The sequence below is a fragment of the Pungitius pungitius genome, chromosome 2 (genome assembly GCF_949316345.1).
Source record: "Pungitius pungitius chromosome 2, fPunPun2.1, whole genome shotgun sequence".
In the NCBI taxonomy this organism is placed as follows: Eukaryota; Metazoa; Chordata; class Actinopteri; order Perciformes; family Gasterosteidae; genus Pungitius; species Pungitius pungitius.
Genome location: NC_084901.1, coordinates 34042913 through 34111664, shown reverse-complemented (window position 1 = coordinate 34111664; position 68752 = coordinate 34042913). Strand labels below are relative to the sequence as shown.

At 44.2% G+C, this 68752-nt stretch overlaps 7 protein-coding genes and 1 long non-coding RNA gene across 10 annotated transcripts in view; 5 read left to right on the top strand and 3 right to left on the bottom strand.

Moving 5' to 3' along the window:
- LOC119211126 (bifunctional heparan sulfate N-deacetylase/N-sulfotransferase 1-like) overlaps window positions 1-8104 on the bottom strand; it is a 34553-nt gene extending 26449 nt beyond the window's left edge. Inside the window, exon 1 of the mRNA XM_062560816.1 lies at window positions 7800-8104. The gene's annotated coding sequence lies outside the window, so the exon portion shown is untranslated. The remainder of the gene's footprint in view (window positions 1-7799) is intronic.
- A 1585-nt stretch (window positions 8105-9689) lies between these two features.
- Window positions 9690-14804, top strand: rbm22 (RNA binding motif protein 22). Its single transcript, XM_037461790.2, has 11 exons — window positions 9690-9811; window positions 11057-11110; window positions 11217-11246; window positions 11363-11495; window positions 11604-11704; window positions 12026-12198; window positions 12287-12487; window positions 12648-12812; window positions 13154-13242; window positions 13821-13949; window positions 14130-14804. Exons 1-11 carry the CDS (start codon window positions 9758-9760, stop codon window positions 14282-14284), a joined length of 1284 nt encoding a protein of 427 aa, XP_037317687.1. The 5' UTR covers window positions 9690-9757; the 3' UTR covers window positions 14285-14804.
- A 123-nt stretch (window positions 14805-14927) lies between these two features.
- On the bottom strand, window positions 14928-18995 carry LOC119211131 (myozenin-2-like). The gene is made up of 6 exons (XM_037461791.2): window positions 18789-18995; window positions 18294-18399; window positions 17300-17463; window positions 16710-16863; window positions 16059-16242; window positions 14928-15364 (listed from the first exon to the last, which is right to left on the bottom strand). Exons 2-6 carry the CDS (start codon window positions 18391-18393, stop codon window positions 15181-15183), a joined length of 786 nt encoding a protein of 261 aa, XP_037317688.2. The 5' UTR covers window positions 18394-18399; window positions 18789-18995; the 3' UTR covers window positions 14928-15180.
- Window positions 18996-20200: 1205 nt separating this feature from the next.
- Window positions 20201-27534, top strand: LOC119211127 (soluble guanylate cyclase 88E-like). The gene is made up of 19 exons (XM_037461785.2): window positions 20201-20312; window positions 20427-20609; window positions 20781-20921; window positions 21314-21453; window positions 21553-21687; window positions 22003-22126; window positions 22219-22338; window positions 22421-22505; window positions 22784-22870; window positions 23389-23506; window positions 24054-24183; window positions 24324-24470; window positions 25198-25344; window positions 25434-25590; window positions 25674-25783; window positions 25875-25964; window positions 26570-26716; window positions 26822-26956; window positions 27070-27534. Exons 2-19 carry the CDS (start codon window positions 20490-20492, stop codon window positions 27220-27222), a joined length of 2286 nt encoding a protein of 761 aa, XP_037317682.2. The 5' UTR covers window positions 20201-20312; window positions 20427-20489; the 3' UTR covers window positions 27223-27534.
- Window positions 27535-30426: 2892 nt separating this feature from the next.
- Window positions 30427-33984, bottom strand: arl3l1 (ADP ribosylation factor like GTPase 3, like 1). The gene is made up of 6 exons (XM_037461793.2): window positions 33703-33984; window positions 32856-32999; window positions 31606-31722; window positions 31245-31295; window positions 30957-31142; window positions 30427-30821 (listed from the first exon to the last, which is right to left on the bottom strand). The coding sequence occupies exons 1-6, from the start codon at window positions 33718-33720 to the stop codon at window positions 30774-30776; spliced, it is 564 nt and encodes a 187-aa protein (XP_037317690.1). The 5' UTR covers window positions 33721-33984; the 3' UTR covers window positions 30427-30773.
- A 3167-nt stretch (window positions 33985-37151) lies between these two features.
- Window positions 37152-48379, top strand: rgs14b (regulator of G protein signaling 14b). Of its 3 annotated transcripts, none has more exons than XM_037461789.2 (15): window positions 37152-37276; window positions 41092-41113; window positions 41282-41433; window positions 41553-41645; window positions 43076-43219; window positions 43325-43498; window positions 43600-43681; window positions 43786-43886; window positions 44043-44261; window positions 44497-44573; window positions 44843-44969; window positions 45338-45419; window positions 46193-46245; window positions 46518-46596; window positions 47057-48378. In XM_037461789.2, exons 3-15 carry the CDS (start codon window positions 41290-41292, stop codon window positions 47332-47334), a joined length of 1653 nt encoding a protein of 550 aa, XP_037317686.2. In that variant the 5' UTR covers window positions 37152-37276; window positions 41092-41113; window positions 41282-41289; the 3' UTR covers window positions 47335-48378. The 3 variants fall into 3 exon arrangements, with proteins under 3 accessions (XP_037317686.2, XP_037317684.2, XP_037317683.2); XM_037461787.2 differs by lacking the exon at window positions 37152-37276 and adding an exon at window positions 38190-38472 and having other exon boundaries at window positions 47057-48379; XM_037461786.2 differs by lacking the exon at window positions 37152-37276 and adding an exon at window positions 38890-39051 and having other exon boundaries at window positions 47057-48379.
- A 1720-nt stretch (window positions 48380-50099) lies between these two features.
- On the top strand, window positions 50100-54917 carry LOC119210811 (uncharacterized). Its single transcript, XR_005119704.2, has 5 exons — window positions 50100-50253; window positions 53517-53615; window positions 53691-53768; window positions 53878-53931; window positions 54539-54917. It is a non-coding gene; the product is annotated as an uncharacterized LOC119210811 (long non-coding RNA).
- Window positions 54918-57573: 2656 nt separating this feature from the next.
- slc34a1b (solute carrier family 34 member 1b) lies at window positions 57574-64940 on the top strand. Its single transcript, XM_037461428.2, has 12 exons — window positions 57574-57685; window positions 57772-57951; window positions 58358-58504; window positions 58807-58950; window positions 59696-59807; window positions 60304-60499; window positions 61347-61442; window positions 61611-61677; window positions 61795-61962; window positions 62110-62226; window positions 63674-63798; window positions 64080-64940. The coding sequence occupies exons 1-12, from the start codon at window positions 57625-57627 to the stop codon at window positions 64662-64664; spliced, it is 1998 nt and encodes a 665-aa protein (XP_037317325.2). The 5' UTR covers window positions 57574-57624; the 3' UTR covers window positions 64665-64940.
- Window positions 64941-68752: the final 3812 nt, after the last annotated feature.

Genomic DNA, 68752 nt, shown 5'->3' with positions numbered 1-68752 from the left:
GTCAATCACAAGAATCAAGCGGATCAGACGTGGATGAAAGAACACGGCTGCTCAGCGGAAATCACAACGTCCTACAATGGAATGAAAAGAAACTTGCCAAAGACAAAAGAGACTTCAACACTCAAAGACACACAAAAAAAAGACATAACAAATGTTCAGCTAATTGAGACATTCGTTTGGGGATAGTTTGAGTGGAGAGTCCGGAAATATGTAACAAAATAAAGAGATCTGCCACAGAACTCACAACAACAAGCGCAGAGAGAAGGAATCCAACAAAAGACACCAGAACACAGCGGAGCCGAGCACAGCACACCAGAACAGGCTGTAATTGTGTTGTGCGGGACTGACCCCAGCGCATCCCAGCAGGCACTGCATGATGAATGGGCCCGCCGATGACTGCATCCCACAGCCCTCCTCCTCCTCCTCCTCACATGCTCTTTTTTCTCCTTCTCCTCTCTGTCGCCGCTATTAGCCCTCCTCCTGTCCCTCCCTTTGCTCCCCTCCTTTCCCCAAAACCACACTCTATTGAGCCGCTGCCATCCCACAAGATTAATTTGCGTTCAGTGCACTTAGTCCTCGTATTGTGCTCTGACACAATGACATATTACAGCGCATGGCACACCTATTAAACATGTAGTCCAGCTTCAGGGTCTACCTTTTTTTCTTGCACAATTGTTATGATAGAGTACAAATGTGTAGAAGCAGAAGCACGAGGCTCGATCCGTTTGAAACGTATGGAGGCTCCAGCACGCGAGGCACAGCGAAAACATTATAGGAACAGTTAGATAACCTCGGTTAATGATTCACTAGACCCAAACTAATAAACTGGGTCAGACTGTGTTAGCGGCAGTAGCAAGAGCAGAGAGACCTTCAGGTTAGGCTGCGTGAGAAGGAACGGCAGCAGCAACAGACGAGACGGGGGGGGGGCAAGAAAAAGAAAATTAAAGACATGGGGGGGGGGGGGGGGAAGGCGATGGAGGTGTTGGTGTAACCTCACTATATACCCTGAGGAAAGAGACAGTAATGCATGGGAAATGGGCTTTTTCTTGCACATTTCCTTGCCCCTGTTCTCCTTTGACTGTTCCATCATGGCCACGTCCAAGGGGAGCACGAAGAGGGAGACTAAATTTAATTTGCTACAGCGTTTTCGAGCCTTCGCCCGTTGTGCCTGGGGACAAAAGAAATGGATTCTGGAATTTTATAAAAGATGAGTGAAACGAAGAAATATAACGGGGTACTCTGGAGTGGGCATAAGAGACAACAGCACAGAGGGTGGCAACGAGAGCAGCAGAGACCGTCTGGAGGGGGGGGGGGGGGGGCGTTATGTGGGCCAGATATTAACTGTACGGTTATCATAAAGCTGCTCAGAGGCCTGGCCATCTGGAGGGTCACAGGTTTACTCAGACCACCGGATCAGGGTGTTGATAGTGGCCACTGTGGAGGGAGCGTCGGTCAAAGCACGGGAGGCTGCTGGGGGGGCAGAGGGGGGGGTTAACAAGCCATTGCCTCAACTGGCTGCGCTCCCTAGTATGGGGTTGTATGAATGTGTGTCTCCCCCGTAACCCATGCTGCATCAAAAAAAAAAAAAAAAAAAGGGAGGGAGGGGGGGTGGACTCAGCGCAGTGACATTAACACTGTGACTACGCCTGTGTGAAGGAGGCAAGTGGGGAGACATGGGCGTGGAGGATGGAGACAGGAGGTGGCGGACGATGTGGGGGTCACATTACCCCCCTCCAGCTCGCTCACAACTCAACAGAAAAGACAGAGCCTTGAAAACTTCAAACGCTCAGTTTGCTCAGAGTCGACAAAGGGATGAAACGGGAGGAATAACAGAAGAAAGAGGAATAAAAACCACCAGCGATCGCAGTACATTTGCCTTGGGATTGTGTTGTGGGATGGCTCCAGTACAATACCAAAGTATATGTATATATAAATAAATAAAGGAGGGGGCAGGGGGCCTCCACCTCGGCCCACTGAGAGCAAATGAGCTCTGGTGCGCAGCAGAGAGTTCGGGGGCCATTACGAAGGAAAACAAACACGGACCTCTGGCCAGGCACAGAGTGGCCCAGACACCTGTGTCCCATTCAGCCACCATATCCGGCCACTTAACACTTCACAGAGGGGGGGGGGGGGGGGGGTGTTTGTGTTTGGAGGCTTGCACGCCCCACTTTGAGTCCTTCGGTTTAGCTTCTTTACCCACACAGCCTGCGAGCCTCCTTGTGAGGACCAGATGCCGGCGGCTGGAGCTCGCCCCCCCGAGAGCGCTGAACCGTTCCGCCAGCTGACCATCACAACTGACCCCGTTCAAGGCTGCACCCTCGGAAAGAAAAGAAGCCCAAACAAAGCTCATTTATCTTGCTGTCATTTGCAGTCTTTGCCAGTCGAGGTGGCCCAGCTGCATCTGACCTCAAAAGGTGCCAACACGTGTCCTGCACAGACAGGCACGCACACACACACACACACACAAACAACCCAAAATAACACACACACACCCCTCCCTACCACACAGGCTGGATGAGAGACAGCCAGATGGGCAGCCACGGCACCGCCTCGGATCAGCAGAGGGGTGCCGCCGGTAGAGCTGCCAGCAGCCAAACCTCGGGTCGGCACCATTTCCACCACAGCGATTCAAAATGGAGAAGAGGCATGCCATCAGCTGTGGTCAGTTTGTTACGCCGGATTCTCAATGCCTCAACGCAATGAATTGAAATGGAGACGACCCCCTGACCCTGGCAATCCACTCATAGTTTCCAGCCAAAGATTGAGCTGGATAGCAGGGCTGAGCCTTTTGGATGTAGCGGAGGCTGCTTGCATGCCGCAATGCTCGGTTTGCAGTCAGGCCGCACGCACTCACAGATGGAGCCGACTGAAGACCAGATGACTTGCTGTGCCGCGGTGGTCGGTCTGCTTCGAGGCCAAGAGAGAGGGGATTGAGTGAGGAGAACAGGGGCACCAGATGTCCCGCTTTAGTTCACCCGGCCCCGCTGTCCTGGCAGGACACCGCGAAGCGCCGACCTGGTCTGATCTCAAGGGCGTGTCACGGACGAGCCCGTTGTTGTGCTGTGCCTTTGTCCTCGACAACAACACTCTCCATCATTGCAGCAGGCAAACAAAAGAAAACAGAAACCTCCACGTCGACCCTGTGTAGGTGTTCACTCCTCAGTTTCCAACAAGGTCCCGGCTGACCATGACATCACGGTGAACACCCACTCCGGTATGCAAACACAGAACACGCCACTGTGATCTTGTAAAAGTCTCAGAAAGGAAGAAAAAAGGCAAACATTTAGACACAAAGTCAGCTGCACTGGAGATAAAAACACTGACTAAACAGGAAGACTTTACATCCACTTCAGGTGACCCGAATGCATTTTGTTTTTATTTTGTCGATAGCACACTGATGATGAAAAATATCACCCTAACAAGCCTAATCTACTGCAGTTTTTCGCCCACAAAGTTTACATTCCACTTCTATACCACGTGGACCGTAAAAACCCTGAGGCATGCATGACTGTGGGCGTACACATGCAAGCCCTGAGGTAGGTGAGAGTATGTGTGTGAGAGAGAAGTCTATGGTGCAGCCAGACAACTGGGTAAACACATCCACCCCCCAGCCCCCTCCACCTGACCTCCGTGTTCACATCAGTGAGCACAAAGCCAGGGGTCCAATGATCTATGGATGATGTCAAACACTTTACAAAGCAGTCTTTATCGCAGATGTCCTCTTCTCCTAATCAATACAACAATACGAAAACCTCAAACCTCAATTAAGAATGCTCAAAATCCTTAATATAAATTATAAGCATGCCTCGATGCAATGCTATGGGAACACGAGACACATTCATCTGAATAAACCGCCCGTTGCATGGCTCTATGGACGGAGAAAAGACTCCAATCTAAATGGGATCCGATGACTGATGGCACTTCTGATGAGGACAGGGTTAGAATATCCCGCAGTGAAGAGGTGCGTTCCCATTACCGCGTCCCTCCAGCTCTGAAAAACGGCTTCATTAAACAGGCCAGTGCCGAGAGCTCCCTTGTCGAGAGCAGGGACGCGCTGCACCCCGAGGGCCCGCCCGAATGTCTGAGGTGAAGTCCATTAACACCCGACCGCTTGGTTTTTGATCACTGAATAAAACAGGGCCTTTTTCTGCATCAGAGATATAAATAGCATGAAGCTTGGGCGCTGGCAAGAAACGCATTTCCTGGACTGACAACAACGCTCGGCTTTTGATACGGTGTCATCACAGGTGTTGATCTCCACCCAGGTGAATTTGTCTCAAGTGAAGAGCAACGTCGCACAGGTCTTCATGCCAAAACTTGTCTAGAGAGCAGCCGAGCAGGACCTAATGACTTCAGTCCTAGCTTAGAAGCTACAACCTGCTACGCTGCAGATCAGCGTTGCCTAAATGCTGCAAATTGTGAAACGGTCCGAGTCTAAACAGTGGTAAGTGTGCGTGGGTGTGATAGCTTTAATGAAAAAAAAACAGTCCATATCTCACAAAACCGGTCCTGCTCCTCTGGCGTATTTCGTGATACCTTGGGCAACCCGGGCCAGCCACCTCTCAGCCTATGACATAGCGCTTACTTTCCCAGCACTTGTGCTCCCATCATGTGTCACCGGATGAAACGCTACACCCTGGTCACCATTATTCGTCTGGATACAGGAACCTCTGGAATGGATCAGATTCCTGCCTCCGGGGGTCAGCACCTTGGAAACACGGTCTTACCTTCCCCGGCAAGCCTCTCACACTTCTCTCCCCTCTCTCTTCATTCACCAAAATTCCAACAGAGGTCTGCTCGATATAGAATAGAAGAACGTGTGGGGGGTTTACAGTTTAGGGAGCGTTTTTTCCATCTTTCATGTCTTAGGGCCCACACAAATGGTATACACCCCATTAACACTAACCCACTGCTACATTTAAGGCTGGGTTGCACTACCCATCTTGCTTTAGCACAACTAGAAATTCCAATTAGATGGCATGTATTCCCTCCAGTGCAACAATGGTACGAGCGTATCTCCCCCTCCCTCCAGAGAGCCACAGTGATGCGGAGCGGTACTCTGGACTGTAGTATTGAGTATCTCTGAGTCACTGGCCTGCGTAATTCAGTCTAGGGAATTATGACAGTGGAAAATCATTTCCCCGGGCCGGGGATAGGAGGCCATGGCTAATCGTTCAGTAATCTGATCTGCGTGCATACTGTAGCGCTAGCCTAGCAAGCCGGTCACCCATGTGGACCCCCCTGTGCCTGCCAACTATCTGATGGAGGCCAACGCTATTCCAAAACAACTCTCCAGGTTTTCCCGAGGATTACAGATGCTATCGGATCATTTGCTAATACTTGCTTGCACTGTGCCGTTTGAAATGTATTTACTCTGCTCTTGCTCTCCAATACCCCTCCTGATAGCACAGCCTAAGCCAACAAATGCCACAGCCACATTCCAGGCAAGCAACATGCCTTTCAATACATACGTACAGCCCAACCAGGGACAATCTTCGTCCTGCATTCTGGTGAATTCATCCAAAAGTTGGATTCAGTGAGGAAACATCAAAGTTGGCCTGTCAAACAGCAGGATATTTTGGGTGCACTTCCAATGGTAGCTTCTAGTATCTGGTGGAGCCAGTGGTGTTGTAGTAGTAAATGAATAAGAGCCATAGGGAGCAGGGCTGTGGCACAAAGCAGTGCTTATACCCAGCAGAGAGGGTTGGGGGGGGGGGGCTCGAGTTTTGGAAAGATGCCTGGCTTCAGTCCGGCTCTAAAAAGAAGCCCCCCCCCCCACCCTCCTACACACACACTGAGTGCAAATACAAGGGGCACTGACATGGAAAAATACAAGAGATGGCAAGTTGTTGGGCACTTAAGTTCCCAACAACTACCTTGTGTAAAGCATTAAATGTGATGGCACAGTTACTTCACCACAATTCAACTGACATCCTACTCGATGTGGAGATCAATAGCAGACAAGGCTGTCAGCGCAATGAACAACAGTCTTCTTACTCCATCCAAGCCCAAAATTTAAAATGAAAAATTGCATGCGATCATTTTCCGGCCAAACAGTGTTTGGGGCCGCGATCGGTCACATACTGTCAGGCCCACAGTGTTTTATCAACATCTGCGTGGAGGCATTGTAACTCAGTTGCAGCATTTCACAGGCACTTCTATCTAAGAAAAGAGATGCTGATATATGATCAAAAGGCTGAGGGAGCAGTGGCAGCCCCCATCGACAGAAAGCACTGGATCACAGCATGTTTGGCCGCCAAAGGGAGCAGTCAGATGGAGGGTTAGAAAAACAGACAAATTGGTAAATAGAGTGCAGCGCTAAACGAATGACAGCAATCAAGCTATTTAAAAAAAAAATCTAATCTGCAAATGGATTAAGCCCCTACATTTTATTTCTCTCTCCAAATGGTGAATGGAACATGTGACAAACGACACATGGCTTGGGAATAGCAAACATGTGAAGCACAGGAGACAAACACATCTCATGATACATAAAACCAGGATGGCACTTTTCAGTCACACTAATGCCTCCTGCAGCTGAGGAGACATGCAGGAAAGCCCTTATGACTTTGCCAAATGCCTTCTGAACGTGAGTCATTCTCATTCTCCTTAAGTAATGTGCACAAACCCCGGAGCAGCACATTTCAGACAGGTCTGGACCTCCTCTTTGTTTGCTACAGAGCAGAGGCAAGTGTTTTTAGTATTTAACAGATGCAGCTGTAGGACGGTGGAGATGCACAACACAGAGGGAACCAAAGCAGCCTTACACTGAAAAAGAAAGATCTTATTTAGGAAAGCACACGACCACCGGCGCATTGTGCAACAGACGTAAACAACACATCCAAACACTTCCAAGTGGGTGCACATTTGTTGACGGCATGTCCCCAAACTACCCAACTTTTAGGGGAACCAAAGCTGGAAGTCAGCATTTTCAAAACGAATGGACTTTGAGGTTAAGATCATTGTTTTGAAATCGTATAGTTCATAACATGTTTGTATCAATCGGTCTGCCGGATTCCTACAGGTAGCTTCATGATGGCATGATGCATCCCCCGTCTATAAAACACACAGCCCGTGATCTCCGCTGATAATGAACCCAAGTTCCCCGGAATCATCGGGGCGGATCGGATAACGTCAACGCGGTCGCCGCATCCCCAGGTGGATCTTTGAGCCCCTCTGTCATGTGCGGTCCTATTAGATTAGGCGGCATTTATCGACCTTTCATCACAATTCTCACACAGAATCGTTTGTCCTTTACGTTGCAAAGGGACGCGCGAGCCTGTCATATTTCTGCTTGAATCGACTACGTTTGATACCATTAGTAAAAAATATATTTAAAAAAGCTAACCTGAGCCAAGCGTTGGATGATCCGCTGCTAACAAAGTTACACATAAAAAGAACCAAGTTCCTCCGGCTGGATGAACATGGACGTTAAATCACAGGAGCGAAGCGGCGGGACGCGGCTCTAACCCGAGAAAAAACTTCCGACCCGACGACTCGCATCGCAACAAAAAAACCCAGCGTCCCTCGTCCCCCCCCCCCGCTGCCGGACGGGACGCACCGCAAAGCCGAACCTTCCCTCCACCCCGCCGCCGGGGCTTCACGTCTCGAGCCGGGAGATAGTCAGGCCGGAAGAAGAAAAAACACTGGCCTCGTTCTCCGTGTGCGCGAGACAACGTCCCAGCAGCCGGGCCTGAGAGCGCGAGCGGCGGGCAGAGAGACGGGGGGGGGGGGGCTCGGTCGTGTTCGTTAGCCGAGCAAATGTGCGACTAAACCCCGCGCTGTGCCGATGTGCTCACCTCGTTATCGGGTCCGGTTAGATTGGACGCAGGACGGGGTGGGTGGGGGGGCGTGCTACGCGGTCCAGGTGGGGTGGTGGCGGGATTGAAGCGCGGGGCTCACGTCGTCCTGGTCGTCGTCTCGGTGTGCTGGCGGCCGTGATGTGGAAACGGACTCGGCTGGGAGGAATCGGGAAATCTGAGTGTGCCCCCCTCCCCTCTCTCCTTCTCCTTCTTCTTCTTTAGCAGCTCGGTGCACCCGCAGAGCCGTCGACAGGAGGCGCAAGCGCAGCGCATTTCGCTCTCTGCTATGCGCACGCACGCGCCACACTGAGCTCCTCAAAGAAATATCACCGTGCGGTCGCAATCGTGCTCGTGTTTATCTGCACCCATAATCTCGAGTATAGTGAGATTACAGAGCCCCGATGAAATGTGTATGTGCGGCAATGCCTCGGGATTACATTGTGCAGTGCATGATACTGGGTTAATCCTGAAAGTTTTTGTGAACGCTATTTTTTGGGGAACAGATTGCCGATGTGGTTTTGTGATTGATTAAATATGTATGTCTGGCATCAAAAAGAAATAGATTTAGACTATCATCAAAAATCCCTTAATACAATGGTACATGCAGAATGTACTCACTCTGAGTTGACTATCTTCTGATATTTTCATTATATTTGAAAGGTATTGTTGCTACAAATATTAAACATATTTCAGGGGAAACAGATGTATGAAATACGAAAAAATCAACGCAGCCATCCATATAAGTGAATATTACCACACAGGAACGTCCACAGAAGTATGAATATAAAATGTTGTAACTTGTAATGTTGAATGGAGGTAGGAAACATGGAGCAGTGAGGTAATAGCTATTACCACATATATGTGTCCCCTGACCTTGTGTCCTGTGACGTTGGTGATTTTGTTTACATAATGGATAAATCTAAGAAGGATCTGTCCTTGAAAATAGTTTTGCAATCTCAGTCACATCACATGACAGAAGATATAAGGTCACAAAACTCATCCCGAGCAACTCCTCCTGACTTCACCTCTGTGTCTCATTAGACTCACTGCAAGACAGAGACGCTGCAACAAAGGAAACCGGCAGAGGAGGTTTTCCTTTTCATTTCCGTTCCTGAAATAGGATCACATGCTCATGTGTTAATCAATACAGCTGATGAGAACAATGCAACTGACTGTACCTTAAAGAAGCTGAATATTACTCAAACATCAACAACAGATGCAAAGTTTTGAAGTGGCCCAAAAGTACAAAGATGCTTTCTTTTTTGACCTTATGAATTGAAGCTACGCTATGAAAGATTTGCCTGCTCTTCAGGCCTGGATCTAATCCCTGTCCTTTGACTCCTTCGTACACCTCAGCCTGACCGTAAGTAAACATTATGGGCTTAATACTCATCCTATGCCACGCTAAGTGGAGTCTCACACAGCAAAGACACAGTGACCTGTACTGCAACAGGTGGATAAATAAACTGTAAGTGGCGCACAAAATTGGCTTAGGCAGCCTTCTGTCTCTGTCTTACTCAGTCACACACGCACGCTCAGTGGTGAAAAGGGTAATCACGTCCTTTACTAAATCAAAAAAGCTATTTCAAAATGTAAAAATACTTGCATTACAAAAAAGACTCCCCAAAATCAAATTTAAGTTAAAGTCCCATGAGCATTGTTGACCAAATGTAGGCATACATCACATCATATTGAGGCAATTGATCAGATATTTTTCGTAACGTTTGTGTTAGTGAGAAACTGTCGATAATAGAGTTACTTGAGTTAACCTCCGAGTGTTTTTACATTCCTAATATTTTATTTGCTTCTTATATTTTGTATTGTCTTCATGTCTGATAGTTTCTGAAATAGGGCGACACCCCAAGGTGAAACGTGGCTTTCTGCAGCGGTGCATTGTGGTCCGACACCTCTTGTGTCGTCGGTTGTTTGGGATCTTTTGGCTCACATTTTGCAAAATGGCGACGTCCCTGGGATCCAACACCTACAATAGACAGAATTGGGAAGACGCGGTACGTTAAATTGGCGTTGTGGTTTACTCTACATGGCATAATACTAAATTACAGCAATTATTAGTTAAATTCCGGGACGTAACAGGACCATTAAATCTGCCAGTCTGCCACAAATGTTCCCGGTTCGCTTAGCAGCTAGCTAGCTAGCATACTGTTAGCTAACACCAGCTAACGTTAGTGTAAGCGTGGCTGCTGCCTTCCTTACACATATCTTAAAAGCTACACTACAATATCGATTCATCGAGCATCACGGTTCCATCAGACCGACGGCTACACGCCACGGAAGATGATCGTCGAAAATTGACCCGCAAACAAGCACCTGATTTGATCATACATGTTTTGTGCTAAAGTTAGCTATCTTCGCTAATGGAGGCTAGCAGTAGCAGGCTAACTATAATATTTAAGTCAGTTCACGCTGGCTAGTTCTATTTCCATGAATTTCTGTAAATTCCTAATTTAATCCATCCCACTTACCATACTGTTATTGTCGGTGGATTTGTTAGTTCTTCGTTTACCATTTCGTTAGTTTCAACAGTTTTGTTAACGTTAGCTTAGCGAGCGTTTACCGGAAGGGACCAATCCCCTCGCCTGACAGTTCAATTTCTATTATAATGTTACGACTCGTATCCATCAGGAAAAAATATTTATTTCAAACAGTTCGAAACACCGTTTTTCATGCACAGTCGTATTTTGACCGCGTTTGATTCCAGCCTTTGTTGTGGGAAAATAATAGATTTAACCACACAATTGGCAAAATCGATGCTGTGATGGATATTGTAATATCTACCAAATCCTATTATTGTATTATTCCATTCTACATCCACTCACTGTGCAACCGTATGTATGACCCTCTTCAAAGGTCTGTTACCTTACTTAAATCGGTTTCCCCTCTGGAATCGTGGCACAACAGACTCTTTGGCCAATGTTGACACACCAGAATCTAAAGTTTGCAACTCTAGACCTGAATTGACGTTTGAGCCACATGAGCTGCTTATATTTAGGTGTTTGGCTGATGCTGTCAGTGGGGTGCATTAAGATAAGGTCATTTACTGTGGTTAGCACTTTTTATTGAAATTGCATCCTTCTACAGATGGCCAAGTAGAAGTCAGCGATTTCCATGTATCACATGGAACTTTGCAAAAAGAGAAATAATTAAATGCACTAGATTACCACAATAATATGACCTTTAAATGTATAACTGATATGGTTACTGATCTTGAATCAATTTTTTCTCTTTTCTTTCAGGATTTCCCAATTCTGTGTCAAACATGTTTAGGAGAAAACCCGTACATTCGAATGGTGAGTTCACATTACTGGACGATAATTATGCAGAGGTTCTTTTTTCTTGTGTTTAGAACCGTGTGATCAGTGTGCAGGCTCAATTTTGTTTATGCTTTTTTTATAGACCAAGGAGAAGTATGGTAAAGAATGCAAGGTATGTTTAGCATTCATTTATTAAATCTTTGTTATGCAGCACAACAAAGTTTAGAGTGAACCTGTGACACTATATTCCACAATAAAATATTTACACGTTACTACTTTTCCCATCAGATTTGTGCGCGACCATTTACTGTGTTCCGATGGTGTCCAGGGACGCGTATGCGTTTTAAGAAAACAGAGGTCTGTCAGACCTGCAGTAAAATGAAGAATGTTTGTCAGACATGTCTGCTCGATCTGGAGTTCGGTGAGTCTCTGCAACTAACCCTGTGTCACCTGTAATCGTCATTTGGGACTGTCTACATCTACAAAAATGTTGTTGGTTTTACCCTCTTGTCATCACTTTGTTTTACAGGTTTGCCTATCCAGGTCAGAGACACTGGGCTATCGGTAAAAGATGAGGTTCCTAAATCTGATGTAAACAAGGAGTACTATACTCAGAACATGGAAAGAGAGGTACAATTGCTTTCTGATGCAAACACAAATATATGTTCTGGTTAGTGTGATATAGCTTTGAAGTGGGGGTTTCCTGTTCATTTCTTTATACTCAATTTCAAGGCCCAATGTTGGTATTTTAGGAATTTTAGTCTATTACAGAATAGGAACTTTATTCTGACATCTACAAAAACTCAAGTGTGTATGAATCCTTGTTTGTTTCACAATTTAAGATTCCTTCAAAATAGGACAAAACAAGACCATCTTTAAGTATCTTAGTTGTGTACAATGTTACTTTAATTTGTTAATCTTGTGTGCTTATTTGGTCTTCTGTGTTTCTAGATAGCAAATTCTGATGGCACACGGCCAGTGGGCCAGTTGGGTAAAGCCCCGAGCTCCAGTGATATGTTGCTGAAACTGGCCCGGACCACGCCATACTACAAGAGGAACCGGCCACACATCTGCTCCTTCTGGGTGAAGGGAGAGTGTAAGAGAGGGGAGGAATGTCCCTATAGGTGAGCAGCACTTCAAAATATGAATTGTTTTATTCTTGTGGTTCAGTTATTGTAACATTTTGTCATTGTGGTTGTTCTTTTCACACAGGCACGAGAAGCCCACAGATCCAGACGATCCTCTGGCCGACCAGAACATAAAGGACCGTTACTACGGCATCAATGACCCAGTGGCGGACAAGCTGCTGAAACGGGCCTCAACAATGCCCCGCCTGGACCCGCCAGACGACAAGTCCATCTCCACCCTCTACATAGGGGGTTTGGGAGATACCGTCACTGATGGAGAGCTCAAGTAAGGATTTCTTTCCTCTTATTAAAAGACATTACAATCCCCCGAGGCCACTGAGGGTGGGGTTTACACATTTTGGGGAATATAGTACAATGTTTATTGACATGAAATGATGTTACAGATGTAAACCTTCCAGTGTTTTTGATCTGTTTTTTTATTGCAGGAGTCACTTTTACCAGTTTGGGGAGATCCGCACCATTACCGTAGTCCAAAGGCAGCAGTGTGCCTTCATCCAGTTTGCCACCCGACAAGCTGCTGAAATGGCTGCTGAAAAGTCCTTCAACAAACTGATCATTAATGGACGCAGGCTTACAGTCAAGTGGGGAAGGTGAGACTCTAATTAAGAAGGTATATGTTTATCATTAGGGTCTCCATCTCCAACTTGACCCCCAGATACACGCTCCATTTTTATGGAATCTGTATGCTAAAAAACTGTCTGCCCTTGTATTTCTTGGCATTCATGTAGCCGTACTTAATGGAGGAGCTTGGGAGGAGATGTGAAGATGTATAGTGATAATTTGCAAATACTAGACGGTGTTAGGAGAACAGGGAAACAATGGTGCAAGGCCGGGGCACCTTCTCCTTTCATTCACACCATTCATTGGTGTCAAACGGAGTAAGTGAGGGGATTATTATTTACAGTACAACTTGTATTGTTTCTCGTTTTAGGTCTCAGGCAGCAAGAGGGAAGGAGGGCATCAAAGATGGCGTCAGTGAGATGGGCACCAGACTTGACCCTGTACCTGGATTGCCTGGTGGTAAGTCTGCAAACACGAGGAGGATTGGCCTTGGTGTGTGTACTTGTAGTGATGTAGCCTTATGATTTGTTCATACTAAGCGCAAAGTCAATAATGCAAATATCACAACTATTATCTGCAAAATAATGGCATCCGTATGCCATTATTTTGGCATCCCCTTTTCGCCGTTTATGGCAATGAAAAGATTTCATTTTTATTTTGGATTCATACATCTAATTTACCAGTCGACATGTGGCTTAATTGCGTGAATTCACCCCAAAGAAATCCACGGAGCACCTCCGCAGGATGTTAGACGCTGGCAGGACAGCGGTTTAGACTTTTGGAATCAACGGCTGCGTTGATACCAGCTTTCATGGAGATAAGCCACGCCTCCTTTCCAGCACACAAATAAACACAAATGGTCCAGCAAGTAGCGCTTCGTGTTTGGTGTGAAGGCACCTTCTATTGATGTCATTTCAGGTAGTCTCCAATGTCAACATAGTCATACACACTAGGTAATGATTGATAGTGGACATAAAGGGAGCTGAAATGTATTACTTTGGCATTTACTTTCTTTAATTCTTTTCTCTCTGCTGTAGCTCTTCCTCCACCACCATCTTTGGATGAAGAAGCTCCTGCAAACTACTTTAATCTGGAGCCTGGCACCTCTCCATCAGTCATCAACATTACTCTGCCCCCACCTCCTGGCATCAACCCGCCTCCTCCAGGTAAAGGCCAAACTAAGATCATATTAATCCCATCAACTTTATACTTGGCATTGTATAATGTAAGTAATGCTGATCTGTTTTACACATTTTATATTTGTGTAGCTACTTAAGGATGTATTTATCTCGTGGCGTACTTTTCTTTTTCTGTCAACGCTAAATTCCTTTTCATTTGCTCAAAAGGTTTTGGCCCGCCAATGTTCCACCCCATGGCTCATATGGCTCCACCAATGCCCCCTCCAATGAGCATGAGGCCACCTGGTCAAATCCACTACCCCTCCCAGGACCCTCAGCGCATGGGGGCCCATGCTGCACACGGCTCTCGTCACGGTGAATGACGTGTGAAGCTCTACTGCGATTAGGTCTCATTGTTCTCCTTTCATCAGACCAATTCAATTCATATGGTCTCAGTGGACCTGAAACCTGCAGCCTACTTCTTTCTGGATAACAGTGATTTATTATGCCACCTGCAATGCTGTGAAGGAAATAAACCAGCACCATCTCTGTGTCGAGAGACGACAACTAGGAAATCACAAGATGACTTTATGACTAGTTGCAGTTAAAATGTGGCTTCGGCAGACTTGAGAGTACCAGCTGATGTGATCGGAGCCATATTGTTTTAAAGGACTCCTGTGGCTTGAGCGTTGTACAGATAGAAATGCATACTGTCAGTTAAACTTGTATTTGTCATACTGTGCAAAATGGGTAAGAATCCTGAGCAGCATTTTTTTAAACTTTCAGTTACTTTTTTATTTTATTTGACACAATCGTATATCACATAGCATAATTACTTAGTTTAATGTAAGGATTTCTTTCAATGTTCTTTTCGTGTGTCATTAAAATGACTAAATTTCGTCATTGATCTCTGCAGAGTACATCTTTATACATTTTGTTACGATGTTTCAGGGCGCGTTTATCTGGGATTTCCCTCATATTGGGAGAAAAAAGAATGTCAATGTAAGACTTATCCGATGGAGAGTCTGAGTTGGAAAAGAAGGGTGTCGGGTATTGACTGGATCTCACACAGCTACGGATAACAAACAGAAACAAAGCGGTTTAACCCCAGACGGCGTTGTGTTGGACTCCACGGTGCTAGTGAAGGGTTTGAGTTTACCTCATCTGTCCAAACCTCTTAAGCCGTAGAAAACCACGTCAAACATGCAGCCGTGTGTTTCTTGGCCTCCTGCTTCGTTGGAGGAGGTCATCGCTTCAGTCTTTAGCTGATCAGCCCCTTTCATAGTTCATTGGATTCAGGGCTGTAACCAATGCCCCACCCCCTTGGCGCTCTGTTGAAGTTGGGCCGTCGACACATGCGGTCCAGAGTGATGCGGGGCAGGTTTTGGGATTCCACTGCATCAAAGCCAATCACTGGGATCCCCCTCTGGCTGGCTGTGGCTCCGCTGAATGGCAGCGCCGATCTAAAAACACAGGCAGGTTGTTACTGAGCAGACTCGATGCATTGTGGTTCTGTCTTTGCAGAATATGACCCGAGGTATCTCATTGCTGGGGGGGGCTTTTAAGTGCTAAATGCTTCCCAGATTGGTCATCGCTTTATTTTAATTTTAAATGGGTGCGTGAAACTCACTAACTTTTTTTATAGCTGTCTAGGTTCCGAGTTTAGATTTAATTAAGGCGTTACAATGCCATAATTATTTAATGGTCATAAACCAATTCCGTTCAAGCTGTCTGGCAGGAGACTGATTGACAGCTTTAATACAATCACGTCTGAGTTTGTCTTTCATACGTTGTCCATCTGGCGAAGCTTAACCTTTTGTGATGCCATGCGACCCCTCGTGTGACGCAATTCCTTGTGTGCTGCGAGGAAATTGATTCCCTTTCGTGCGTAATTTGTCTTGGGGGATGGGGGGGGGTGTTAAAAGCTAGCGTCCCCCAAGTGGATCATCTTCCTAGAGCTGGAGTTCAAAATAGCCGTCGTGCAACCCCAGTCCAAGGAGGTGCACGCCAGATGCTCATTTCCAACGTGTGGAAACGTGGCGTGGAGCCCAGGGAAGCGGAGATTGTGATTCTGTGGTCACGTCATTCGGGGGTCTATTTAAAGACGGGCGGCCTTTGCTTCCAACGAAGTGAGCAGATGCAGACGGGCAGATTTACCTGTTGAAGCACCTGTAGTTGGAAGGTTGTCGTGTCTGTGGGAGCTGGGGCAGCTGGGTATTTATGGCGTCCAGGAGCTCTACGTTGTCCCCCAGAGCTCTGCTCCACGGGGAGCGGTAGGATTTGGGAGTGACTGTTGTGTTGAACTTCTCGTGAGGAACGTTCTTCAGGGGACCCGAATATCCTGACAGAATCAAGTTGAATGTCATAAATTAAATGACAACTATTTTTAAAGTTAATGCTTTATACTTTTTATTTTGAGGTTTCTCTCCGTTTAAATTCAATCCAAGCTTCATAAGTAAATGGATAGTCTTTTATTCCTGTAAAACTAATGACAAAACCCCATTAGATCACTTTAATAAAAAGCAAGCACAAACCGATCTAATGTTCATCTAAATCTCTTGATGCTGCTCCTGTCAACAACAGAACCGACAGCAATTAGATCTCAGCGTGAGCCCCCAATAATAAACAGAGCGTAGCTCGCTGTCATTGATATCGTAAGCAGCCCCTTCTGTTAGCACCAATGCACGACAGCACTTATTCCTGCAAAGTGCCGTCTCTCCTGGCACGTAGTTACAAATCGAATCACTTTGCTTCAACACATTCCTGTATGAGAAGTGAACTCGTCCATGCGTTGATCGTTCATTTTACCTGGAGCGAGGACATCTGGACTGCCCTTCTTTGCTACAGTCTTCTGAAGGTTCATGGCCAGGCTGTGCTTACCAGGGACGGAGAAAGCCTGGTTCTCTTTCCCCCCCTGCGGCTCAGTGAAGATCTGCGGGGGAGGGTTGGCCTCTGGATGGACCTGGGAAGTCAACACAGATCTGTGTTCCAGTAGGTTTGTCACGTACACCAAAAGAATGCATGATGAAAATAAAGAAATACATGTCATTATTCAAATGTTTTTTGCAGATTTTAGGTGGAGCAAAATGTAAAAGATGATTATGGCCTCTGATTTTTCAACTGACAAAACTGGTTCAAAGTGATTTTGACTGATAAGCAAAGAGAATGAAGAAATTGTTTGTGCTTGTCATCTATATTTATAGAATGCTACAAATGAAAATGCCCAACTCCACATAATAGTGTATCACCGTTTTGTTGTGGAAAGAGCTCACTCAAAAATGCCATTTAGAATTGACGGTGTGCATTTGCATGAGAAGTCTTGATTATGTGGATGTTTTTGTGTGAGTGGTACTTTTAGGTAAAAACCCTGAGCTATGTGCCTCCTGTGGGTTCCTTACAGTGCTGCTGTTGTAGGCGTCGTTAGCCATATTCTCCAGCGTGAACCTCTCCACCCTCTTCTGTCTCTCCTGAAACATGCGAGAGCCTCGATTAGATGGAAGGTTGAGCTCCTCCATCATCACGTCCCTTGGGACGCTGATCTTCTTCCCGAGGCTCGGACCCTCTGGCACAACACCACGGACAAATGGAGGGGCTTTAATAAGTCATTACATATAATATCCTTTTTGCATTTTCAAAATGGCAGGGTTAGAGTAGTGAAATCTGTGTTCTTAAGCGGTGTGGCATCGGACCAGCTGGTTTTAACCATGAATAAATGCATCAGGACATTTAGTTGTTAGTGCAAAGACATTCTATCTGTGATAACAGCAACTTCCAGGCATTTGGAAAGCAAAGGGGGAAAAAAACAAACTGGTAAGGACCTGCGGCAAATCATAATGTCTCCTCTGATCTTGTTTCTGACTAAACAGCTGAGGGGGACTGAATTTTAAAAAGAAACGTGTGTAGCATCATTAAGTCGGTATCCACACTCAGGGTCTCTTCTCGTATACCGGAGTGTCTGAAATAGCCTCGAGATGATGTCGAAGAGTGCGCAGTGTTTGTTGTGGTCCAGGGTTGCACGGGTAACATGGCATAAAAATAAAGATCTGCGGATGAAAGGCTCACGGTAAAGAGAAGATGGCCTTCTTTCTCCCACATGCAATTTTCAGGGGGAAGTCTAGGCACGCTGCACCCTCGAGGAGCTGCCTCTGATCGGCCTGCGTGAAATTCAGCGGTGGCCGTCGCACCCTGCTGACTTTAGGGGACTTGGTCTCAAACCTAGCTGGAGGAAACTAACGGAGACTAAACTTCTCTGCATGAACGTTTGGAGTTTGGAGATGTGCATGTAGAGGCATGGTACGTGAGCCCACACGTGGCTCATGTGAAGGCCTCTGCTTGTAAACGTAGAATTGAATCTGATGTCAAATCAACGCACATCATGGATCCGTCACTTACCTCCCCTGGCCTCCTTACACAGGGCCTTAGCCTGCAAGATCCTCTGCTTAGTCATGTCATCCAAGCCTGGCTGCATCATCATCATCATCATCATCATCATCTTGCTCTGATGGACATGGGAATCATTTTGTTATCACTGCTTGTAAAGTTAAGGAAAAAACACATTTCTATATAAAAAAGTATATTTAAGGGAACGACTGAATGTCATGTACTTCACCTTTAAGGGACCTGACGATGCCTTAACTGTTATGTGAATTAAGTTTTAGAGTTAAAATTCATGTCTGCCACTTGGTCTGATTTTCTTTTTCCTTTGCGTTATTTCTAATGATGAACCAGTAAATTCAAAGCTCCCAATTTAAAGCTGTCTCAGCCGTCCGTCCAGAGTCATTGAAATCCATCTACAGTTCACTAATGGACCTCAAAGCTTCCACACTTTGTATTTACACTATGATCAAGGGCGGATACACGCCGCGTCCCCCCCCCCCCGACCCTTACCTGTGTCTCCTGTACGTGGGGTGCTGAGGCTGAAGTCTGGGGGGGTTTATCCCGTACTGAGGGCTGGGATGCCTCCACGCTCCACTCGGACTCCTCAGCACACAAGGAGCAGGGGCTATAAACCCATCCCGGGAGGCCTCGGGTGCTTACCTCACTGGCTTATTTTAGCAGAGGGATATGAGAGTGAGGATGGATAGAGGGAGTGTTTAGAAGGCCTATAAAGGGCGATTAAGGGGAAGGCGCATGCATAAACATTTACATCCAGACCACAAGCTTCTTTTGATATGATAAAAATCTGATCCCCTGTGTGTGTGTGTGTGTGTGTGTGTGTGTGTGTGTGGGGGGGGGGGGGGGGGTAACAGCTGGTGTCCAGACAGTGACACTGAGCACTCAGAGGGGCCAAGAGTCCAAGCTCTCAGGCGTAAACATAGACACACAAACACAAAGTCTATGTCCCCCTGCTGCTCCACAAACACTTTGCTTTGCAAGTTGCTTTCAACCACAACGCCATGTGTTTTCCACGCAGTTTTACAAGCACTGCTGTAAAATTGAAGAGGTCACCGAGATCAGACGACGTGGTTCAGTTTAGCAGTTTAGTGTTGAAATTGAACCTCTGATGCCCTTTTCCTTCACACTGCTGACAGTTTTAGGCATTCTACATACAACAGTGTAAAATATGATAATAAATAACTCTGTGTGTCTGCTATTTTGTCATTTTTATTTTTAAGAGTTGTGAATATTAAATGAAGATGAAAGAGATGCCCTTTAAGTTTAAATTTAGTTGGCCTTTATTAAGTCAGGTTAGTTTTTATTGAGCCATCACAAATTGATGTATTGAGCTCAGCAGGAGCCCGAAGGAAAAAAAAACATTTTCCTTATACCTACTGAGATTGGATATTGATTTTTCCAGCTACACCATCCACAGCACCACCACGACCCCCCCAGTGGGGAGCCTCTCGGCATCCGAAAGAAAATGTGGAGTCATCCTGAGTCACAGAACGAAACCTCCAAATACACAATAGAAGTTGAAAGGTTTCTGCCCATTAAATGTTTATTGGAGACTGGCTCAGTTTAAAAAAAAGCGTATTTGATTCATAAAAACAAACTCCAGGAGTCGAAAAGCTTTTGTGTGGCGCGTTATCCAACTGAGCTTTAGTGTTTACTATCGACCCGTCCCCTCCATTTCATTCCTAACCTATATTTCTTATTGCAGTCCATCACCAATGAGGATTTTTATGACAGGTGTCGCGATTTGCTTAAAAAGGACAATAACAAGTTCACTAACACGGGCCAAGTTCTTGTGACTCGTGTCACCTGGGTCTGAGAGGTGCAGTGTGTTCATGTCACGCAGAGAGAGGAGCAAAGCCACCAGGCGCTGACAGCCGACAAAAGAGACCCATTCAGACTCAAGGGCCTGTGTGATTACGACACCTTTAAGACCGTTGGCCCTGTTGGCCTTCAGATGAAACCTGCGCTAGATAGCTTGTGGGAAGGACAGGAGGGAGGAAGTTCAAAACTCGACAGGTAGTGTTGATACGCAAAAGTGCCCCGCACATAGCTTTTTTAGCTTCATGGAGGAACGCGTTGATATTCATGCCGCAGCACCGATCATTCTGAACCTTTCCCACTCGCTTGCAGGAGCCTTTGGGAGGGCTGTTGGAAGTCAATCCGTCGGTTTGAGCGCCAATCCAAAGAGGCGCAATGTACGGGCTGCTGTGTGAGAGTCTTCACGACTTCATCAAAGAGTCGTACGGGGACGACGTGTGGAAGCTGGTCAGAGAAAGAGCAGATGTCAGGTTACACTCTTTTGTCACCCACCAGGTACGTTCTCCCAGAGGAATAACGAAATACTGCGTAGTCAAATCTGTTTGAGAGGCGGGCCCGCTGCATCCAAGTCAATCTGACTTCAGCTTTTGTCACTTTGTCTGAGCTTCATAGTCCTGGTGGCAAGAGAAGTACTAAATGTGTGTATATATGTGTGTGTGTCCTCAGGTGTATAGTGAGAGTGTGATTCCCCGTATAGCGAAGGCTGCCAGTGGAGTGACAGGCACGCCCTACAACGAGCTGATGAACTCCTGGGGTGTCTACTTCCTGGGCTTTGTTGGGAAGTACGGCTATGACAGGATCCTCAAGGTGAAAGAAAATACTCAGACTCAAGCTGTCTGTTGTTAGATGTGTGAGAATAGTACTAGCGAGCCAGTGCGCTGTGGGTCCTTGAAACAGCTATTGTGTCACTGAAAGATTTTTCTTAGTCTCTCATATATCATATTGTGTCTTATTATTGAATAAGGATGTAACTGATGTACAAATCGGTTAAGAATCGTTCAAATCTCAGCAGCCAAGAGCCAGATTTCCTGATTTGATTAAAGTTTAAAAAGCGCTCATCCTTTTGTCCCAAGACACAAGCCAAAATAACCCTGATGGTGTTTAATTAGTGCAGTTTACCTTTAAAAGTATAATTAAACAAGGTATAGCAAACTCTTCAAAAACACAACTCCACCCTCACCATCTGTCTCCACCTTCAGGTGCTGGGCCGCCATGTTCGTGACTTTGTCAATGGCCTGGACAATCTCCACGAGTACCTGCGCTTCAGCTACCCAAAGGTGCAGCCTCCGACCTTCTTCTGCCAGGAGGAGTCGGCCACCGGAGTCACCCTCCACTACAGGTCCAGGCCGGGAGAAGGAGGGCCATGCATAGACCATCAAAACCGTGCCATTCATTTCTCTCGGACTCATATCGAATTGTCTCTCTGCGCCACCGGCAGGAGCAAGCGCAAAGGCTACCTGCACTACGCCATGGGTCAGCTGAGGCAGATGGGGAAGCAGTTCTACGACACCGACATCCATGTGGAGGTGCTGTCTGAGCAGATGGTCGGAGACTACTCCCATGTCACCATGAGGTACACACATACCCACACACACACACACATACAAAACTGTTAACTAAGGTACATTTATTCAAGAGTATATAAGTGCAGGTCTGAAGTAGTAGAAGTATTTCCATCTCATGTCCTACTTTTCACAAAACCAAACATGAATGAATCTCATAATGAGAGATCTATAATAATATCAATGCAGAATAAAAATACAATTTCCTGATAATGCTTGTTTACTTCTGTGAGCGAAATATTTTGTACCGTGTTGTGTTGGAACATTAATTAAAGTAAAATAACTTATCCCACTGCAGTTTATATGACTCGTGTGTGTTTGTGCAGGCTGAACTTTGACAACTCAGCCTATCGTTACATCATGAAGGAGGATGAGGAAGAGCAGGAAATCTTGCCCATTACCTCCGACTTCTTCTTTGAGGTCTTCCCCTTTAACATTGTCTTCAGACAGGTAATCCTATTGAGCAACATCCGTGACCCGACCTACCGAATGAGATGAAGCCTTAAATGAATAATGGTCACTGCAATGGTTGGACTCTTTAGGACATGGTGGTGCATAACGTGGGCTCGGGCCTGGCCACTGTCTTCCCTGATCTGGATGGAAAGAAGATCAATGATGCTTTCTTGCTGGCTCGCCCCCTAGTGGAGTTATCCTGGAGCATGGTAAGACATCCCGCTTTGAACATAATAATAAAAATATTAATAATAATAATAACATAATACTGTCTCTGAAATCCGTTTACAGATCATCTCCCACCCCAACAACCTGTTTGAGATCATGTCCAAGGAGCCTGTGAAAAGAGAGAGGAACCTTCACAACCGAATCCAGAGTAAGAAGCAGGGTTGGTTCTGGTGGGCCTGGACTGAAATGTCGACACATGCAAGAGACTGAATTTCAGTTTAGTTGATTAAAATACAACGAGCAGGTATGCAGTAAAACACTGCTAAATGGAAGTTGAGAGGTCAGAAGGTCTTGCAGTTGCATAATTGGATCTGTTTGATGCTTTGATGCAACTTAAATTGATCTAATCTGGAGGCCCTCGTTGTCATTGGCAGGGGGGAATATGAAAGTTTACTGCTCCAACAGTCTACCCCTTTTTTTCCACAGATTCTGACTATGAAAATGCCAATCGCTCTGCTGACGTAGATGTGGAGCTCATGGCTTTCCAGTCAATCATCGGAGACGATTTCAAAGGTAATACCTAACTGTTAAAAGACAAGACCTGAGAAAATAAGCTCATTGCCCTTCTTCTTGGGAGGTTGTGAGCTGATGGGACGCCACTTCAAGAAGTAGCTCTAGCCAGCAGCCAGTTAGCTAAGCTTAGCATCAGGTTAGCCTGGGTCTGCTCAAAGGCCCAAATGCAAGTGAAAAGGAGACAATTTATGAATTTATGGGTGGGGGGGCTCGCTCTTGACTGGGTCCAAATACTTCCTCAATACTTCCTCTTTTGCGTGCGGCTGCCAGGCAACCAGGAAGTCACTGTTTTTCATCTCAGAATTAGCCCAGCACAAGCGTTCATTGTCTTCGACTTAAGACAGAGTGAGGTCAGCTGAGCTTACGCTAAACCCCTGCAGGCTGCAGGTCCATACTGAACATACACATATGGGTTATGGATTTTGCGTTTCCCAAATAGTTGAATATTCTAAAGTGTAACAAAGTGTAGTCAGAATCTGCATCTGAACAATGTTGTCTCGTTGGTTGTCCTCATTCAGACGGTAACAGTGCCAACGCGATGGAGAGCTGGGGCGATGGGAGCCGTTGCCTAAAACTGAAGGGACAAATGAGATACATGCCCGAGTGGGAGTCCATCATCTTCCTGGGAACTCCTGTGTAAGGCCCGCAAACACACGCGCACATCCACAGACACGGATATCCACAAAGAAAAGCTGTGGCTGAAAAATAAAAAGCTGCAAGAGCTTAACTGAATTAGAAGGCTAGAAATAAAAGCCTGGGCAGTGAATCAAATCAGGGGCCCATTCTAACAGCACTTGTTACCATGCATGAAATGAGCTGCTAATTAGCTTGTAATCAGACAGTGCTGCTCTTGTGAGCCTAATGGAAACCCATTTGCAACTAAGAGTGTTTTCCTCGCAGTACATTACCAAAACAGCCCCCTCCTCGTCTCAAACTTTGCCAGTGAATGCCCTTATGTCTGCATTGACTAAACTCCTCAAATGTCGAATGCAACATCACACGGCTTACATTATTTATGCTCTTGGAAATTGAAAATAACTTCTCTCAGAACCATTGTCCTTTAATTGTTAGCCTTTTATATATTTTGCTATTCTTATTTCCGAATACACCGCTTTAGTCCATATATAGGTATTATCAGTGCTATGGTGTGTTTTTGTAACTGTGTGCGTGTGTGTGTGTCTAGAATGGAGAGTCTGAGTGCCATGTTCAAGACCGGCCTGTACATCAATGACCTGAGCATGCACGACTCCAGCAGAGACCTGGTGCTGGCGGGCACACAGCAGTCGGAGGAGCTGAAGAGAGCTCTCATACAGGTTCACACCGACAACGTTTGGCCTCATTTTACACGCGTGATCAGCTCGCTTGTCACTTGGAAAGTATCATCGCCTGCACTCATGAGATGAAAGAAAAAGACACAAACTTCTCTCTGTTATATTTCCCCTTTTGAACACAGGAGCAAAAGAAATCCAGTAAGCTAGAGGAGAGCATGAAGATGTTGGACTATGAGATGAAGAAGACGGATGACCTCCTGTACAGAATGATTCCCAAGCCGGTGGCAAAGAGGCTGCGCAAAGGAGAGCCGGCTGTGAACACTTGTGAGGTCTGGATCATAGCTACCATACACACATATATATATATACATTCTGAATAGAGTTAGATATAGATATAGAATAGATATAGTTTGACACACAGAAGCAACCTTTTCAGTCTTTGCTGCTTTCTGAAACACCCATTTTAAATTGTGGAAAATTGGATGAGGAGATTGATACCGCTCGTAGCCGTCCAGTGAATGTGAAGAACATCTGGTGGTGAGATCGGTTTAGAGACTGGAAACAGAGGGGAACAGCGAGCCCGGCTCTGGAGCAAAGGCCACGTGGAGCTAAAAAGGTGCCAGGCTACTTGTTTACAGGATGAACCGTTTCCAGTGTTTTTCTTTTTTTTAACCAAGCCAAAGTGCTTCACACTGGCTCCTACAGATAAAAGAGACAAATACAGACATGCCAGTCTTTTTAAGTAACTCATGTGCACTGAAAAAGCAAACATTGACTCAATGATTAAAGGGTTTATTTTTGCATCCATGACTCATCTGGTATTCAGGTTTTTTCCGTTGCTTAGTGTAGATAGTGAGTGATACTTGAACACTCACTTTCACAAAGCGTTTTACTTTTTGAGACTTTCTGCTATGGGAACATTCAGGAAAATCAATAGTGACCTCTTGATGCATCACAGTGCAGATATGACATTTGGCCTGTGAAGGAATGACTCACCCGTGTGTGTTTGTGCACTGTATCAACATGCCCATCAGCATCTTGTTTTTTCTCACCCAGGTGTTTCCAGATGTGACCATTCTTTTCAGCGACGTCGTGGGATTCACACGCATCTGCAGCCACATCACTCCGATGCAGGTGGTCTCCATGCTGAACACCATGTACACGCTGTTTGACACGCTCAGCGAGAAGCACCGCGTCTTCAAGGTCTGTGCGTCGATCCCCCTTTGTCTTCCATAGGTCCACGTTCTCTACATGTGCTGCTGTATGAGAGCTGTTGCTCCTCCCATTTGCAGGTGGAGACCATCGGAGATGCCTACATGGTGGTAGCCGGGGCTCCGGAGAAGACAAAGTATCACGCGCACAACATCTGTGACATGGCCCTGGACATGGTGCGCTCCATAGATCACCTGAAAGACCCTTCTAACGGAAACCACATACAGATTCGTGTCGGTGCGTAGGACACGGGAAGACTTTGTGTGAGTGGCCGCGTCCGTCCCTTGATTGAGTGAAGGAACATGTTGTTCTGGCTGCAGGGATCCACTCTGGGATGGTTGTGGCAGGTGTGGTGGGACATAAAATGCCACGTTACGGACTGCACGGGGACACGGTCCATACTGCATCAGCCATGGAGAGCAATGGAAAGGTCAGCTTGCTAAGTCCGTCGCTATGACGACTCAAGAAAGAGCGCTCTGTGCTTTTGTTGTAACTGCCCGGCCTTCCTTCATCTGATTCAGGAAATGCACATTCAGCTCAGCAGCGCCACCTACGAGCACCTGAAAGGAAGTCACTTTATCTTTGAAAGGAGGGGCACCATCACCATCAAGGTCAGAGGTCCAAGCTGCCGCCAAAGCAGCTGCATTCACCACATGAATTATCTTCCCTAAAATGATTTGGTGTCGCTGATATGACCAACAGACTGTCAGGATGGAGCTCAGAGTGTTCTGATCCGCTCCAATTAAAGCAGTAAATTACATGCCATCTGCACAATATCATACATTAGCTATTTGAAACAGTATTGAGACTGTAATTTGCGAATTTCTTGTAAATCTTTGGACTACATTAAATGATAATAACTCCCAATCCTTTGACTCGGGGAAGTCAAACTTCATACTCAGAGCTCATAATTGTGGCTTGCTTGTTGATTAACCTTAATCTGTTGTATTACTGGGTCTGACTTTGAGGCTGCACGTTCACTGATAATTCCAGAAAAGTTACTCCCAAAGGTTTCTAAGGCAGCTGATTGCAGTTGAAAATCTCAGGAATGCAAGACCACCTCATTTTTCATCAGGGTATTCTGATTATAGGAATCTGCCAACTGTAATTTGACTCCATCTCATCAACAGTAATTGGCCCTTTGAGCACATGCCTTTGAATATTTGTGCATATACTTCCAAAGCTTATTCTAATTTTTTCTCCTTGTCCATTGCAGGGGAATGTTGAAATTGAGACCTACTGGCTGAAAGGAAAGAGGGACAAAGACGGGAATGCTCAGGCAGCGTGTCCTCAGTTTGAGACCCACACGATCAGTAAGGTCGACATTTCAAGCCCCGAGGCCAAAGGTGATAAGGAGGGAGTGGTAAGAAATCAACCAGGCCGCCCGTGGACGGTTTACTCTCTAATCGGATTCATTGCCGCCGTGATCATCACCATCATCTCTTATTCCCAGAATGTTTGCCCCCAGGGTTCCTCAATGGCGGCGGGGCAGAACGAGAATGACGTGAAATCTCTTCACTCTCATCGCAAGATGGAGATTTCAGGCCATGATCTGGAGGTGTCGCTGGCTCGGTGCCGGGTGGAGGAGATGTCTGTTCACAAGGTGAGTGGGAATTATTGCTGCCAACATTTCTGGACTTTCAATGACTCTGATTTAATTTCAACTTGTTTACTTTGTAATAGTTGATGCGATTAAATGCACGATTCCTTCCCCAGCCCCACTATAAGGAGGCCTTGCAGGACGATCTCCAACACGCTCAGCTGGAACTGGTCTCCCCCGAGTCTGACGGCGTGGACTCCGTCATTGCCTCCCCTGACAGCTCCTGCGACTCCCACTGCTCCAAGAGCACCACGTGCTCCGTGTCATGAGCCAGGCAGACGCTGGCTTTTCAACATAAATGCCAGATAGCAATGCCGGTTTCGCAGATATTTTTGGCATCCTTGTGGTGATGCATTTACAATCTCTAATAAAGTGTTGTTTGTACATGGCCTAGTCTGTAACGCTTAGACTTTCTAGTGGCCTCGCGTGGTGTTAAATCAGCATTGCTTACTTAGCTCGGACTCTACAGAAATACATCGCAGTGTTAGAGGATGTTGCATGTGTACAGACTGTAAAGCCCTCTGAGGCAAATTTGTAATTTGCGATTTTGGGCTGTACAAAATAAAATGAATTGAATTGAATTGTTAACTTCACTGTTATTCACAACATGTCTTAACACAGAGAAGTGGTCACTGCCACGTGGTCCAGCTGGACACACCAGCTCTGTAATTTCCTGTTGGTTCTGCAGCACATCGTAGATTTGCTCATTTCATGCCGTCCTCTCCTTCATCATACACGTCTGGACTCATTGTTCTATCAGTCTCGTCAAATACGCAGCCACGGCACAACGTGAGCGCTTGTCATCCTCAGTGAAAATAAAGCCAGCAGGCGGCTGTGCCGCATGTGGGTTCTGTTGTTTTTATTTGTCTTCCCACTCAAAGGCACTGGCAGTCAGCATCACATTTACATTTGCATTTGTTGAATACATTTCCCCATGGATATGTTATTATTGTGAAATACATTCTTGTGCACCTGCACCCTTACATAATTCCCTTGTGTTTTAGCTTCAAAAGGCATCCCAACTGTATTTTAGTAATTATCTATTGTGGGAAACCCATTAGCTGTTCAATCATTGATCTTGCACAGTAACAAGTCCACATGGGACTTAAAGCTACATCTCAGATTTCATGCCTTGTTGGAAGAAAGGTAAGTGGCGCTGCCACACATCGGTACATCCCACCAGAACAAAACTAGTCTCATCCTGACAGAAAGAGACAGTCGAAAATCTGTTAATCCCAAGTCAAGTGTCCCTCTCAGACAATGTTCTCCACTGGCTGGTTATCGGAGGAACTGCACCTATAGGTGGCGTCCTCGCGGTCTTGGCTGGATCCATTGGCTGTGTGTGAGTCTTTAGCGATCGGGTCGATGGAGCAATGGAAGCAGAAGGCGTAGAGGAAGGCGAACAGGAGCAGGAAGCAGACCACACTAAAGATGACCACAATCAGGATGGTGTGCCCCTGCAGGTGCACCTCATCCCACGGGAGCAGTGTGGTGGTGGTCACGGGGCCACAGGTCGTCACAGAAGCATTGAAACTGGTAGAAGGAGGCTTCATGGAGGGCAAGTGGTCGCCTTCCGGCATGATGGGAGTCCTCGGCGACAAGAATATACTCTCTGCAGCCTGGAGGGTGAAACAAAAGTCTACTTTGGTAAACCACATTCACAGACTAAAAATCACCTTGTTGAGATAAGGTCGTAATGGTTGTTCAGGAGGAGTAAATCCAGGTGTTGTCAAGAACAGACGAGAGCAACAGCGTGAGCAGTAATGACATTGCAGATTTCGGTAAAATAATTAAATAAATACATTTTAGAAACATAAATAAATCCAATTAACCAGCTGCTTTTAGGCAGGTTAATTATCTGTTACCTTGACAACCATACACAGACGTGTCTTTTGTTCATACCTGGATAGGGCGGTTGTCCAGGCTCTCTGAGCAGGCTTTCTTTTGATGAGCAGAGCTTGGGAAAATGAAAGAAATGGAGGACAAGAGAGGGGAGGCTGGAGTGAAAAAGAGAGGTGGCTGGTAGACCCCAAATGACAGGGAGGGTTGCCATGGCAACACATGGTGAGCGACCACTTACATTGAAGTGACATCACATCACTTTAGGATTAAGAATCAGTTCTATTGTGTACAAATGGAGATAATAGCAGGTGTTAACAGATTAGGTTGAAATTAGTCACTTGTGGTTTATATGTCTTACAGAAAAACATCTTTATGTAATATTGTTCTGAAGCTGTGCAATAAAAAGCTTCTGCTTGAACAAAGATGAGCTTTGGACAACAATTGGAGGAATTGGATGAGTTATTTGTAAAGAGCAGCCCTGAGATGAATCAGGCTCTCTAATACTGCCACCTGTTGGTAGAAGAAGAAGAAGAAGCCCTGAACAGCACAATGCTGCAAGCAAATCAGCTCCACACCAGCTCCTTTCATCTGGTCTCCTTCAAACAGCCATAATGATCCTTTACTACAAGTTGTAATTGGTCCCACATCCCCCGCTGGGCTCGCTCAACAGAAAAAAATGTTTTAGTACTTGCACCAAATTTGCGTTGCCATGGAGATATCCATTCATTTTAGCGTGCAAACCAGCATGCTGTTTGTGTTTTTTATAGAACCTCTAATAAATACCAGGCAAATTTATAAAAAAGGAAAAGTATTCATTAGTGTGATTTCAAGTAGGGTAGATCACAAAACAAGGCATGCCAGCTGATGTGATGTGGAGTGCTTTCAGATGGTTAATTACAGCTCCAGACAAAGGAAACAAAAAGATCCATTTAATCCAACCAAAATGGCTGAATAGAGGATTTAGCCTACACCAAGGTCAGTCTAAAGCACAACTATGTGAAAACAGGCCACAGGGCTGGTTGGGCCTTCAAGCCTGGAGGAGTTTTGAATCGCTAGCGTCCCAACAGACGTGACCCATGTGTGGGTGAAGATCTCTTTGTAATTTCAATGTTCTGCACAACCTTTGCTGCACATCTCAGAACAAAAGCTGCTCACAAAAAGTAAGACCATTTGCTTGCTACGCAATCATCCCAGAATTAACGTAAGAGACAAACATGGGAGAAAGTCTCTCTGAAGTCAATTCTCTCCCCGTGTGATTTCTTGCACTGTTTGCTCTGCTGGGCCTTGATGATTTGATATGTTGCTGTGCCATGCGAGGGGTTGCGGACGCTGCCCTCTCTCACTCGGGCTTTTCAATTTGTCTCCCTCTCACAGTACAATGCGAGTGCTTCCCTTTGTGGCAGCAGTGGATCAACGTGTAGTTTCACTCCTCTGGAAGGGTCACATTCCCGTGTTTTCTGTTTGCTGATGGTTAAAAAAAACTGTAATTTGACAATTTGTGATTTCTTCATGAAGAATATGATTACTGGTGGCGACAGACAATTAAAAAATAGAAAAATAAAATAAACGAAACAGAAATAACTAATTATTTTATTTTCAAAAATCTTAAAACACATACTTACACATACACTCACACAGCTCTTGTCTATGTATATGATAGTCCCCAACAGTCCTACACGGCTACACACTTTCTTGGTGTTTAAGAAAGTACACAGATTGACCAGACAATAATCGCTTGGGAAAAGGGGACAGAAACACTCATTTTGATTGATAGGTGCCTAACAATGTCTTTGAATTGGCAAAATATTCATAAAAATGACATAAATTGAAGAAAAAAATGATTAAAATCTTTGAGGGGAACGGGCGCGTAACAGTTGAGGTGTGTTGCTTATAAGTGAATTGACATATTTTCTTTCACCCCTTAAGTGATGCTGGGTCGCTGTCTGACTCTCGGGTCAGTGTTGTCTGGGACGCTGGTTCACTTCTTTTTATTCACAATGTTGTTGCAAATCCAGTTCATGCCATCCTGTGGGACAAATGAGAATAAGCTTCAACATCAGCCATCAAATTAAGCCAAAGAGATGGATCAAATCTTCTATGTAGCAACCGCATATATCTGCCACGGAGGTATGAATGGGTCGAGGCTGGCACTACGTCTGACCTGAACTCCCTCCCCAGACACGGCCGAGCAGGCCTGGATCTGCCACTCGCGGTCCCGGTACGTGTGCAGGTTGAGTCCCTCAGCGATCTCACTGGCTGGTGACGATGTGGCCAGATCCTGCTTATTGGCAAAGATGAGTACTGGAACACCCTTCAGATTCTCCTCGTCAATCAGCTCGGATAGCTCCTGCACACACACACACACACACACATGTCGGCAGGTTTTGGTTGTTTAGCTATGGTTTGTGTCAGAGTTTATATGTTGATGCCAAAATATCGTCCAGCTCACCAGTCCCGTCTCCTCAAAGCGCTTTTTGTCTGCACTGTCAATAACATAAATCTGAAAGGAGATACAAATGTTACAGTAAAATGAGCTGAAAAGGAAACACAACGTGTTCTTCTGGCCGCAGAATGACAAACGACAAACTTGTCATGTTCTACTTAAGAATCCTCCCATACAGTTACTACAATAGTGCTTCATTTGGGGATACATGTGATGCTTTAATGTTGTGGATGTTTATTGCTGCGTACACTTTTTGTGTCTTCTCTGGACCTCCAGATCACTTCCAACCACTACCGGGCATCCAAATACAGAAATAAATGTATCTTATGAGGAGAAAAGGGGAATTGATTTGAATCTAGTCACTCACCAACACGTCTGTGTTCTCCAGGTACTTTTTCCAGAAGGTCCTGATCTTCCTCTGTCCTCCGATGTCCCAAACATTGAGTTTCATGCCGTGAGAGGCGACACTTTTTACGTTGAAGCCCTGAAGTGAAAACACGAAGCTGGAGTTACTGCACCTGCAAATCACTGCCTTCCATTCAACACGATTCCAGTGAGCAGCACCTGTGGCGGTGACCCCCGCCGTGACCCCGAGGTGAAATGAATCTGTGTTATTGAGTGTGACGTATCATGTGATCTATACGCTCTGATGAGGAGGTGCTCATATGATTAATCCGCCGCTGTTTTTCATAACGCTGCACCTCGCCGAGGTTGTATAACAACTTTATCCCGAGGGCTAACTGAGGATAAGACTGGAAGGATCAAGTGTGGTGTGTGTGTGTGTGTGTGTGTGTGTGTGTGTGTTTATGTGTCAAGTCTGGTTAAGCTTTGTGGTGACTTGTCATGCTGGACAGCATCCTCGCTGCCCATCGGGGCTGATGAGCCGCCACACTCGCCCGGGACCTGGCAGGACATCTGCTCTATGTCTTGTGAGTCATGCAAGGGAATTAGATAATCATTAGATAATCACATCACTGCAGGGTGATAAAAGAACAGCTCTATAATGTTAGGACGCTCTGCGAAAATGTGTTGAGAGGATGCAGAACAGGAAGCTCGTTTCCTGCAGAAAGGGAATTTAAGGTACTATTTAATGGGGTGGAAATCCTGAAATAATGAAGTGTTGGTGGTCGAAGCGTTGGTGCTGTATGACCACTCGTTTCGTTTCACAGCGTGTCAAGCAAAGGTCATCCGATTCCCATTACTTTCAGTGACAATATGCGATGGTCCAGCTGGTCTCACAAGATGAGATGAAATCCCCCTGCCTTATATAATATAGGGCTAAAGTGCCAATAAAATAAAAAAGGTCATTGATGAAAGAGAAGACCTCCATTTGTATCACTGTTTCTGCACAAGGATTCAGACAGATTGATCTTTAGAGGGGAAACATGGAGACCATTTTTCTGGCAGACGCATCCTGTTCATCTGAAATACACTGACGTGATGCTGTTAAAAAGGGGCTCAGCTGAGATGATTTAATTTAAACCAAGGGCACAACAAAACGATCTGCAAGCATCAGTCAGTGGTGCGTCTTGATTTATAATGCCGTACAGTAAGAGACTTAACTTAAGGTCACGATGTGTGTGTGTGTGTGTGTGTGTGTGTTTAAGCACGTCTTACCTGCGTCGGTGTGATGGTGTTCACATCCTCAGAGGCGAGGCTCTTCAGCAGGGTGGTCTTACCTGCGTTGTCCAACCCCAGCAGCACTATTCTGACCTCCTGACCTGTGGATCCCTTCAGTTTCTCGATGACAGAGAGTAAGCCCTGCAAGGGTGGGAGGGGGGGGGCATATGGTTTTGGTTTAATACAAAGGCATGAAAACCTGAATATCATATGTGACAAGATGCTTCTTAAGAGTCTGGAACATCCTGCACAATATGACTTTTCAGACATGCTGTAAACCTGCAAACTGACCCCACTGACCTCTTTCCAATTTGAGGTTAAAGCACCTCTTACAGCACTGTTTACCACTGTATGCCTTCTACTACATCCAGTTCCTGTTTCTGGATCCTGGTCTTCCTTCCTGTGTAGCTCGCACAACCTTTTCTGTGAGAGTGCGTCTTTTTCTTTGTTTGGAAAAGCTCTGGTGTCGATTAGAGCTCCATTCATTTGATGGTGGACTATTTAATGGGATTAGTCTGTAATGTTGTGCAATCATAGGATGTCACGGACAAAAGAGGTGGATATTGAAGCTTTAAATATTTTTGATTGAGGGGAGAGATACTGTGGTGTATGTATCTTTGGATGTAGATCAAAGAACATTAGAGGTTCCCTTTAGATGAACAGTATAATGACGGCAATATAGAACAAGCTGAGCAATTTAGATAATCCACCTGACACAGCAAAGCTGCACCCAAACAACCTCAAGTCATCTAAAACAGTTTTCTCATCGTGCTTTTGGAGTCCGCCTGTTAATAATTCCCAGTGTGGTTTTTCAAATCCTGTTCCTGAAAATCAGGTCACTTACCTTTTGAGCTTCTCCCATGGTGACGTTTACTGTTGCTTGGCTGTAGGGCTGCAGCTACATTCTCCAGTGAAGCTGTCCAGGTCACTGAGGTTAACGATCCTGTCTCTTTTCCCCCCTTTATGCTGTAAACTTGAGTGGAATAAGTGCGACGTGTGTACGTGATAGATACGTCTACCTGGGCGTCAATTGCTCCTCACCGAGCGCGGGGGAGGGTGGATGGGACTTGGATTAGGAGGCCAGAATTAGCCCTTGTCGTCTATGCAAAAGGCCACCCCCCCTTCTCCCTCTCGCCTCCCTCTTCTTCCGTCTATCCCTCCACCGCCACTTTGCAGTGGCTTTACCTGGATTATCCCTCAGCCACCTGCTATATGAGGAAACCCAATAAACAAACACTCCCTCTTGACACACCCACACGATATTATGAGGAGGAAAAGAGGAGAGAAAAAATCTTTCCATATGGCTGAGAGGGAAACACAGACAAACACAGGTATTAACTTCAACAGACTGTATCATGCGGTTTGACAATGGGAATTTATTATTTCTTTGTTCATTCAACTCTCGAATCCCAAATCTGTCCCTCTCCTGCAAAGGAGTGGATATTCTTATCCTCCCCCATATATCCATGCTCGGTGTGGGTCGTCCGTAGTGGTGGTTCCTGTGAGTAGCGCGCTCGTGAGGATTAGTTTGAGCATGAATGCGCTGCGTCCGGATTAAAACGCTTCTAGACTCTTTTCCTCAATCGAACAGGCTTTTATGGTTAAATGCTGCGCTAAGCAAACACCCTAATGGAAATGACTCTACGCAGCTTGTAACCTCAATTTCATCTATCACATCACTCTAGCTCAAGAAAGTTTAATATCAAAATCAAACAGAAACAATATCACAAAATCAAGACGGGCATTTTTGAAGGTAGAGATGGTCCTTCTTCAGGTGTGAATGAAGCTGGGGGCGCCATTCTGCCGCAATTCCCTCTGCTGCCTCCTCTCTCTGTGTTTAGCTGCAGAGCCCAAAAGGGGAGGAGTCAGACTTTATACCATGCAAACATTTATGAGCAAGATAATATGTCTCAATAACCAATTATTCCTACTAGCACCCTTAAAGCTGTTTTTTTGGTTAACATGTACACACAGAAAGCAAGTTTGTTGTTGCTCTCTACAGAACATCACAATGAAATGTGGACAGTGAGTAAAGTACACAAAAGTAGTAAATAGGGAAAGATTTGGACGTCTGTCTCATACCACAAACCACATGAACTATTGTCTTTACCTGCGTCTCTTTTCAGCTTGTACTTCATAGCCAGCCCGATTATCAAGACCATGACCAAGGCGAAAACACCACAGATGATCACGAGCACCCCGCTTTGGTCTGGAGGAGTGTCACAGAGGCAGAAACGCCGTTAAGACACATGTATCAAGAGCCATTGAGTTTTGCATTTTACAAATTCATATCTGCCTTAAATTGTCCAGAGATTTCATTTTTTAATTCAAAACGTGTACAATGTGATCTGCAGCTGTGTGAAGTCCACTTACTCGTTACAGTGACTTTGTGTGGCAGAGATTGCCATTCGCCACACACGCTGTTCACAACGCAGACATAGATGCCTGCGTCAGATTCAGACACTTTTTTGAGAATCAGCTGAATGTCATTTCTTGCTTCCTTAATTTCCTTCCCGTTCTTCGTCCACCCAAACGTCAGATTTATTGTGGGAAGGTTATGGACACATGTCAGAATGACTTCATCGCCCTCATTTGGCTTGGATCCAGTGCTGTTGACAGAAACCTGAAATCCTGATGGGCAGGGGAAACCTTCATGTGGAGGGGAGGAGCAGTAATATAGTATTTAGGTAAGAAGATAGTTGTCACTTTATGTTTTTAGGTGCAGTGCTACGCGTTGAGAATATTGTTACAGGTTACCTGCAGTGCAGTTTGGTCGGATATCTGTAGGAATTAGAGCAAATAGAACACCAGATAATGAATATCATCACAAAAGTAGCCTTATTTAGAACGAGGTATACATGACACATTGAATTTGATTGAAAAATTACAAGAAACCATCAGAAATAATTTTGCATTTCACCTCACCTCGTCTTATTTCTTATTGCAGACTCATTTCCAATTTCCCAATTCAGCTCCCAAATAGCGAGAGGTTTAAAGATATTTTTCTTACCTGTTCCGTTTCCTCCTGTGGTGTTATACATATCAGAGACGGTGGGGTGAACAGAGCAGAAGCGCGCGCCAGCTGGTATAAAGTTACAAACAAGTAGGATTAAGCAGCTGAACAGACATTTACTGTATATGACCTGCCAAATTCACGAGGGGCTACTTACCTCCGAGGAGTTGAAAAAGCAAGCCATAAAGAAACAGGCTCCTCATAAGCATTCTCTGTTGGAAAAGTCTCAAGTCATCGTTAAACTGCTTCAGCCTGAGAATACGTTTAGGACTCGATTCGGCTCCTCGTCGACACAGAACAAAGAACAAAAGCTATGTACATCTACGCGCTACATGTTCGTTAATTATCGTGACAAAGGTATGAAATGATGGTGAGCTGTTTTTCTTCTTACCTGTGGTTGGGTTGTCTCCTCGCACACATAGCTGAATGATGAGCTGCTCTGTTTTGCATGACCTATTTGGTCTTTGCGTCACAAAAAGGCACGAAACCAGCTGATTGTAAATACTGACGCCCATGCAAATAAATGATTCCAGAGAACATAACAGCACAAACATCCTCTCTGTGTGATACACAGGAGGAAAGGAAATGACGGCAGTTGTTGGTGAATAACTTTAATGCGAGAAAAAGTGAGTTTTATTTTTTTGATATACAAATGGATGGAATGAGAACTTGACAGAGAGGCAAACACAACAATATAGAGGACCAGGAGTGGAACCTGTTAAAGGCAAATGAGTGATTTACTTAAGCAAACTTCCCTGCCTTTGCAGACACCATCAAATGTGACTCACAGGTAGAACCTGGTGCTGAGCGTTGGGGATTAGATACAAATTGTTTAGAATTTAAGCTTCGGAATACAATATCATCTTTCATTGACTTGTTGCAGCATATGTTTGTGCAGTGGCCAGTAGAGAGTGCTGCTGATCAGCCATCTCTTTTCATTACACTCATCCCACCAGGGTCATGAGGAGCTGGAGTCTATCCCAGCATGCACTGGGAAAGAGGCAGAGTGCACTTTGAACAGATTGCAAAACAGAAACTCTATCACACTCTTAAAACTAACAGTCGAAAGGTAATTCTGAGTCTTATTTAATCAAACCTACATGTGTTTGGGCTGTGGGAGGGAGATAAACACAAGGGAAATATTTAAACTCAACATGAAAAAAACAAAACTAGTCGGTGGATTGAAATCACCTCAGTCAGGTGTTTCCTTAATCAGATGGTGCAGGAGAGAAGATCACTTTAAACCAGACGTGGGCTGTCAATCAATTTGTGTTTAACCTGAACCAAACCATAGCTCAACCCATCTCAGGGATGCATAACCAAACGAAAGATATCCCAACAGTGAAAAGCTTCAGAATGGAGAAAAAGGCTTCATCAGTATAAGAGGCTTTGACACAGGACCAAGGTTGGAATTAATGCTTAATATCTGCTTCTGAAGAATTTATTCGATATGACTTTGTGAGAAATCAATGTGGATTTTATCTTGGTCAAACAGCATTGAAGCAACTAGTGAAAGTTAAAAACCACTCGAATGGAGCCAGACAGAGAAGAAGACACTCACAAGTTAACACTGCCGTTCATGCTTCTTGTCAAATATTACATTTTTGACAGGCATGAAATTTAGAAAATACTTAATGTTTTAAACATATTTTACAGGCCTGTTTTAACTCTCTACCCACCCGATTCCAAGAGAAGAATCCAATTGCATTGAGATAATTTTGAGGAAGTGACAATTTCTTTAAAGAATATCCTTTAGTAGAGTGAACATACATTTTTAATCAAGCCTTTTCATCATGTTTTATGATGTATCTTTTTTTATCTATAACTTCCTCTTTGCAACAATTATGACGAAAGAATGAAAGATCTCACAAAAAGTACAATCATTTGTATAATTGCCTGAGATTTGCCAATATTTTACAATTGCTATGAACTATCTATTATATTAATACTATTGGATACAAGCTGCTACTATGGTAGCGCAGCACGACCTTTCCTCTAACACCACTTTGGGGGGGGGGGCGTGTGAGAGAGAGACTCAGGCCTTGCGGTTTCCTCAGACCTCGTTTGTGCACAATGTTGTGTTTTAATTTTGTTTCACTGTTGTAATGAAATGCGCTGCAAGTAGAGGATGTTTTAGCATTGTATGATACAAACAATTATCTTATCCGTGTTGAATATGCACTTTCACCTTTCTTCTGAAAAAACGCTCATTGGCAATATGCAACAAGCTTTGGCATCCAGGCACATGCAGACAGGGAAGTTGTTGTACACGTGTGAGGTAATTGATAATATGTGACAGGTGCACGGGCAATTAAATTGTCCTGCTTCACCTGGGGTCGCTGGCGCGTGCAAATGTCAGGAGTCAGCAAATTGGTAACGTCGAGATTGAAGCTGTTAATTAACTTTGACCAGGTGACACCAGGCGACTTGCAGCGCGGTCCCCTCGTATCCCTCGTCGGTGTGAATGTATTCCTGAAGATGTTTGCTCTCAGAGGAATTTGCTACAGGTTCTCCCGCTTGGCAAAAGTTGCTGCACAAAAGCAATGCAGAAAATTTGACAACTCGTGCACCATAGTCACTGGTATCATGGCGGATAAGAAGGCAAGACAACTGTCACACACACACGCACACACACTCTGAAAGGAGAGGGCGTTGGCTCCTAACAGTGTTTGGCACTAGACAAAGTGTTTTGTTTAAGTGAATATTAAGAGGTCTTGCATTTGTAGTTTTAATATCAAAAGCTAAATAACTTCCAAAGACAAAGAAACTTCCCTATAATGGTGGAAAAAAGGCAATTGGTTAAAAATATGTAGCTGCAAGATTGCTGTCCAGTTTGTATGACTGAGAGCTGCATCAAGTAACTTGACATCAAAAGCAGCGTGAGTGTGTTTCGTCGCGTGTTCCCACATCAAAATGTTTCTCAAGATGTAGGCTGAGAGCAGTTTGATCATAGTAACCATACTTCCCCTTTTGTGGCTTGTTGCTATGGCAAGACTTCCCTTACAGGCAGGAAGTGACAGGAAGACCCAAAATGATGACTTTTTGTGTGTTTTGAGTGCATCATGTTTGGGTGGAGCACTTCACTGTGTCCCCTGACGCAAAACGTACTTCTTGTAGCCGTGTGTCCGAGCCACCATGGCGAAGAACTTTGATGCTTTAGGGATCCCTGCAGGACACATGGTGAGTTAACGTGGTAACAACAATGTTTGGAACTTTTAGTTTCAGCTGTGCAGCGTTTCTTTGGAGCCAGCGACGTGTTCATGCATTCATGTGAAAGGAGGGTGATTTTATCAGCCCTTTTATATATAGAGGAATCACATGACTAGCACAAATAAGTTGTAGTTAAGTGTTGCGTACCTATTACTTATAGCCCTGTCATCATTTAATAAACTGGAATGTATTCTTCAATCTTTTACCTTTTTTGTTTTTAAAGTCTACTTTAACTGCACTCCGTTGCGTTGGCATTGGGATGATTCGATGTAGTCTGATGGAGCAGTTTCTCGCGTTGGTTATTTGTGTGGTCAGCAGTGAACACTTACATCGGAAGCGGAAACCAAGTAATGCCACGTTGCACCACGTTACTTGAATCGTGTTTGTAGATGTATTTAACAATAAAGAAAAGGTAGCTGTGTTTTGAGTGATTGATGCAGCACAAACCATGGGAACATTTGCAGACTCTTGGTGGTGAGTTTCCATATCTTGCCTCTCCCTTTTTTTGAGAGGATTTGCATATGATCCTAATCTTTGGATTTTTCTTTCTGACTGTGTTAAAACGGAAGCTGCACTCTCAACACTGAGTCGATGGCGTTCACTGCAGTCTGTATTGGCCGGCACCGACATCTTGTGTTTCTTGAACGGACTTTGAGCAGTAGGGCAAAAGCGTGGAGAGGGGGCGCCACAGTGGCGTTTACACACACGCAGGAACTGCCCGTCCGAATCGACCTTATATGGGCAGAGAGTTCATCACTTGCCAAAAGCTGCTGCCTTTGAGTCATTGTCCAACACAGTCCGTTTGCATGCATCTAAAATGACCACACACGCAATGCACCTTTTAACTTGCCGTTTATTTAGTGTGAAAAGGTTCAATGCTGTTGGCAACTTCCTCGCAAGGAGTTTTTAAATTTTTTTTGCTACACCGGATATGGGCTTCCGTCTCATTGTTAACACTGGCTTGGTTAAGCAGTCTCATTAGTAAATGTTCTCACCCCCATTACAACATGTACCTTTTTGTTTGTTCAGTCAGGTTTGATCTTTTTAGTTTCATTCAGAAATTAGGTCAAAGAGAAGCTTGACTTTGGCTAACCTCAAGGGGATTCACATTTTATGACTTTTCACAAAAACAATCCACTGAAAATAAAAGTGAAATCAAAAAAACATTAAACACTTTTGATTAAAAGTCTATTCTTCATTTGTATCCATTTTTTATATTCCCTTATTCTTGTAATTACCCCAAAAGATTCAGTGTACATAGCTGGAACATAACAATGTTAATACCAAAATAGATTCCATTTTTTTTTATTTCCCAAGGTCCTGTTTTAAGGAATGTAAAATGGATCCAGGTGACTTTTTTTCTTCCTGAAACACTACTTTAGGTTTTATTTTTTCATATTTAATTCAAATCTAGTGATACTGCTAATATACATACGGTAGTTGGCACAGGGTTGTCCACTAAATATGTGCAGAATTCTTTGGCGCTATTTAACTGAACTTGCTCAAAGTGAAACTGAACTTTAACAAGATATGAATTTCAGGCCTTCTTAAAGCTGAATGAGAGACAATGTCATCAGTGTCCCAACCGTTTCCTGCAAAAACCGCTTGACTGATTGCACTTCATTGTTACACAGAAGAGAGAAGGCAAAACACATGCAGCTGGTGTACACATCTCACTTCCTAAACGTGTGCCTCTGTGGGTCTAGCTTCTGTATTAACACTATTTGGAGTATTGCATAGCTGCTTTTTGTACGGAACATCTAATTCATTTGTTCTGGGCTCTGCTTTTGAATATACCCTCTAGCAGAACTGATATGAATAGTACAAATTCAGTACAAATAATCCTTTTGATGGTATGATAAATGAAGTGAATTTTGATGTGATTTCTCTACTGCTGCCATAGGACTGCTCGTAGTGTGTGACAGCATTGTTGTATACCATCTTATCAGATATTTGGTTTTTGGTTGTTCCGTACCTTATCTCTCTCTCTCTCTCTCTCTGTGTTCTCAGAGCCAGGCAGTGTCCGACGGAGGTAAGCATAAAACACCAATGTGTATGCTGACAAACCTGTACATCTCACATTTCTCCCAACTGAAACATGTCTGTGCACGACACGAGAAAATCGCTAAATCGGTCTCATTCTTGGTCATGCTCTTGTGTTCTGATGAATGGGTGTGTTTTGTGTTCGTATGTGTGGTAGAGTTGAACATGTCTGCACGGGGCTGTGGAGGCAGCAGCTCCAGCCTTCCAGGGACTCCGGGCGGGGAGGCCCCCCCCGCCAACAGCGTGCTGGCCTGGGCCGTCTCCTTTGAGAAGCTGCTGGAGGACCCAGTTGGAGTCCGCCAGTTTACGGTGAGACGCAGCCAACGGGTTGTGTCTGGACTTTTTATGTTCAGAAGTACATCTGAAGTTGTTTTTGCAAACACGGGACGTGCCACATGCGTTCATACACCGTGTGTCTTTGTCCACAGTCCTTTTTGATGTCTGAGGTGAGCGCCGAGAACATTTTATTCTGGCAAGCTTGTGAAAAATTCCAGAAGATCCCAGCAAGTTCCTTGGAAGAGGTATGGTTTACAAGTTGGCTGTTGTATTTACTGGCCAATATTATAGTTTCCTGTAATTCTTTAGAAAACTGAAACTGGTTTTTGCAGTTGTTGCTATGTTCCATGTGTGGTAGTCTGACATATGTATTCATGTTCTTTTGCAAACATAAGTAACTTAAATCACCGTTTGGGTGTTACTACACTTTGTCTTCAAACCAGCAGTCAAACACCAAAACAGGTGCTAATGATCATCTATTTCACATGTAGGTTGAAACGGTTCATAAGGGAAACTAAGACAGCTGTGTAGTAGATTTAAAACTGGCTGAGAAACGGGCAAACTGCTACCGTTACAAGGTAGTTCTACTGCATCAGCAAAGATTTCAATGCAGATGGGTCAGACAGTCGATGGTTACACCCATCGACCCATCGACTGTCTGGAGAAGTATGTACAAAGGTGGTCTTCACAGAAGAGTTGTAGCCAAAAAGCATTTGACATGGAAACAAGGCCAATTAAGTGACTCAACTTTGTACAAAAACATAAGAACTGGTTTGCAGAAAAATTGCAACAAGTGCTCTGGATTTTAAATCTTTGGCTGTTGAAGGCAGTGCTGCAGAGCGGTACAATAATGAAGCATGGTGGAAGTTCCTGGCAAGTTTGGCGATTTTTTTATTTTTTTTTTCTGGATTAATGATGCCCTCGATACAGAGAACTACAGGTAGATACTTATCCATCTTGCATTACCATCAGGGAGGCGTATGATTTTGCACCACATTTATTCTGCAGAACCAGAACATAGAGCTGACGTCCATCTTCAGCGTAAGGAAGAGCAAAAGGTCATTGAGTCCTCCCACAGAGCCCGAATGCAGTCTGTCTGGGATTAACTGAAGAGTCCTGATCCACAGATCTGTGGTTAATTCTCTAGATTTCTTTAACAAGCTACTGGCCTTCCAGTAGGGTTAGTTGTTAGGTTAGGGTTTTTGACTGCAAGTGTGCTTAGAAGAATTGATGCCGTTTTGAAGCCAACGGGGTCTCACCAAATTTTGATTTAGATTTCTGTTCATTCACTGTATTTTGTTAATTGATAAATGGATCAAAGTGTTATAAATTTACAGCATTTTTCACACCTGCCTGCACATTTTGTGTATATTCATATACGTGTGTGTGTGACTGTAATGTCCGGGTAGAATGACTGAAGCTGTTCTTTTTTTAGATATGTCACTTTATGTTATTGGTCAACTCAGAAGTTGTAGAGGCTATAATCAACTGATCAAGTTTTTTGTAGCTTTCAGGCAGATTTAGTGTTTGGTAAAAAAAACTCCATTAAATACAAAAGGAAAATTGGTTTAGTGTTGTATTGATGACTTGAATCTCTTCTGGTTAAAAGATGCCTTTTCCGATTAGTCTCAATGGTTCATATCTAGGTTTCAGTCTGGATCTCTTGTGTTCGCAGCTGAAAACGGCAGCTCGCTCCATCTTCAACACCTACCTGTCCGACAGCGCTCCCTACTCGGTCAACATCGACGACACAGCCAAGACGGAGGAGAAGGACCTGCAACGGCCCACCCCCGACATGTTTGACAAGGCCCAAGCACAGGTCTGTTTGAATCCACACTGGCTTTTTTAGGTCAGTAACACAGTGACTATTTTTTTTTTGTGGCTCTGCTTACATGTTCAACCCCCCCCCCCCCTTTTGTCTCAGATATTTAAACTGATGAAAATGGACAGCTACAGGCGCTTTGTGCGCTCCCCTCTCTACCAAAGCTGCACCTTGGGAGGCATAGCAGGTAAACCTCTGCCTCAGCTTCCCACAGAGCCGGTCCGTATGGGATCCTGGGAGGAAGTGGCCACCAGAAGCCCGCTGAGTAACAAAAAGGTAGAGTGACGGGAGGACATGGACTGAGGGGCAGGAAAGAAGGGGGGGGGGGGAGAGACATCCTTGTTGTTAAAATATTTTCTATCACTGTCTCAAAACAGAATAAAAAGTCAGACTCCAACAGCTTGCCAGGCAGCAAGACTTGCCCCGAGAAACAGGGTCAAAAAAGGGGATCCTGGGGAGGTAATGGCAGATCTTGTGCTCCTGGGCTATGCCTTGCTCCCATTTTCCCACCAGTTGAGTAACTATATCTCTCCTTTTTTAATATCCTTCATTGGTAACAAAAGATGGATCCAACAACCATGGTTCAGGCTCTGGGAAAGAGTCTCACGTGTCTGTAAAATCCACCAGCAGTTTGGAGCTCGGCTCCCCCTACAGGCAGATGGAGGTCAGTGCAATAGGGCAGACATGGATGACAAAACTCTGCATTCAAGAAGAAAAATCCGCCTAAGAATATCTGACATGAAGTTCCTCACTCTATTGATTTTGAAGTTTCTCATTCACGCTTGGCTAACTGCTCTCTCCTCTCCATCTGCGGTTATAGAACGGCAGATTGAGTCCCCGCTCTCCAGAACAGGGGGTCGGAGGTGGGAGTCGGATCGGGGTGGAGGGAGGCTACTGCTGTGTCTATCTGCCCGATGGCAGCGCCTCGCTGGCCCCCACGCGCAATGGCCAACCCATCAAAGACATGCTGGCCAGTCTGTGTGAGAAGAGAGGCTTCCCACTGAAAGATGTCATCATCTATCTTCACGGCAAGGAGAAGGTGAGGACTAAGCTGCTCTGTCCGCAGCGTTAAATCGGGAAGCTGTTCAAAGGTGTCTACTTTACTGCAAAGTGTTTTGCAACAGGCGGTGTGAGAAAGATGGCCGTACCCTCTTCCTGTTTTAACATCCTCTCAACCTCTCACTCCCTCGTCATTTCCGAAAGTATCCCGAGTTGATTCTGCCCTCTCTGAAAGTCCCTTCTCTCTGTCTGGTACACCTTTGCTCTCTCTGCAGCAACCGTTATCACTGGACCAGGACTGCTCGGTACTGAGAGATCAGCAGGTCTCTCTGGAGATCAGGGTGATGTTTGCGTGAGTCAACTGTGTCACTTCTGTTTTTGTCTTTGTCACTTTTGGCGGGCTTTCACACCCTCTGGTCCACTACGGCATACAACTCCTCACCATGTCAAGAGGGAAGTCCTTTTGCCAACAGCAGACAGATTAGTCATCTGCATTGAATACACTGTAAAATGTCCACATGAATCAATCTTGGGTTTCCTGTGGATGCTTTACTTCTGTACCACTGCTTTGCTGCTCGTGTACCGTGTGAGCGAGATTATTGAAATGCATGTGTGCTTCAGGCTGGAGATCGCCTTCACTGGTAAGACTGTTGGGATCGTGGTGAAGTCCAGCAAGACCCTGCAGGACGCTCTGACTGCGGTGCTGCAGAAACACCAGCTCAAGCCACAAGAGGCTGTGGTCACTATGGTGAGTAGGTCTGCATGAAACCTTATCATGGAGCCGGTGCTTAAGTATTTTTATTCAGATATGCAAATTATTGTTATAACTTTCTTCTAATAGTAAAATAATCACATTAACATAACACTCTTTCACAGCAGTGTAGTTTCTTTCATATTTTGCTTGCAGCAGTTGCTACATGGAAACCACTTGCATGTCACTAATGTCAATTATGAAATCTGTCATTTTAATATGAAAACTCATGTCTTGCATATTTTTTTTTTTGGTGCGGATTACCCCATTTATGTTGTGTATTTCATTTATTTAGTCCGCTTCTCCAGTCTGCTTTATTTTTTGCAAATAATTGTGTTGGCATCTTATTTCCTTGTTCATTTCAGGTTGGGAGCGACGAGCCAGTGACCATGAACAGCAGTGTGTTCAGACTGGCCAATAAGACTCTACGCCTCGAAAAAATCAAAGGTCTGTACACTTGAGCACAATGTTTTACTTCAGCGGGACTGCTGACATGACATGACCAATAGTGACACTGCTCATGCAAGAGCAGAAGCCTCCACGGGAGGAAAATCAACCTACTTCACCAACGTGTAGACTGAACAATTTTGATGAAATTGGATATAGTCCATTCTAGCCCTCCAGCCTGTTGGATGTAGAGGATGCTGGTGAACCATTGGTGATGCTTTTGTATGTTCTCCTATTCCACCTGAACTTTGACCGTGCCTTCTAAACCACTTAATTGTTCCCCAATGGGTCCTAGAAAGTGTTTCTGTATTTCTCGGCTCTTATCTAGGGGCAAGTCTGAAGTCTTTCCACTGTAAGCTTACATTTTTTTCCGCGTCACTGTCTTCATCCCTTTGTCATGCTCTGATTTCTTTGTGCGTCTCTGCCGGCGTCGCCATTCATTTCTGTGGCGTTGAAATGTCCGAGTCCATTTGGTAGGTTGAGGGCTCTGACACTTTGAGTTCGCTCACCTCGTTTCCCAACTGCGAGGAGACCAGAGCCAACTTCACTTTCGATCAGTGCGCCTTAACTCAGACCTACTCTCTCTGCATTAGGCAAGAACGGAACGGATTAGATTGTAGCCGTTGTTTCTGAGATTTAAAAAAAAATTCTTTTCAAGAATATTTTAGTTGGCCTATGTCCGTGTGTTCAATGAGACGTTCGCTTCTGTAGCATCATTAATAGCTAATAACTGACTCACTGTTAAAATGTATCTTTTTGTGTGGTTCCAACAGGAAGAGACCACAGTAACGTTTCCAGAGGCAGTAGTTCTGCTGCAGCCTCACAGGTGAAGCAGAGTTATTAAACTGAAGATTTATTAAAAACATCTGTGCAATACTGAAAGTCGTGCATACAAGGAAAGCTGCTCATCAGTATGCCATTTAGACAATCATTTGCAAACATGTCTGCACCTTCCCTTCTTTGGTTTTATGTATTGAAACTTTTTTTAGTGGTTGTCCAGGGAATATTTGTACATTGTGTCACAATTTTGACAAGGATTTCAAACCTGTGCAGCTGTAATGTGCCGATTGATGATGCCGGAGTCTGTTTTGGTCCCAGGCAGGACCAGTGAGTGCGGGTGGGGTGGAGGCCCGAGCCAAGATTCAGCCCAAGCCCAGTAAAAACCGGGAAATGGAGGGTAGGACATCTCTGCACTGTCTTTTAGGGTTGGTTCCACATAAAGAATAGATTTCTGTTTCTAACTAGGATTCCATGGTACGGTTGCATTTTTAAAGACGACCCCAAAACCTCACCACAGGGTGATTGTACAGATGGTACATCATTTAAATTTTTTACGAAACGGGCTGAGGGGTTAGATTCTTTTATAAGCTGCTGTTTTTAGGGTAAATAACTATCATCTTTAGAATGTAAACTATTGTTCTAAATTGAAATGAAATACAAAATTGCTAGAACCTTGATACCCTTTCCAGAGGTGTGACAATGAATATGAATGTATTATTTGGATAAAATTGTTATCTTGTTTCTAATGTTGCCTGACTACTATACAATTGAAATAAAACATTATTTATAAATATATTATTATTTATTTGGAACGCTGTCTGAGTGACCAAGATGTTTTCCGTGTTGCGTTGCTCCAGGCTTACTGGACATGCTGACCAGGGCTCAGTGCTGCAGGGTTGATGACCAGCGAGGCCTTTTGACCAAAGAGCAGCTGGAGATCCCTCTGTTCCTGAAGGTGGCTTCAGACAACGGACAGAAGTCTGAGCCAGATGAAGCCAGTGCAGCCGACTCCTGCGCTAAAGACTCAAAGGAGACTCCGAGTTCAGCTGAAGCAGCAGCAGCAGCAGCGGAGGAGGAGGAAACCCCGAACTCTGCCCCATCTAAGCCCAAAGACGTGAAGGAAACGTCAGTTTGAAAGACTGTTGTCCAGGTCTGATGGACAAGACACGTTTAGAAGTCACACCAAACGTCTCACAATGTCGTGAGACCAATCCCAAAATGAGACAGCAAAAAAGAGTCAAGCACTTTTTATGTTTACAAATAAGCTCTAAGACCACATTGCGCCATCACCTCTCCATATTCATAATTTACCTTTTTAAAGGCATAATGTAAATGTTAGTTTTTTTTTTTTTTAAACACTACATATGTTAATAGAAAGTGTTTGCTATGAACTGTTTAATGTATTCCAAATGGATTTGAAAGTACTTTTAGCTCAAATTTTACGCCCGGAAGCTGCTGTGTTGCCAGATGTTTTACCGGCGTACGGTTGGACGTTCACATTGATTTAATGCTTTAAATGCTTCCCAATCTCACATTGCTGTCATGCTTCTCTTTGAACTCTAAACAGGGACTGTCCAGAAGGGTGTATTGCACAAAATTGTTGTTTTTTTTCCTTTATTTTGAGATGAGTGTTTTACATTTTATGTTATTAATCTTAATTCTGTGTGCTTACTTGCTAATTTTCAAATGTGTGGTTGTGCTACTAAATGCATTTTTGTTTGCTGTGATGGCACTATAAGAAGCTCTGGTTACGTCCTGTTTCACCGCTCAAGGTGTAGGTCATGACTTAGAAATGTGGAATTGCAGGGAACAAATCAGTAGATGTGATGATCAAAAATATAAGGGTGTATCCAAAGAATTAAAGCATTTTATGATGAAGGGTGATCATTCATGTCTGTCTTTTGTGGCCGCTAAGACGCCAAGCTTCATTTTGTAATCCTGTGTGGAAATCTCTGGATGAATCACTGTCACTTTCTGTCTTGACACACACTACGTGATTTGGTTTCAAATGTGGTTCTGCCTGACCCATCGATCCCACAGACTTTGGTTGTAATGTGTCATTTTTTTTAACCTTTTCGCTTATGGCAGATTGCAGCCCTGTGATTGGCTCTTCATAAAAGAGTCTTAGCCAATCACCTGAGTCATGTTTTTACTTGTTGCTGGAAGGAGCTTTGCCACTTGGACCCCGGAAGGACTATTATTGGGTGTAACTTAGCTGGGGCCTGTTTCAGAAAGGAGGTTAAGTGAAAACTCTGAGTATGTTAACCCTGAAATGAGGGAAACTCTGAGTTTTCTGTTTCAGAATGGGAGGTATGTTAAACCTGAGAAAGCAGAGTAAGTCAAGCCTGTTTCAGAATGAGAGGTAACTTATACTCAGAGTCAGTTACCATGGCAGCTTACTCTGTGAACCTAACCTGGTCGGGAGCAGGTTTTCTTCGGGAAACCCAGAGTTTATTTTGTCTCCTCCCCTTTTTTAAAGAGGAAGTGGTATTTAATCACCTCATTCATTCTTTCGGTATTCATTCATTGCGCACATTTCAGTCACGCAGAGCGCATCAAATCAAGTGAATGAAATGGCATGTCCTTTTATGGACGATCCTGTGGATGAAGAGGCTGCATTAATCCGTAGGGAGTTGCATTTACGTCGGGAGAGGATTTTGAGACCCAGAGTGGATTTTTTGTCATATCCATATTCATTTTTATTTGAGCGGTACCGTTTTTCTTTACAGTCAATAAGATACATCCATAATCTCATCCATCCTTACATCAGAAACATCAGCCATCGCGGCCGTGCTCTAACATCCGAGCAGATGCTTTGCGTTGCCTTACGTTTCTTTGCAAATGGTAGTTTTCTGTATAACATGTAATGTAATAATGACTATTTCTAGAAAGTATTGGTCTACTTATTACTAATTACTTTCTAAATCCCATATCAACCTCAACCACTTGAACAATACAAGGAGAGACAAGAAACTGCACTTTTAATGCTTTCAAATAAACATTATACAATTGCATGAATTATTCTTGAAAAAATATATCTTTTAAAATTTGATGTTAAATCCACTATTTTTTTATACAGAATTGCTTTATAGTTTATGCAGCATTTAATGCAATTACATCAGATTTTACTTTAAATTACGGAATTAAATTAGTTTTTAGATTACATAGAAATTAATTACACACAACACTGTATAACAGTAATTCAAATGTAAACTTACGCATTGACTCGAGCAGCTATTTTCTCCCAAGCTAACTCTCTGTCCTTCGCCGCTGCAGCCGTGTTGCTTTTTAAAAAAAATATATGTTCGTACTCTCCATATGCTTGCATAAGCACAAAATTGAAGACCTCTTTTTGTCTGGCGCTGTTGCCATGGTGACTCGTAATATCTGCGCTCCATTGATAATGGCTTTTTATAGTTGTGGTGCACGCGCTTAACTCAGAGTAGGTCAACTCAGAGTTGATTGAACTAACTAATTTCAGCTGTTCTGTAACCGAAAACTCAGAGTTTCCCATCTCAGGGTAAGTCAACTCAGAGTTCAAGTTTTAACTCAGAGTTGGTTGAACCTCCTTATTGAAACAGGCCCCTGTTCTGTGGGTTCCAACAACAAATGAGTCATAGATGGATGACGTCTGTAGCTTAATTTATTCTGCATCTGACGGCATGGGTTTGTGGAGCATCTCACTTGCTCACCTTGCTCATGTCCCTGTCCCTGAGGTAATAAACCTGAGACAGTGAACATTGCAGTGCAAGAAGCAATAACGCACTGTAAATTATACATATGAGTCTCCCACCGCTTTTGTCTGCCGTGCTGGAGACATTAGCATCCATGATCGTCACACCTGGTTGTGTGTGTGTGTGTGTGTGTGTGTGTGTGTGTGTGTGTGTGTGTGTGTGTGTGTGTGTGTGTGTGTGGCGCGCGCGTCGGCGGGGCTATGAATGGGCAGAAAGGGGTGTGCTCTCACACACAGACATCATCATAGCAGCAGTGAGATGAGGAGTGCCGTCTACTCTACTGCCCGTTTGTACTGAGGAGAAAGAAGGGAGAAAAAGAGGTGAGTGTCTGAAATTCCCCCGGGTATTTGACTAATCTCTGGGGGGGTTTTGGCGCTGGAGGGGGGGATCTGTGTAGTTTCATTGGATGTGTCAGCTTGTCCATGGTGTCTCTCTCTGTCACTCCCAACCTTCATTCTCTCATCCAGTCTATCGTTCGGGGCATTTTATTGCTTGATTGGACGTCTTCTGCTGTCTTGAGATTAAAGCTCACATCTCAATGATAGTAAAGCTCACATCTCACTGCAATGTGTCGTCGCATCTGTTTTTCTTATTTGGCTCTTTTGGTGATCTGCATCGGGATGGGTAACAAACAGGCTGTATATTTCTGGGAAGTGCTTAATTGCTGAACTCGATCCTCTGCTAATGGGAGTACTTATCTGTGCCTTTTTAAAGAGTCTTGCAGATGAATACATAAGCGATGTCAAACCAAACCCATCCATCAGATAAATGCTTTACTTCACTGTGCACTGAAAGCTTCTGCTCAGCTGGTGAAGGACAGGCTCTGTGTTCAGTCTGTCCAAAACGAAAAACCATCGTCGATTCATTGGCACTGACTCGGTTATCAGGTGACACACACATGGTCGAGCTATGATTCACGCTAGGTCCTTTGCACTGTGAGCATTCTTCTAGCGCTGTATCTCCTGAGCATGTGATCCTGTGTGATTTGCATGTTCAACAGCAGAGATGTCAAAGCTAGCTTCAACTTAACCTCGTGAACTTGAACTATGGGGATGGAGTGGACCCAAAGGAGGGGAAAACGATCTCTGATGGGGTTAATCCCTCAAGTCACAGCTGAAAGGATGTTTTCTCTCACTGTTGCTGAGGAATCACTGGACTTCGATGATTGGGTCGGCCGCTGGGAGTTGTCCGGGTCGACCCTTTTAAATTGAGATGCAGATTGTCTTTCCCCGTTCTTGTTAAACTCTACAGATGCAGAAATCGAGCTTGGCGTGGTGCTTCTCGGTTGGAGTTAATTCATGTTGACCCAACAATTTTTGTCTCTGCTGGTGTTTATGGATTACAATTTTGAGAACAGATTTTCTTCTTGCGTAATGCAGATCTTTTATCGTGTCCTGTTAAGGCTAATTAGTTTTGATAAACTTTGCTACCTCATACCATGCGCCTCTGAGTGTATTATGGTGATAATGGAAAGGTAAATAGCAATACAAGGCTAAATCTTCTATTCGTGCATCCTTGCAGATAATGTTCTTGAGCTTTTAGAGGGAGAAGCTTTTTAGTGTGTGTATCCAGCAATTAGGCATTTTGAGTTGCTGTGGTTGTACCCATTTTTGGTATGCACACCGTTGTTAGCCTTTGTATGTGGACTAATTGAGGGAGAAGCATTTCTCAAAGCTGCTGGGCTTTTCCACCTTGGCTACAAAGAAAAAGCACTTCAGGCGACGGACTCCTCATTCATCCATCGTCCCATCGACAAAGGAGGGATTCCTCCTCCAACCAAATTGGGATAGCGACGGAGGAATGCGTGGGCAGAGAGCGGGTTAGGCAAGCATTGTGCTTATTAAGGTCATTTTCCTCAGTGGGCTGTTCAGAGAGCGCACTCGCTGAATGCATGCCCTGCCATCAGGGCTGAGATTATCCTCCACTGTCCCCCTAAGGGCTGTAGCATAATGCACATTTTAGAATAAGTGCATGCGGTACAACAGTCTCGCATGCCTCTGGGTGAGCAGACTGAACGGAACACCACCGACGCACATAATGGGCTTGCGATGTGAAATGAGATGGGGACCACTTCACTGGCTCAGCCCCTTGCGTGCAGATTGTTGAGTAGCAGGTAAATCTCGCCCCAAATATTGCAGTCAAAGTAGGATTCTCTAATGGTGTTCCCCGTGGCCACGAATGTGCGCACTGACGTCAGCCGTCACAGCGGGCGAGTGAGCTCCTGTCGATCACCTCGCATTCATTCTTCATGAGCCCGGAGCTGAACGCTTCCTGCAGAGCAGCAGGCGCGACTAAAGTTCACGGTGGTGGACGAGGCTCTGGGTTCAGACGCATCAGGAGGGGAATGTCGACGTATTACTTTATCTAGGCTTGACCTTTTTGTCGGGTCAACACTATCATGCTTTCCTGGGAGGGACAATATTATCGTTTGTAATCTACTGCAGAGATTTGCTCAAACGCAGTGATGACTGCTAATTTAATGGACTTCAGATTCCTGTAATGTAGTTGGATTAATGCTTAAATATTAACAATTAAAGCAATGACAAGCAGATATTGCACAAACCAATGAATGTTTTGAATTGAAAAGTTTCATAAAAATCATAATTTTTATGAAAATGTATTCATAATCGTATGTCTGCAAAAGGACGAGGTCAACTGACATGTTGTTTAAAGCGTTCAGCAACATTCTTTTATGAGCAGAGCTGGCATGCTTTTCTGCTAAAGGTCACAAGACGATGCTTCAGAAACACCAAGTAGGTGGAGCTGTTCTCCTTATGCACATTTCTTCTGCTTTCATAATAAGCAACGTGGGTGAACCGCACTTTTAAAACCCTCCAGTATGGTAGAGTGGTGCGTCTCCGTCCATCTGAAGGCCTCCGAAGAGATTGGAAATCGTTAGACTACCCGCTCACTCTGACATGCCAGGAAGTATTTTGATTGATTTGATCTAAGTGGTAAGATATCAGACAGACGCAAACTTTGAAGGGCACCATTGAGATTGTTGGAGTATAACATCTGTGAGAGGCAAAATGATCCAGACCCAGATGTGCTGTGCGCCGAGCCACCGATGCTCCTGACACCAGCTGTGGCTCTGGTTGGGACTTTTGTTTGGTAATCATTGTGGCCTCTCAGTTGTGCCAAAATTATTCTTTTTTTACTGCCTTAGTGCAACAGGAATTTTATATTTTATTATATTATACTAAACATCATGGATGTCAGACTGTGGACCATTTCTAGATGAGGCAAGACGATGATTTTGTTTTTTCTCTCCTTTGAAATCTAAATAAGTAGCATTAATAGGAGAAGTGGTGTTTCAATGTGACCGTACCAAATAAAACATTCAAATCAGTGAGGCTGGGAACGGCCTCAGAGCCTTGAGTCAGAGTCTCCATCTAGTGAGAGGATTCAGAACTGCAGGTTTTCAGCTGGCAGCGCCCTCATGAGCACATGATCAGCTATTTGTTCACATTTGAAGGACATTGAACATAAATTGAACGTGGTTTGTTTAAATCAGACTAATTATTGTATAATGTCTCGCAACACCACATGACATGTAAAATCTTTTTTTCTTCCTCTTTTCCAGTTGTACAACCGCAATATTCCAAAAGAATATCATCCAATCAGCACTTACCTTCTCTTGAGACGAATCGTCAAGTCAGCCATGGATCAGAAGGCAAATGAGGTGTGTGAAAGCCTGATGGAGAGGATGGAGCACATCGGACCAGATTGACTCTTGATATTTTGCTTTCGTCCCTAGTGTCCCACCACTACGTCTCCTCAGAAGTACATGAAGAACAGGTCCAAATCCACAGAGGAGATGCAACAGACCAAGAAGGTTAGAAGTAATCTGACATCTACCCCAATTGTTTTTTTATTTTTTATGGTCAAATACCATTTATATTGTATTTTATCACATCTAATGGAATCCCTGTCTCATATTACAGTCCTTCTCTTCTCAAAAATCCCTCCCGGGCAGACCAGAGCTGGAAAAAGTAAAGGTGAGCTGTGCACATATATTTCTATTTGTACTTAAAGAATGTTCAGATCCTTTTTTTTTAAAGTTCAATTACTAATATCACACTTTGAAAATACTGCAGTGAAATGTTCCCTCCATCGTTTTACTGTTTACTACATTGTTGTGTATGCTGCATATTATTCCTGTAGATGTTTGAAGTTGAGCTAATTTTAACTCCTTTTATGTCTGATCGCAGCAGCGTGTCACATTCTGTACGAACCTCTTACGCTTGCAGCTGCGCGAGAGCCTCGTGGCTCTTAGTCAGTGTTGCTTTTTGATGATGGTGATGCATTTTTTATTTTCTTAACCCTCAAAGACGCCCTTCCATCTTTTTGTTTTTGATCAACTTCAAAATCAATACATTTGGAGATGAGTGGTTTTCTCTGGACAGGAACAAGACAAACCTCTCTAGAGTTACAAAGTCTGTCTGACAAATGTAGTCGAGTAAAGTACAATATTTAACTCTTAGGCTTGAGTATAAAAGGGAGAAAAGAGTCCCTTATATGTGCACTAATGTATTTGGTTAAAGTTCAGTCGATATATTACTTTGAAATGCAGTTGAACTGAATGTGTATTTTTCTGTTCTTTAGGAGTCGTCTGAAGGCTCCGACACGCCGTCGTCCTCCACTGAGGAGCTAAAGTGACAAAGGGAAAGACATCAAGAGTCAAGTTACAAAATCTTCACTTAACATGCATTTCAAATGTGATTCGAGGAAACATTCATTATTCAAGATATTTGTGAACTAGATTAGAAAACGCAAAAGTAAAGGATTGGTGGAAGGAATCTGTACGAAACGAAAAAAGACACACACACACACACAGACACACACATACACACAGTCCAAAATATTGAAACCGTTGCTTGTAAATCTGTGATGATTCTCCTTCGTGGTAATGTGAGTGGCGTATACTTACCAAACTGAATATGTGTGTGTGTGTGTGTGCAATAAAGTGATGCTGTTAACTGGTCTTTATCGAGAACAGTCTCTTTTTTAATCACTTGAAACATAACTGCAGCCATTTGGAATCACAGAACGATGCAATGTAACAGCAGAAAAAACTCTGTTGTTTAAAACCGCCTTCAAATAATGGGGTCATTTGGCTGAAAACCAATTCAACAAACAAGTCCCTGATAAACCACTTTACAATTACTGCGCCTGTTCATTATATTGATGCCCCCATTAATTAAATCACAAAAACTTCCTAACTTTGTATTTCTCCGGAGTGGACAACTATCTTCAGGTCAGCAAAACATAAAAGCAGCACTAAGACGCAAACGCGTCATCGAGGGACTTCCCAATTATTTTCATCATGTACCATCTGGCTGTCTTCTACCTGCAGTTCCTGAGGCAAAAATATGTAGAATGCTATGATATTCTTGTTGGTCTGGATTGACAAATGGCCCGTCTTTTACTCACAGATGGGAGAGCTTGTGTTTGGGCAAAAAATTGTCAACACGATGAGGATGTAAAAGGTGAAATTCAGTGCGTGATTCCCATCACTCAGATTACAGGCTGCAAACTCTCTAGAAGCAATATGTATCCCTCAGTGTAAGATTAACGCGGGATAACGTAGCAGAGGAGGATCAACAGCGTGCACCTTCTGCTCATTGATTGGCATGTGATTTGAGTGGCAGGATGGCGTGCGATGACCCCGTGGCCTCTGTATGCTTTATCCCCGGCTGACATTCCCATCTGTAAAGGGGATTACCGGCGTCCTGAGAGGGGGTGTACCAAAGAGCTGTGGATTTGCGCCAGATATTTAAACATGTGCACGTCCGTATCTGTGTGCAAGTCCTCTGTCTGCTTAATGCAGCGCAACATCCCGAGGGTTGATCGCCGCCGCCACCGTTGATGGCCGCGGCCTCGGCTCTGGTCCAGCTGCCTGCACAACAACAGAGCCGTTGTCTCTCTCTCTCTGGCTCTCAAAGTTTGGAAATGAACAGCTTCACTCTGGTGGGTTATTATGTTCTGCTCCTCTCAGTTCAGCGACATCTGAGGTCTGCAGATTTGGTTGAGAGCACTGCTGACATGACAGAACCAGACAAACTGTTAACAATTACCCTTTAACTCAGGCAACACTGCGTTCACCCCGTGGTAAGGACGACCTCGCCTGAGGGTTGTGGGATGGAAGTTAAGAAGCTGAGACAACAGCATGAACAGCAACATGCCCTGAAAAACTACCATATGCATCTGAACATTCTGCACAACTCATGCAAGCTAAGCTCAACGTGTCTGTTATACTTCCACTGACTTGTCGTACGCAAGGAATGATCATTTCATACCCTGACTTTATGTTCCAAACTACGGGGCATGAGGAAAGCAGCTGTTGTACAGCTGTCCTGATGATATGCCGGTGCAGAAATGGTACCCCTCTCCTAACTTTTGCCACTAGGTGTCACATTTCTCCTGCTTTTTCACATGAAAGGAGAAGAACCTCCAACAAAGATGGTCATTAATCACATCCAACATTCCTCTTAATTTTGGATTCTTTATCTGGCCCCAAATCAAGGGGAAAAGTAGCTGATTGAACAAACAACATTCATCACCTAATACTCAACGTGCTTTCCCAACCTGTGCACCATTAAGTCATGTCTCTGTGTTATTGATTAACAGAGCTGTGTGATGGTGGAGCAAGTTGATCGACGAGAGATGAGGATTCACCTGGTCGCTTATTTAAAGCTGATTTACACCTGAGTTTAAGGCTTTCCTTCTCAGGGGGTCACACACACCTTAGACGATTTCAGACAAGGTAAGATTTACTGTAAATGTTGATACAAAATGTGCACGGTAAGTGACTTTTCTTCATCAATACTGAAGTACTTATTTGAAATGAGTCATTTATTATGAAGCAACACCTCAAACATCTTTTAGAAAATGTATATCGTGTGTGCACCAATACTTTTACAAGTAAGAGAATCTCAGGGTAGATCTGGGCAACACAAGCTAAAGAGAAAATGTGATATAACTCACTCAAACTTACAAATAATACAGAAATTGCACAAATCACAGAGAGTAGGGCAGGTCGATTAGATGCTCACATTTACTAAAGTACAAGTCTAGTACATTCAGCTGCAATCTATGGAAACTTGTCTCACTCATACATAAGCTAACAGGATGATGCCACATACGATGAGAATGATGCAGCAACTGCAATTGCTGCAAATTCTGACTCCTGTATTTAATGAACACACTTTCTGTGTTTTACAAAGAAACATTGCCAATACTTTGGAGACCCCGAAATATGGTAAAAAAAGTGATCAAAATCACTTCAGTCTTCTTTAAAACGCAGTTGTGAATATTTTTGGAGTGCGTCGCTGTACTTTGGACAGCGGAGAGACCGTTTAAGAGCGGACTGTTTGCAGCTGCAGGAAATAAAGGGAAAGACAAGTTGCATGGAAACTTGATTCTGACAAAGTGTGCATTTGTTGAGTGGCGAGGCGGTTTCTCGTGGTGCATGCAGTATATTCATGCGGTTAAAAAAAAAAAAAAAGGACAGCTGCCAACTACAGGTTGGGCTGCCTTTGTTCCTTTCTAATTGCATGACGGTTCGTTTCCTTGGACTCCCTTTTTCCGGCTGCAGGTGGCTGATAAACAAATTCCCCCTTGTGTATTCCCTTTACAACAGAGTCCACCAGTGAAGGACCTCCATGTCCTCATAAAGCATTCAAAGTACCATGTCTTCTCGATCTATAACTATCGTGTCCTCGGGGCAGAGCACAGGACTTCACGACAATGGTAACTCGGTCTTCATATTCTATCAGTCAGTTTATTTCATGTCTTCTAAATCCCCCACCTGAGTATATTCTCTGTGATTCCCTGAGGTGGGATACGGATGCACAGCACTCGGTTCTCCTCACAGCCCAAACTTCCCCAGGAGGAGGACAGGGAGTCGGGCATTGGCTCCAACCTTGACCTCCGCAGTTTTGAGGTCCAAAACCATACAAATGACGTCCCCAGCCAAAGTGCATTCAGGGAGACGGAGCGACATCCCACACAGAAAGGTACAAGAGCAGCAGGATTTTGCACTCATGCTCCTGGTTGGCGGCAGGTTTGATCTTTTCAAACAAGACAAATAACAGCGGCGGAAGCCAAAACGAATGCTCTTTAGATCAGGACAAAGACACACGGGGCCGTCTGGGCGGCAGAGGCTGAGTCCTGCTGTCACTCAGCAGCATTCGGCCTCTTACGCGTGATGTGGTCTGTCAGATGGCTTTGCTCTCTATCCAGCATGTGAGACGGGTCACTGATGCCGTATCTCTCATCTTGAACAAATTGGGGGAAATAGCCCTAAAGTAAAGGCTAAACGTACCACGGTGTGTATTGATCTGTGATGTAGTGTTTGAGAGCGCTGTACAGCTCCATATTGTAAAGGTAAGCCATCTCCCTGTTTGCTGTTGTTTTCAACAGTAAGCTGTCTGCAGCGCACCGAAGTGAGTCAGAGCAAGACCAGGCAGCTCCTCACCAGTCTATCCAAGATCCCGCTCCTCCTCATCCTCTTCTTCCTCTTTGTTTGCTCCCTGGACACACTGAGCTCTGCCTTCCAGTTGGCAGGGGGTAAGTGTAACCCTCACCGCCCCCCTTTGCGGGTTGATAGTGACTAAGCCGGTTGATGTTTGACAAATAAGTGAGTCACTGCAGTTCACACTGTCGTGCTGGGGCTGTGCTGTATAATTTGCCACAATGCTTCATCTGGTGACCTTTCTGGATACGGGGGAACAAGAGGTTTGCATTTTGTTTTGCATCGCTCGCGGCAATCATATCGTAACTGAGACCAGCTTTTTTGTGTGTGCGTGTGTGTGTGTGTGTGTGTGTGTGTGTGTGTGTGTGTGTGTACATGGCCGGCATAATTAAACCAGGTAAAGTGGCAGGGGACATTTTCCAGGACAATGCGGTGCTGTCTAACCCTGTGGCGGGGCTGGTGGTGGGGATTTTGGTCACGGTGCTGGTCCAGAGCTCGTCCACCTCCACCTCCATCGTTGTCAGTCTAGTGGCCTCCGGATGTGAGTAGGAGCATAAAAACTGTGTGTAAATGTGCCTGCACCACATAACGTAGCACAAGCTATTTTAGGTTTAAAGACTGAAAGAGAAAAGAAATGTCCACGCTGGCCTCATTTATTTTGCAATTTATGTTGTTTTTCTCTCCAGATAAACAAAGGTGAAAGAACGGGTCAAATAATACGTTCTATGAGGTGTAGAAAATACGCAGGGGAAGAAATGTATAGTCTTTTGTGTCTTTCCATAGGAACTTTAAGAAAACATAATTAGCATCATCCTTCACAACTGAATGGAAGCAACACCTCAATTGTGTGCGTCTTATGTGTGATTTTCCCCCTACACTGACCTGAAATCACCATTTTTAGATTTTACTGCTACAGTGTCCATTTGTAGAAACCATCTGAGAATGATTGGTTGGACTGGGATCAGATATAATAAAATCAGATCATTTCACACCCAACATCGCATAGTTAATTGCGACTTATAAGGCCATTAAATGGTGAGGTTATGACCTTTCTTTTTATAACGATCACAGCTTTCCTTTCCGTAAGTCATTCTTAAAGGCATCGTCAACAACGAAGCTCTCTGAGGGTCCACTGCAGATTACAATCCCCTTTGCTCCCAATTAAAACTGAAATGTGCATCACATCAATGTGTGTGGAGATTAAACCATTGACATTCTTTTGTTTAACTCTTAAGAGCATCGTTTTAAGAAAGATCACTTTCCCGTGACCCCGTCTGACTTCACAGTGCTGGAGGTGAGGTCGGCTGTTCCAATCATCATGGGATCCAATATTGGGACTTCAGTCACAAACACCATAGTGGCCATGATGCAAGCTGCAGAGAGGACCGAGTTTCAGCGGTAAGTGCAGAGTGCCGGCGAGGCACAGGGTGAGCGCAGTGGAAGCCTCAAGAGAGCAGGGAAGAAGAGATTGAAATGGAAAACTGAAGAACATAAGTAGAGAGATGGGGGAACGAAGGGGGAACGTGCAGAAAGTGTGGAGGACCACACACAGGAGGGTTGAAAGGAGAACTTTAGAAGCCGCTCGCCTCCGTTTGAGCGCGATTCCTACAGCAGAAACAATGATGGCACCGACTCACGTTGATCTCACGCCCGCTACCCTTTGGCATGAGAATGTACGTTGCTGAACAGATGGCACGTGGCTTATGTAATGAATATAATTTATTAAACTTGTGATAATAATCACACACTGAGTCAAAACTAAAATACCCATTTCATCAGACGCATCTCAAAAAGTCGAGCTACGCGAAAACAGATTAACAAGCAATCATTTTGAGTAGTTGATCACGCTGATGGCTGACCTCTGATAACAGAAAATGACTGTGACCCACTGCAGCGCATTTGCCGGGGCAACGATCCACGACTGTTTCAACTGGCTGTCGGTGCTGGTTCTGCTGCCGCTGGAGGTGGCGAGCGGCGTCATAGCCCGGCTGTCGCACCTGCTGGTCAGCAGCTTCAAGTTTCAGTCAGGGGAGGAAGCCCCCGAGATGCTCAAGGTCATCACCAAGCCAGTCACCAAGCTCATCATACAGGTAAATCGGACAGAAAGCATTGTTTCTTACTGAGCTTTTGCAAACCTCCTCCCCCAGACAGATCCAATCATAGCAACTGTAACTATGACGGCAATTACAGCAATGCAACCTGAGATAGTGTTGCTCTCCATGATTACTTTGGTTGAAAAGCTTCCTCAAAGCCTTTGTAGTTGTTGCTTAAAGTGAAAAGCTAAGCAGCCAGCCAGGGTTATGTTAGATTGAAATATCATTCTGATTTTACATTTTTTAAAAGAGCAAGCTCTTCATTGCAATGCTATAACAATCTTGTTTTTTGTCTTCTTTATTGATTGATGATTGGTGCGGAAATTTTTTTTTTTTTAACATGCAGCCTTGGCTCCAGTTTTTCAGCACAATATCAGTTATACATTTAGGACCTCTACACGATTCTCAATTTAGAATTCAGCTGGGAAAAAGCCTTTTTATTTGTGTTACTGATCACCATCATTAATGATGGGGCTGTTCTGTTGTTTCAACTGGCTCTGATACAAGGAACTCACCGGCTGAATCAAATCAGCCAGTCTAAATGGCTTCTGTGAAAAAGGCCCACAAGCTAGCTTGAAACCGTTGCAACGCTTCCTGGCAAAGTTGTCAGTTGCTGGCTTGAAATGACAGGGGTTAATCTGCCTCTGCAGCGGGCTATAAAGCTTGAGAGTTATTGCAAATGTAACCAAGTGGACGGAGCCTAACAAACACTAAATTACTTGTCAGATGTTATGAAGGACCTGACTGTATGAGTGCAAGTTGAATACAATGCATTTGCTCTCCTCTTCTGCTCACTGAATTGAAAATGTGAGAATGAATATTTCGGCTGTTCTTTAACCTTCAGCTGGACAACTGTGTGATCACAGCGATCGCCATGGGGGATGCGGACGCACGGAACAGGAGCCTGGTGAAAGAATGGTGCCAGACTGACCTTGTTATGGTAATGGACCTGTCTCCACTGATGTCTCCTGCTAACCTGGACATATTGTGTCACACTCTCTCGCCAAACAGAGCATGCGACTGCTGCCATTGAACAGTGTTGTGAACAAGTTGTGTTTTCATCACGGATGCCTCTTTCTTTTTTTCTTGTCTTTCTTACTTTCTACAGTCCACTGGCAATGAGAGCGCTGCAAACTGTGGCCCCAGTCATAGCATGTCCCAATCTTCACTGAAGTGTGGGTTCAAACTCAATAATACTTCCCTCTTTTTTGTTAAGTGTAAATTGTTTTTTCTTCCGTACTGTGTGTTTGTTGGAGGATTTCCTGATGAATGTCGGTTGCGTCTCTCTGCAGGTCGGCATTTGTTCGTCTCCAGCGGCCTGTCGGACCTCACGGTGGGCCTGATTCTCTTGGCGGGCTCTCTGACTGTCCTCTGTACTTGTCTGCTGCTTCTGGTCAAACTGCTCAACTCTCTTCTGAAAGGCCAAGTCGCAAAGGTCATCCATAGAGTCGTCAACACAGGTGGGCTTGCTTTCGAAGCTGCAGGAGGTTCAACGTAGGATATCATGCATGATGCAAATTACCCAAAAGAGACTGTGGAGAAGATAGGAGTGTTGATGTGTTGGTACATTTGTGTCACTCTCATCTCACCTCTCTTCGTCTCAACAGACCTGCCGTATCCGTGTGGGTGGCTGTCAGGATACATGGCCATGTTTGTGGGTGCGGGGGTGACGTTTGTGGTCCAGAGTAGCTCTGTTTTCACTTCAGCAATGACTCCACTAATAGGTGGGTGAAATATCGCAGCCACCTTAAATCGTTTTCAAGATAAAATGATGATGTGAGAAATGTTTTTCGGTACAGTGGGTATGACAACAAAATTGTAGGGAGCCGTGAGAAATAATCAGCATCATCTGAAACAGATCGACTTAATGCATGAAAATCTATGTGCACGAAATAGATATGTTATACATTTGAATTGAGAGGAATATGTGACGAAAGTAGACACTGAACATGCAGAAAATTCATAATAGCCCCAGAAAGAACAGCAAATAACTGTATATTTACACCAATTAATTATTTACACTGTTAGAACCTCATACATTTTTGCACCCTTCTCTCACTGTCTCAATCGTGTGGCTGCTAATATCAGTAGAGCCAGTAAACTATGTAATAATAGTCATCACCTCAGTATGAGTATAAAACCATTGGGAGCATAGCTTGGTTATTACTCAAATGTAGTATACACTGAAGCAAGTCTTAAAAACGTTTTGTTTGGTTAGTTTTCTCTCCTCTGTGGAGAAAGTTTGGTATATTGTCTGCAGGCAACTCCAGCCTGTGCCCAGACATGGTTGGACTCAAGTGAAGCTTCTTCTCATCTCATACGGTTTCATTTGGTGCAAAGCCTCTGGGAGTCTCTTGTAATGTCTTATTTAAATGGACTAACTTTGCAAAGTATCAGCGCTTGTCCTTGAGTGTGAAGCATTGTGCAGAGATCACTGTCAGTCAGGTTGCTTGTCTGGACTCTGCTTCTGGCATTGTGAGCTCAAAGTATCTAATTGTATGTGTAGTCGGTTATTGTGATTACTTTTCTTTTCAAGTTGTCATGGAACAATAATGTAGATCTCGCAGTAAACTGGTCTGTATCCACGTTATAAATTCAAACGCTACAACCTCTGAACATTCACTGTAATGTATATTGAGAAAAGGTTTACTTGGTCCTGTTGTGTATTTAACGGATAATCCAAATTCTTTTGTTTTCATACAGGCGGGGGAATACCACACATTTCCTTGTTGGCTAAATAGCTCATTTGTCAGCGAGATGCAACCAAATAAGGACACAACCCTGCTTATTTCTCTTGATTGAGTCTCGTGAAGTTTGTTAGTTTACATGTTGCATAGCTGATGTTGTATGCCACTGGCTAAATGAAGCGTGTCAAATCAGCAATGACTGAGTCATCAGCCTGCTACTCAGTGATGAATGGAGGATTGGAATCAAATGTCATTTATCAGGTCATATATAGGAGTTACTAGTTTTTTGTAGGCAACAGACTTTATTATATATATATATATATATATATATTGCTTACAACAGCGTTCTCAGTACACTCATTTTGTATGCTGCTATGGCTGTTTTAAACAGAACCTTAACACATTTTTCTTTTCTTTTTTATGCCATCTGGGTTGAATTGTCCTTGTGTGCCCTGATGCACTTTGCTGCTGTCATCTCCGTCAGGTATTGGTGTGATCAGCCTGGAGCGGGCCTATCCCCTCACCCTCGGGTCCAACATGGGCACCACCGCCACAGCCCTGCTGGCCGCTCTGGCGAGTCCTGGGAACAAGCTGGCCGCCGCCATGCAAGTAAGCGAGGCCCTTTATCAGATGCCGCAGCCATTTTAAAAGTAGAGCAAAAAGAGACAAAATAAAACTAATCCTTCTCCACAGATGGCTGTGATAAAGTATTTTCATGGCCGTGGATTTACCCATCAACAATCTGGGAGGCAAATTATCGGACACCTCAGGGACAACAGTTGTTGATCATGCGTTTTATAAGAACCACTCAAAACAAAGACTCTCGAGTTTCATTCACGGTAGAATGCCACCTCACACACTGTACGTTTTCATCTTCTCATCCCACGCAGATTGCCCTGTGTCACCTCTTCTTCAACGTCTTTGGTATTCTGCTGTGGTACCCCCTTCCCTTCACACGCCTGCCGATAGCGATGGCCCGTGTCCTGGGGGAGCGCACTGCCAAGTACCGCTGGTTCGCCGTCTTGTACCTTCTCCTTTGCTTCTTGCTCCTGCCGTCGCTGGTGCTCGGCCTCTCGCTGGCGGGCTGGCGAGTGATGGCCGGCGTCGGGGCTCCTTTCCTGGGTGTCACCACCTTCATCGTCATGGTGAATGTGATGCAGGCCCACAGCCCTCGCCATCTGCCCACCAAGCTCCGAAGCTGGGACTTCCTGCCCAAGTGGATGCACTCTCTCAAACCGCTCGACCGGCTCATCACCAAGGCAACCGTCTGCTGCTGCTCCGGACCCCAGGATGCCAGGGGAGAAGACGAAGAAGACAGGCGCATATCAACAAAAGAGGACGTTCGGGAGTCCACCCAGAAAATGGAGCGGCTGGCTTATGACAACCCAGCTGTAGAGTACCTGGATGAGAGCAGACCAGGTGTGAGGGTGCTGAGATTGAAAGGGTTGGAGCGGTGTAACAGCACTCCACTGTAGTCACACCTACCGAATTTAGTCAGGAGTTAGGGAATGGATGGGATGCTAGACAATGCCATTTTATGCCATTTTAATGCTGTGATACATACATTTCTGATTAGTAATTGCTTTATAAATGGAATACAGCCAACCAAAGCCAAGCTAAATATCATGGGCTCAGTATGACATTTACATCCAACTGAGAGAGCTTTGTTTGGGTTTTTATGTCACCTGGTGACGAGCACGATGATGAACTTTAAAACTTCATTAATTATGAACTACTTGTAAACAGAGCAGTCCCTGTAGCATCATATCTGTATTAAAGGTACGCTGTTTTTACCAAATACTGGTGCAAAGAAACATTATTTTTGAGAGTGTGTCCCCATTTAGTTTCAGCCCAAAATGTAGCAATGCGTCAACAAACCCAGTGAAGAAGAGGGTGGCCGCAGAATGGTGTAAAAGACAACAAATACAGGTATATATGACATAACAGTTCAGTCCATGACCACACATGTGCATGTCCAGTCATGTCTACAAAGGCTTTATGTCGGAGTGAGGATTCAGCAGTTCAGTCAGCTTATGCACTTTGAGTTGTTTTTTTTCATGTTTTTATGCCAGGAACAGGTGTAAAAAAAAACTTGTTAGCCCAAAATTTAATGACAAAGAATCGTGTTAAATGTTTGATCATCATGCTAAATAGCATTTTCTCTCTTATTATATAAGTGTATGTGGGCTTCTGAATACACACAAAGGATTCACAAAATAAGGAGCGTGTGTGTGTGCTCGTGCGTGCGTTTGCGTTTGCATGTGTGTGTGTGCGTGTGCGTGCGTTTGCGTTTGCATGTGTGTGTGCGTGCGTGTTTGTGTGTGTGGGGGGCGGAGAGCATTCACACTCGGGGGGTGTTGTTAAATGTGTGAATAAGTGCACTTTATTCAGCTGCACTGTGACCATTGATTGTGCTTTACGAAGTCTGCTCATTTAACGGGAGAAAAAAAGTCTGACTGTAAATATTTTGAGGGGGCGGACACGGTCCGCATTAATAAGCAATACACATTGACCAAACTAAATGTAAAAACTGTATAATGTTCTAACAATTTAACCTTGGCAGCTAAATGGAATTTAGGTTGTGTTCACTGCCCCTTTAAGAATGTAGTAATGTAATGAACCCTTTTTTGCATTGAATCATACTAGAATGTTCACTGAAAATGATTGGCTGGCCCTACTAAAAATAAAATTCTCCAGCCGCCAGTGGTCTGAAGAGTTTTAGAAACAGTTTTAAAAACAGTAAAATAATTAACTGTATTAACTGTCCTTTTCATATTTATGTCCAGAGAGAACCAGTCTATGGCCGTGCAACCGGGTCTGTGAGGCTCCACTTTGGAGCAGATGCACTTTGCCCCAATGCAAACATCTCCATGCTACCGTCCTTACAATGACAAATCTTTAATGTCACTAAATACGAAAAACAACTGGAATTTAAACTCAATTCAGTCGGTGGCAAGCGTCTCCTCGGCTGGCCAATGATCCTGAGGGATTAACATTCCAAATGCAATTTCTTTCCCTACTTTTTGCTGAACATTCAAACTCAATTACATGTGAAATATGTGGAACTCTGAGCTTCAGATAACCTGACCCTCAAGGTTGCATTGGGGCCATTTAATTCACCCCTGTGTTGATGAGTGAGACAAGACTTCAGAAATTTTAGCTTTATAGGTTTTGAAGAGCAGAGCATTATCATCATTTTGATCATTGATTGTATATCTGTTACCTACTACGTTTCACTTGTACGACCCCTTCTTAAGTTTCCTGCTTTTATTCGTGGATTTTAAAAACTCAAGAAAGATTTGTTAAACCCAAGTAAACTTTTCAATGTTTCAATAAGTTTCCCTTTTGTCATTTGTATGTTTAAATAACTACTATCTCAGAACTGCCTGAAAGATAGACTTGAAAGAAAATGTGTTCCTTTTGGTGCATGGATGCCACCAAACTGCAGGCGTACACGCCAAAATCTTCTTGCTTCAACAAAAGCAGCTTTGTCTCATCACGCTCCTCTGATCCTGCACCGCTCTTTAAAGTTGAAATGAGATGTAGCCATGTCCTCCACAGACATGGCAGTCTGGACAGAGTTTACATCATCCCGCTGAGTTTAAGGTGAAGCCCCGAGGCATTGGAGAGCAGTCTGAAAAGGAAAGTGAAGCCAGAAACAAGAAATCTACCATGACTCGTGCACAAAACCACACACCTGTTGTGCAGCAGCGCTCCCTTGTCTGAGTGAGAGCTGATTATTTGTGGGGAAGTGCAGCTTGGATGGAGTCCGGCAGGGTCGGGTCACAGTCCTGTCATGGACTCACAGCGGCGACTTGGCGCCTCCGCGGCTCTCTGGCGTCACACCCTTTTTCAACCACTACATTATTATCGGAGAGACAGTCATATATTTGAGCAACAATGATTCAAATGGTCCTAAATGACCCTTTTTTTCAAATATCTGGGATCAATGAACAATTGTATTTCTGTAACAGCTCTTCCTTGGTGATTATTGTGTTCACATGAAGTGGGATCCGATCCAAACACTTGCTCATTAAAACCCTCATTTACTACGAATCCCTCTCCAGGTGACATAAAGTTGTGTGTGCATGTGTGTGTGTGTGTGTGTGTGTGTGTGTGAAGTAAAATCCCTTCCCTGCCTTGTTAATACTTAATTCAGACCTTAATTAAAGACCTCAGATTGACACATTTCGCTTCATTATATAGGTGCTGATTCTCCCATTATTAATAATTCTTATTATTTATCAACAGCTCTCTTTTCCGTTCCACAAAGGGACAAAAGAAGTGAAGTGATCAGATTCTCTCATTGCTTAGCTGGAAATTGCTATATATATATATAGTATATATCTTCTTTTTCTCATTTAGAAAAGGTCAAATTCAGTAATAATTTACAAACGATGTTCCCTTGATGATCTTGCCAGGTCTTGCTCTCATGTAAAATAAGATCATTTTAACTGAATGTATTGGTGTTAGAAACACATTGACAGAATACACCAGATATTTCGTGCTATCAAAAAGCTGCAATTTTTATTGAACATTATGTCAACAAACTCAGCCAGATGTGAAAAAAATATGTTTCACTCATAATTTGGCACTTAAGATTCATGTCGGGTCCATAAACATAAACTGGGAGTAAATTTCACAAAATGCCGACGGATCATTTAATATCATACATTTCTAGGATGATGTGTTTCAATTTATTCATCGTTTCTAAAGTAATAACCAGAGTAGCAGAATTGAAAATGGTCCATTATCATTTAACATGGCCGTTGGCTGTTTGGTCGGCCTTTACAACACATGTTCACCCAAACTTCCACACAATGCTTAACTCATATGCCAATGTTATAATGTGGCCAAATGTGTTTGCATTTGTTCTCCGAGTAATTACAATATGGTTGTGCGTAATGGAGCTGTGATGATCCATCTAAATGCTAACTGTTTTTTTGATTTGATGATAGATGCGCATGCCTGCACATACGAGTGCAAGATCAGACCCATGGCCGTGGAAGAGTGAGACAGAAATGAATAAAGTATGGGCAAGTTGTCGGGGAGATTTAAACAATGTTTTCATTTTTCCAACAGGAGTAACACCATCTAAACCCCTATTGGCTTTTAGTGGCTACATAATAATCCCTTCCTTAGCTCTCCCTGCAGGTACAGGTGGGTGATTCATTTCAATATGTGTGTTATACTCTGTTTTTCTGCTATTACTGTGTGCTGAGTGGCAGTTACAGTTGTTCAGCAGCATGTTCAGTGTTCAGTTCTTCACTCCACTTACATCCACAGAATATGTGATTTCTTCTTTCCCAGAGAGGAAGTTGAACAATACTATTAACATTATTTAGCGCCATTTGTGATTCCAAACTCTGCGGCATCAATTTAATGGAAACTATTTTCCAAAGGTTTTTGTAATTAGGTCTGTCTCTGTGTAACATACTCACAAAAAATGAACCCCTGGGCCGTGTGTAATTGGCTGTGTTGGAAAATAAATCAAGCATGTGTTCAAGTGTTGATACATTGCTTACATTTAGATTTTTGTTTCGTCAGGATCAAACCAGTCGTT

Bases quoted from the DNA above. Each gene is read 5' to 3' on its own strand.
- rbm22 (XM_037461790.2), top strand. From the start codon at position 9,758: ATGGCGACGTCCCTGGGATCCAACACCTACAATAGACAGAATTGGGAA. The intron at 12,488-12,647 runs GTAAGGATTTCT...TTTTTATTGCAG, and splicing joins GTCACTGATGGAGAGCTCAA to GAGTCACTTTTACCAGTTTG. The intron at 13,950-14,129 runs GTAAAGGCCAAA...TTTGCTCAAAAG, and splicing joins CATCAACCCGCCTCCTCCAG to GTTTTGGCCCGCCAATGTTC.
- rgs14b (XM_037461787.2), top strand. From the start codon at position 38,224: ATGTCAGGAGTCAGCAAATTGGTAACGTCGAGATTGAAGCTGTTAATT. The intron at 43,682-43,785 runs GTAATGGCAGAT...TGGTAACAAAAG, and splicing joins AAAAAGGGGATCCTGGGGAG to ATGGATCCAACAACCATGGT. The intron at 46,246-46,517 runs GTGAAGCAGAGT...TTTTGGTCCCAG, and splicing joins GTTCTGCTGCAGCCTCACAG to GCAGGACCAGTGAGTGCGGG.
- slc34a1b (XM_037461428.2), top strand. From the start codon at position 57,625: ATGTCTTCTCGATCTATAACTATCGTGTCCTCGGGGCAGAGCACAGGA. The intron at 58,505-58,806 runs GTAAGTGTAACC...TAATTAAACCAG, and splicing joins TGCCTTCCAGTTGGCAGGGG to GTAAAGTGGCAGGGGACATT. The intron at 63,799-64,079 runs GTAAGCGAGGCC...CATCCCACGCAG, and splicing joins AGCTGGCCGCCGCCATGCAA to ATTGCCCTGTGTCACCTCTT.
- LOC119211127 (XM_037461785.2), top strand. From the start codon at position 20,490: ATGTACGGGCTGCTGTGTGAGAGTCTTCACGACTTCATCAAAGAGTCG. The intron at 20,610-20,780 runs GTACGTTCTCCC...GTGTGTCCTCAG, and splicing joins ACTCTTTTGTCACCCACCAG to GTGTATAGTGAGAGTGTGAT. The intron at 26,717-26,821 runs GTAAGAAATCAA...GTTTGCCCCCAG, and splicing joins AAGGTGATAAGGAGGGAGTG to GGTTCCTCAATGGCGGCGGG.
- LOC119211131 (XM_037461791.2), bottom strand. From the start codon at position 18,393: ATGATGATGATGATGATGATGATGATGCAGCCAGGCTTGGATGACATG. The intron at 16,864-17,299 runs GTAAGGAACCCA...TTGACTTCCCAG, and splicing joins ACGCCTACAACAGCAGCACT to GTCCATCCAGAGGCCAACCC. The intron at 16,243-16,709 runs GTAAAATGAACG...TGATTCTGTCAG, and splicing joins TCCAGATGTCCTCGCTCCAG to GATATTCGGGTCCCCTGAAG.
- arl3l1 (XM_037461793.2), bottom strand. The intron at 31,723-32,855 runs GTAAGACGTGCT...TTTTCACTTCAG, and splicing joins ACACCATCACACCGACGCAG to GGCTTCAACGTAAAAAGTGT. The intron at 31,296-31,605 runs GTGAGTGACTAG...ATCTCCTTTCAG, and splicing joins TGGAGAACACAGACGTGTTG to ATTTATGTTATTGACAGTGC.